At 38.4% G+C, this 72,089-nt stretch overlaps 1 protein-coding gene and 1 pseudogene across 2 annotated transcripts; both read left to right on the top strand.

The window, feature by feature from the left end:
- Window positions 1–54,104: 54,104 nt before the first annotated feature.
- LOC113284493 lies at window positions 54,105–56,774 on the top strand (annotated as a pseudogene).
- A 4,088-nt stretch (window positions 56,775–60,862) lies between these two features.
- On the top strand, window positions 60,863–63,204 carry LOC113284494 (transcription elongation factor SPT5-like). Of its 2 annotated transcripts, none has more exons than XM_026533987.1 (4): window positions 60,863–60,932; window positions 61,043–61,122; window positions 61,677–62,115; window positions 62,279–63,204. In XM_026533987.1, exons 2-4 carry the CDS (start codon window positions 61,109–61,111, stop codon window positions 63,020–63,022), a joined length of 1,197 nt encoding a protein of 398 aa, XP_026389772.1. In that variant the 5' UTR covers window positions 60,863–60,932; window positions 61,043–61,108; the 3' UTR covers window positions 63,023–63,204. The 2 variants fall into 2 exon arrangements, with proteins under 2 accessions (XP_026389772.1, XP_026389771.1); XM_026533986.1 differs by having other exon boundaries at window positions 60,868–60,932; window positions 61,031–61,122.
- The last annotated feature ends 8,885 nt before the right edge of the window (window positions 63,205–72,089 follow it).

Below are 72,089 nucleotides of genomic sequence, written 5' to 3'. Positions count from 1 at the left end.
CCTTTTAGAATTTGCATGTGTCATTTTCATTTCGCACATAGTTGAATGCGGATGAGATTTTGAAAATGTGAGAAACTATCGTAAACTCCTTACTATATGGATCCTTTACTACCAACTTCATATTTTCAGATTTTGTTATTTTTAGGCCCAATTTTTTTAATTTTAGGGCCAGATTTTGAATTTTCTAGGGGAGCTAACGTCATCAATTATTTAATAAACTTTTTGATGCCAAAATTAACCTCCAATGTTTACAGTATTATTGTTATACTTAACCATAAATTGAAAATCAAATCTGATTTTTTCTTATCTCTTCTTCTGCTTCTGCTTCAGAGCTTCGAGATTAGGCTTTTAGGGTTTTTCTATCGATTGAATATGTTTCATCATGATAAGAAAACAATTACAGAGTTGTTTTAAACATTGTTTGATTTACATATTTCGAGTTGAGAAGATTTTTGCATATCTGAGAAGATGAAGACAATAATCTAAGTATGTATTTGTTTTTTTTCTTTTTATTTTGGTTTTTGATTTTCGATCTTACTGATATTTTTTTTATTTTAAATTCGTTGATATTGAGAAGAGGAAGCTTAAACAACATTGTTTCATAAGAAGAAAAACAAATCTGAAAAGCGGGGGTCTAACAACACCACCCAATATTTCGCTTAGCAATCTTTATGGACAAACTCGAATACACTTTTAAGAGAATCAACAAGACTCAATCAATTAAAAGTATATCGACGAGTTTATATCTTTATCCTTATTTGATTTTCTCAAACAGAAACTGCGAGTACTAATCGAATACAAGGAATAACTTGGACGGTGCCAAAGACCAATGTCCAAGGATCAATCAATATCAATCAAAAACCAAAGGTTGTATTTCCAATTGATTAGATCAAACGCACAACCTGTATTATTTCTATTATATAAACAAATATAATGCGGAAAAGAAATAACACAAACACCAGAAGTTTTGTTAACGAGGAAACCGCAAATGCAGAAAAACCTCAGGACCTAGTTCAGATTGAATACACACTGTATTAAGCCGCTACAGACACTAGCCTACTCCAAGCTAACTTCAGACTGGACTGTAGTTGAACCTCAATCAGTCTCCCACTGATCCAAGGTACAGTTGCACCTCTACGCCTCTGATCCCAGCAGGATACTACGCACTTGATTCCCTTAGCTGATCTCATCCACAACTAAGAGTTGCTACGACCCAAAATCGCAGGCTTTAACAATAAACAAATTTGTCTCCCACAGAACAGTCTATCAAAGGATAAATCTGTCTCCCACAGAAAATCCCAAAAGTTTTTGTTTTGTCTTTTGATATATAATCAAGGTGAACAGAAACCAATTGATAATCCGGTCTTATATTCCCGAAGAACAACATAGATTAATCAATCACCTCACAACAATCTTAATCGTATGGTAGCGAAACAAGACGTCATGGAATCACAAACAATGAGATTCTCGATCATTGTTATACAGTGTCATAGTATTACTGTTATACGGTGTCATAGTATTACTACACAGTGTCAAAGGCCAATTGTATCACAACTTCAGCAATAATACTATGGTGCTATATATCACTCCCCCTTAGTCAATGATCATAGAAACTACTCCCCCTTACACAATGATCCGAAAAACCATATGTATTTGTAGTGTGAACTACATATTAATTCTCCCCCTTTTTGTCAATAAAATTGGCAAAGGTACAAGAACGGGATCATAATGAAATTTCCACAAGAGACATTTCGTAACTAAAATAAAAATACATACCATCTAATTTAGATGCAATCATATACTGAAGCTAATAGAATTCATCAAGGAGTTTAAAGATACAAGATAACCCCTCTAAAATTCCACAACCGCACACCCCTCAAGATATGACCATTAAGCACAAGTTCAAAAGAACTCTCCCCCATTTGATGTCATTCCCAAGGGACCAACAAGAGCGACCTTAATTTCGAGAGAAAAGAAGGATTTTTCTAGTGGACACCAAAAACCATGATAAGTGATTTTATATATCCGAAAACTCAATCAAATTAATCACAAGTAAACCCGTGATTAATTTAATCGGAATACGCAATCAAATTAAACACACAAGGTGGTCAACTTAATTGTTTATGCTCAACATAAGTAAACTTACGGAACATATGACTACCAAAACCATTGAAAATGATTGGGATAGCCGTTCATATACTCGACACAGGAAAATCTTATGGAATATATGAATACTCAACTAGACTAATTACGAGAGAACCCATAATTAATCTAATTGGAATACAAACAACCAAACTAATCACGAAAGTAATCAATTTAATTGTCATTTGTTTTGCTCGACATAAGAGAACTTACGGAGCAAATAGCTAAATAACCAAACGAGATGATTAATTTAGTTCACAAATGCTCAACATAACACACCTTATGGAACAACCAACCAAATTAATCAAAAATAATCAACTTAGTCTTATCGTGCTCAACAAAAGACATATTACGGAGCCTCACAGTATTTCATAAGATATGAATCAATGAAGATCAATATTGTGGAATACACAAGGATCTATTCTATTTTCAATCATTATTTGCATAACAATAATAGACTTTATCCTTGTTCACAAAAGATTTTAACCTATCTTCCATCAAAGAGTTGAAAATATAGGCTTAACTTTTGTGTTTGTCAAAAGTATATTCATTCTTAAACCAATACATGAATACCGATCATGAACGACTTTACTTTTGACAAAATATTGGACAACAAAGTTCACGGTCGTAAACACAAAAATCCCATGAACATTGCAATATAACAAACCATAAGATTAAATATTGCAAACCATCATCCTCCAAATATTTTTAGAATTTAAAACCAATAAACCTAAAAAAATAATACAAGAAGATGAAAAATAATAGTTATGTGTAGTCATAATATTTCAATCATTGAAACATTCTTAGAGGACGTTATATAGTTGTTGCATCATTTCTCGTCAAAGCAATTTTCAAGATGATTGAAACATATCATGACTTCCGTCACATGGTAAAGATAAACTTGATCGAAACGAAAAGCTTACCAACACATATTTCGAGATATAGATAGGCGAGGTATACTCGGCTCGAAATACCAAATGTGTATAATCCAAGTCTATATATAGCATACGACTTCTTGTCTCAAAGAGTAGGAGATAGAATAGATAGACTTTTGAGTGATATATAAGTTCAAGTCTTCACATACTTTTTTGTCGAGAAGTTTCACCGATTCCTTGAGTAGTTCTTCTACTTGTATGATGAATCTCCATGAAGTCCTTGAGCTCAACTACACTTTCTATCCTAGTCCGAGACTTAGCTATAATAGACTAGAAATCAATACTTATAGTTTTGATCACTAACATTGACAAACATGCTTGATATAGCAACGCATGCGAGTTCGACCGAGCAAAACCTCGTTAACAAAACTTCTGGTGTCTGTGTTATTTCTTTTCCACATTATATTTGTTTATATAATAGAAATAATACAGGTTGTGCGTTTGATCTAATCAATTGGAAATCCAACCTTTGGTTGTTGATTGATATTGATTTATCCTTGGATATTGGTCTTTGGTACCGTCCAAGTTATTCCTTGTATTCGATTAGTACTCACAGTTTCTGTTTGAGGAAATCAAATAGGGAGTTTTAATAAAGTGCCCATGTGGGGAAGTGCATTTAAGAAAATGCCCACGTTTTTTTCATAATTAATTTAATGCCCATGTCGTTATGATTTCCCTCCGGCCCCACCATTTCGGTGAAATCTCGTTTACTTAGTCAATATCTCACCAGAGGAGAAGATATTTTCGTGTTGGAAATTACAAAACTGTCCATAACTAATGAACGGCTAAAGATGGGTCTCATGAAAAGTGACCATTCGATTCTTGAGAAACCCTACCTTCCCCTTTATCACTGTTCTTCTCCCCCCACCACTCTCCCCATCGGCACTTTCCTTGGGTCTCATGAAGAGGCTCCAGTTCTTTTCCCTTTCTCCCTTTCTCGCTCTAATTCCCCCTAACAAAAAACATCATCGTCATATTAAATTTGTAGGAATTTCTCACTATTGAGGTGGTTTTAAGAATGGGGTGCGGCATGATTTCCTTTTTAACTCCATGTAATATGTTTTTAAGCAATCTAGCTCGGATTAGGGTTTGAGGTGGTGATGGTGATGACTTTTGTGAGCTATGTACATGGGAATTTCGTGATTAAGACTACATGCAAGCTAATACGAAGAAGTTGATAGAAGATTGAAATTTGAGCTACCATTGTGGTGGTTCTGGTAAGCATCTCAACTGAAATGTTATGGAATCAGTGGGCTCGAGTGCATTGGATTAATGGTGTTGGTGGATAGAAACGTGGACATTTTCATAACGGACGTTAACCGTTTTTCCAATAAAACGGGACGGAAAAGGTCAATTCATGGACATTAAATTAATTACGAAAAAAACGTGGACATTTTCATAAATGCATTTTCCCACATGGGCATTTTATTAAAAATCTCAGTCACACAAGGATAGAGATATAAACTCGTCGATATACTTTTAATTGATTGAGTCTTGTTGATTCTCTTAAAAGTGTATTTGAGTTTGTCCATACAGATTGCTAAGCGAAATATTGGGTGGTGTTGTTAGACCCCCGCTTTTTCAATTGGTACCAGAGCAGGCAAACACGTTCAAGACCTTACAAGTCTGTGTTTGTAAGCGATCTGACTCTATGGATAAGAGTAGTATCTCTGATAAACGCTTCACCAGAAATAAAAAAATTTGTCTCGTTTAATTCTATTAAAGAGAAAGATTCTTCAATCTTGAATATAGACGGACCTTGTGTTCTTACGAGACAGACTAACACTGACATGTGTGATTCTGATTACCCTTCTAAAGAGACTTTCTCTATTAATGCAAGGGATGCAGCTGAATAGAGTAAATTGATTCTAAATCTTGATATAATCCAAGCTGATAGATTTAATCGATTAAAACACCATGTCAATGTTCTACTTGGCGTTATAAGAGATTGCAAACTCAAAGGTAATGCTGAAGATCAGTCTTCGTGCACGACTCTTGAGGCTAGCCTCAAAAGAGATGCCTTGGAAATTGAACATCGCTTGAGTAAGCTCTCTATTCAAGGACGTTTAAAGCAATCTGACATGCCAAGTGCTTCTGACACTACTAAAAGTGTTGTGTACTCAGAAGTAAAAACAGATGTGCCTAAAGTCTCCATCAATCAAGGATGTTGCACATCTAATAAATAAAAGAAATCTTCTAACGATGATACTAAGACCGTACCCTCTATTCACTCTGATGATCAGAAAGTATGTCTTGTCTGTGAGAAAAAGAGTTCTGTTAAACGAAAGGGAAGCTCTAGGTTGAAGAAAAACTCCTTAGTTCAACTTCAACACACCATGGATTTAATTCTCAAAGGTGTAACTAACATTCGTATAACTAAACCAATTAGTTTTCATACCTACCCTGTGTATGTTACTAGGAAAGTCAATTCAATGAGTTCGTCAAATTCTCAAGAGCAGAACAGATGTCTTAATAAACAACATCTAAAGGAAGATCATGTCATAAAAGAACTCCCAAAAGAAAGAAGGAAAATGGATGAGTTGAGAGATAGTCTAAAAGAGTTAATTGAAGTATATGAAGAAGTTGCCAACAGAATGTCTTCATGTCAAAATCCTTCTGGTAAGAACTCCAACTACGTCTCCTATTTTGATGACAGTAAATTTTATGACAATTTCTCACATCGAAAGGTATATCACCCTAGCTTTAGGAGGAAAAAAAGACTTGATCATAAACACAAATCTCTTGATGAGCCGGTTGCTCATACTTGTGCTAATTAATCACAAGGTTCAAAGGACTTACTCATGGAAATCCTCTTGAGTAAGATGTGTTAATAATTAGGTATACCTTTGACTTTTGTGTCTGTTAAGTTAAGTTATCTTCTTATCGTCTATAGCTAAACTATTGGTTGCAGACTTACTATGGTCAAAGTATTGGTGTTGTCTGAAAGTTGTCTCTTGTTTTTCTTTCTTTCAGTTTTTTTTTTCTTTTCGAAAGTTTTTTCTTGCTACTATCGTGCTCTAAATTGCTTCCTTGAAGTTATGAAGTTTATTGAGCCCTCTTTGTGTAGCAACATTTTTTACAGCTTTTTGGGTAATGTTGTACTCGAACGGATACATGTTCTGGCCCGAGTCAACGGTTCTAAGAAACCCTAGAATATCTTTCCCAAGAATATATATATATATCCAACCTCTTGGTTACAAGTCACGTACGTGTACTCCTGGTGGTTTTTGGATTTTCAAGAATGTCTTCCTCCTCTTCTTGCTACGGTGGTCTCGCAAAAGGATTTATTGACAAAGGTGTTGAGGCAGATTCCAAGAGGAAGAGAACACTTGTAGATGAAAATAATCCCAATGCTTCATGCTTCTTTGCCTATACTCATGAAGATGCTGAGAAGGATGATATGATCTCTGCTGAAGTTGTTCATGACTTTCTTAAGTACTTTGGGGAAGCAAAACAACAACTTGTTGGTACTCTAAAAGATCTTGATAAGGTGAAAACTCGTGAATATCCTGAACCGTCCATATGATCTTAGTTCGTGTTCGGAAATTGCAATGAAGTCTGTTTTCCTTTATCTTGTTGCCTAGTATGTCTTTTTTGGTTTAGTTGGAAGAATAACTAGTGCTTGAATGGCAATGATTCACTAGTGGAAAATGAAAGTTAAACCACTGTCAAGACAAGAAGTAATATCATTAAAAACGACTGTGTTTATCAATTGGAATATAGAAGTGGTTTTTTCCAAAACGACTGTGTCTGGCAAAGGTTGATTTCTTTAAAAAAAACTACTTCTTTCATTAGTATATCCATTGTATTGACAAGACTCTGATAGACACAGTGGTTTATATTCATAATTTTACAAAAAAAAATTGATTTGATTCGGCAGAATCATTCAGCTGAATTTAAATTTGATTCGGCACTGAGATCAAAATTTAAACTAAAATTAATATATATGGAAACAAAGTTAACATTTATATTAAAAGGTGGATTCAATTTGGAACCTCAACATCTAAATATTGCCCCAGATCAACATATTAAAACTTTGAAAATACACTCATTAATTTCAATTGTACAAGAGCACTTCCAGCAACAATAGTATAGATTGGTTTCTTTGAGTATCATGTCTGCAAGAGCACTTCCAGCAACAACTTCATCCTTTTTAGTGAAGAAGTAAGCTTCCACTTGAAATATGACAAAAGGGCTCGAATACAAAGGATACTTCAAGCAAAGCATATTTGCACATATATGGCCACAATATCACTAATCAACAATGGAAAAAATAAAAAATACATAACGGTAGGCTGCATGCTCAAGTATTCTCTACAACAATAATAACAACAACAATGAGCATCAAGGATGACCATATCTCTCCTAGCAAGATTAAGGTCTATGCTAGTCGAAGAAGTCATGTAATAAGTGTAATGATTATATATGGGAACTGTCTAGCATTATAAATTGTGCAGAATTCTAAATCTAATCAAATTGGTGCAGAAACTGTCACCAGACAAAATAAGAGCAGGGAAACTTCACTTACGTATTGTGCATGAACAAGGAATGGTATACTCGGAATGATACTATCTTGTCATAATCTGATGTTCGGGATCCTAGATCAAGAACTGATCATTCACATACACCTGCTATCATAAATTCAAGTAATGAATCACTTACGGATCCTCATCCTTAACTATATATTCACTGAAAATGTGTCTCTTAAGGGATACAAAACTAAAGGATTCGTAGGTTACGCACCATATCTAGGGAATTCAAGTAAGTGAATCAGTAGGTCACAATGTCTTCCATGAAGACATGTTTTACTTGTTATCATCCTGCCCAGCAAAGAGGATCCAACAAGTGTATCCAGCAACTCCTACAATACGAAACACGAGTACCCAACCAACATAATAAGAAGCTGCATTAGTCTTTGACAGTGCTTACAACTCCTTCAAAGATAAACTCAGTACACCAACAATACTAACTAGAACATAGAAATAGAGAAGGTTGAAGAATACTTACAAATTAGTAACAAACGAGCAAGTGCATATAAGAGTTTCCAACATCTACAACACCTAAATCAATCGTAAACAACAACCCAACCTTAGAAAGAGCTTGACTAATGACCGTGATTCCACAACCAAATGCTTCAGAAACGATACAATTACCTGCAAGAACTGAGGGCAGAAGAAGATCGAGAACACACTACATGTAGACCGGTCATGACATGATTCATTGAGCGAGACTCTGCAAAAAATGATACAAATCGTCACCTTCCCAGTGGCAAGTTTGTCTTGGAGTACGGACAGGCTAAGTCTGCACAACAAGGAAGCACAAACTGATATCATAAATCCTGAAGCCACACATACCAGTTGAAAACCTAATTAAAAAACAAACTCAAGCTATAACAAGAAAGAATGTAAGCCAACCTATGATAATTATGTCGAAGTGGCGCATATCCAGCACATCAACTTGAGCCAGAGCACAGCCAAAAAGATCCATTTGCCGTCACTCATAGAAGTTGTGATGCAGCAAAGTTTTCACTCGGACATGGGGAGGAATATCTTTTTTGTCATCTTGAACCCAGTGCCCTGTAAATCAGGCATCACAACATTCGTATCAGCAGCATACATCGAATTTAAAGAACGAATACTCCTTCAAATGCGCATGCAATAAAGGGAATTGCTTAACACACTCCACACTTGAGATACTGCGTAGCATTTCATAAATGATGTCGTGTCCTGAAAGTAATTCTTAAGAAAAATATTTTACTAATTTTCCATCAAAAAGATATTAAACTTTAACATCACCACTCAACAGCAGCATGGTACTTTCAACATTTTCCACTATCTTGTTGAGGTGCAGAAATAGGATTTTGCTCCACGATGGCACTCATGTGACCCAGCATAGATGAGTTAATTACATTGAGCCTTCCACTGGGATTAATTGTTACACATTTTACGGCTACATTGCATCTGCATCAATTAAATATGTTAACAGACGTCAATCAACCTCTTAAGGTCAACTAACACTAAAGTCAAAAGGAGAATCACTTAATTACATTTCACACCAAATTTCAACGGAGGATCACTTAATTACATTTCACACCAAATCGCAGCAAATGAAAAATGCATACCTATAAGGAATATGGCGGTTAGTAGTAGACTCACGATATTTTAGCCAGTCCAAAATTAATGATATAGGCCTGCAGTACAAACATAAAGAAAACATTATTATTTATGTGAAGCAAACATCTAACATTATGTAAAATGAGGAAATACAGAAAACTTCAGCTCCATAGAACTCAACTATGATACCAAGGAAAGAAGTTCAGTACTTGATTGGATTCCTTTCCAAGACGCATATATCAATTTTGATGTTCCGATACAAAAAACCTTTGGAGTGCATATAAGATTGATTCTCGTAATCTAAAGCAAATAAGATTATTCAATCAGCTGTGATACAGTTTACTATAGTAAGAAACACCAATATGGTACAATTACTTTACGTAACTACAAGTACAACAGACTTGCTTCAGAGGTAGGACGCAGTGATTTAAACAACTTCAGATAGTTACATCAATTGTAACGCACCATTATCCAGACACCAAATATCTAGATAAATCAGCAGAACAATCTTTACAAACATGGCTAGTAGAGTCTACACTCACCCTATAACTTTCATTAGTGCAGAATTGCATGCCAACTTCAGCTCTGAACTTAGTCCAAGATCACACATCACTACCTCCGCATCCAAAATAGTTTCATGTTAGGCGATACCTCAGAAGTAACAAACCAAATGTAAAAGAAAAAAAGAAGGTAATCAGACCTTATATTCACTGATGCAAGAAAACGATCGTCCCCCACAGGTGGTTGTCGTTACCTAGAAGAACAATCCAACAAGTCAGCAGGCTGATAAAAATCCAGCAACATAAAGTAATGTAGTGAGAAATACATTTGGGAAAACAGACTAACTTCCCTTACACTTCTTGTAGGTTTGTAACTCTTTTTCTTTGAGCCCATATCGCAGCTTCCAGTAATTCTCTAGCTTTTTCTTGTTCAGGGTCTAGTGTTGTATCATAGCATCATATAACTCCATCACAATTACCTAAATTACTCATTATTAGTACCACACTAGAATACGTAGTTTTGAATTTAAAAGCAGCATCTCCATCTCCCATTTCTATCAATCATGTTAATTGAAGTAGAAGCACTAACAGAATTAAACAGTCTATTCCAGTCACTCCAATCATTACTAATGAGTTGAGAAAAAGAGAGAGCAAATCATCAAACAGACCTCTGAACATTTACCACCACCGTCCAAAACCATATACCCAAAACCACCTAATAAGAAGCACCACCACGACAACAACAACAACATACAAATAAGATGGTAGGAAATCTCCATTCAATAGCACAACTTTCATCCATTCAAGAAAACCCATTACTAGAAAAAGAAAAAAAAAGAAGAAAAACTGAAAACCAATAGAAAAATTGAATATCTACTAACTACATAAACAATTGAAATCGATAAAAATGCCTAAATCTACGAATTTGAACTCCAAATAAGAAAAACATGTTAAAATTAAAATCCCTAATTTGACAAATTGAAATCGGAGGAAGATATAATGTTTATATACCTTAGAAGTTGTTTCTCATGAAGTAAGCCGTTGATTCAAAACCCTTTTTCTGCACCAACAAAACTGAAAAAATATCAACTTATCAGCGCAGAAACCCTAAAACCCAAATCTGAGAATCAAAAACATAAATTAAATAAAACCCATATGTAAGTCTTTCCCAAAGATCTATTTAAGAACCCTAGATACCTTAGATTTCTTCATACTGATTCGGTTAAGAGAAATCTCAAAACTGTAGGTTTAAGAATTTCATTTGTGATGGATCTCTTTGAAGAAGAAGTGAAAGAAAAACCTAACTCACAAGCGAATAATTGTTATGATTGAGAAAAAAATCGACTAAACATAGAGAGTTATTAAGTTGCGAGATATAGGTGGTGAGCGAGAAGTGAAGGAAGCCGAAGGAGTGCAGATCGAGATAGAGATAGAGAGAGGATTATAGAATTTTCTTTCTCTCACAGACGTTTTTCAACTCTATGTAGAAACTATTAGGTAGCTCTGTATGTTCACAAAAATATCCCCTAAAGAAACTACTGTGTCAGAGACAACTTTTAATAAAACGACTGTGACTCCCAGCACCTATAGTTAGGTCATCCTGGCAATAGTGGTTTTCGTGAATCCTAGGAAGTGGTAAAAAAATCCAATTTCCACTAGTGAAATGAGACTTTAGATTACATAACCAATGGTGGACATAAACATTGTTGTGGAAACACATTTATGTATAAATCATATTCCTTGAACCAAAGTTTGCGAACTTTGTTGATCAAGAGAAACCGGAAGAATGGCATGAGCCAAGCCCGAAAACTGCCGAACTTCTCATCCGAGAGGAGTTGACAAACTAGTTGCATGAGTACCAGTCCGCGAACCGGCGGAAGGTCTCTTGCCGAGATTTTCTGCTGGAGTCTGGAAACTCTGCCTGGTTGCTTAAGTCCGCGAATTCAGTGTGCGAACTTGAGAAAGGTTATATATCTAAAGATGATTTATGAACTTAAACTTATAAATACTAAGGAATGCAGTATGCAAACTGTGGCTATAAAGTTCATGAACCGATTCAAGTGAATCAAATCATCTTTGCTTCAATTGTGTCTTGTGTAGTACATAATATTTCCTTGCAATTGAACAACTCTCTAACTATTTCATTTGAAGTCATTTGAACTAGTTGTGGTGAAAAAGAACGTGGTTGATATGAAATGCTAATATGGCTAACCATTTGGTTAACTATTGTTGAACCAACAAGTGCATACGTTTGGGTACGGTTAACAAACCTAAAAACGTGCATTGTCATGTGTGTATAACAAGCTAAGTTTTCGATCTAATGGTTGAGAAATAGTAGCTTGAATCTAAATCAGGTTTTCGTCTAACGATGAATATTGAATGCTTTGTTACTAAGCTAACATTGATTGCAAACCCTGATTTGAAAGACTATATTAATGAGACATCTAGTATTGTGCAAAACTAATCCCCACACCTTACATGTGATGCTAGTTTGCGTGCTAGAGTCGATTCTCCTTTAACCTCTGGTTTTATTTTCTCAAACCTTGTTAACGACTTAAAGACTTCATTGGGATTGTGAAGCCAGACCGATACTATTTTTATCGTAGTTGTGTGATCTGATCTTGCATCTTCTATCGTACGAGTACAATTAGATTGATTGGCTTGAGATTGATATCTCCGATAGGAAAGATATAAAAAGTAATCACAAACATCTTCGTCTCATTGTTTGTGATTCCGCAACATCTTGTTTCGATACCATACGATTAAGATTGTTGTGAGGTGATTGATAACTCTAGGTTGTTCTTTTGGAATATAAGACCGGATTATCAATTGGTTCCTGTTCCCCTTGATTATTATCAAAATACGGAACAAAACCTTTAGGGTTTATCTGTGAGAGACATATTGATCCTTTGATAGACTTGTCTGTGTGAGATAAATTTGTTTATTGTTAAATCCTGCGATTTTGGGTCGTAGCAACTCTTAGTTATGGGTGAGATCATCCAAGGGAATCAAGTGCGCAGTATCCTGCTGGGATCAGATGCATAGGAGCATAACTGTACCTTGGATCAATGGGAGATTGATTGGGGTTCAACTACAGTCCATTCTGAAGTTAGCTTGGAGTAGGCTAGTGTCTGTAGCGGCTTAATACAGTGTGTGTTCAATCTGGACTAGGTCCCGGTATTTTTCTGCATTTGCGGTTTCCTCGCTAACAAAATTTCTAGTGTTTGTGTTATTTCAATTTCCGCATTATATTGTTTTATCTTTATAATTGAAATAAAACATGTTTTGTGTTATATCATCAATTAGAGTAATCCAACCTTTGGTTGTTGATTGTCATTGGTTGATCCTTGGATATTGGTCTTTGATACCATCCAAGTTATTCCTTGCATTTGATTAGAACTCGCAGTTCTTGCTTGAGTAAATCAAATCAAGAGAGAGATATAAACTCGTTGATATACTTTTAATTGATTGAGTCTTGTTAATTCTCTTAAAAGTATATTCGATTTTGTCCATACAGATTGCTAAGCGAAATATTGGGTGGTGTTGTTAGACCCACGCTTTTTCAATTGGTATCAGAACAGTGTTATCTCTATTAACGTACCACCAGTCTTCGATGGATCTAACTACTTATGGTGGAAAAGTGTTATGCGAGCTTTTCTTCAAGCACGTCATTTTCAACCATGGGTATATGTTGTTAATGGCTATGATGCTCCCGTTGTGGCAGATGAAGATGTAAACCTTCCCAAGAATATTGGTGAATACAGTCCTGCCGAGATACTTGCTGCAAATCGAAATTCCGACAGTTTGAATGCAATCATACATGCCATTACCCCAAATCTTCAGCATCATGTGTCAAATTGTACTAGGTCTAACGATAAGTTGGGATATCTTAGAAAGCGTATTAGAAGGTAACTCCAGTGAAAAGGAAGCTAGACTTCAAAATCTTAATTATGATTGGGAGAACCTTCGTATGGAAGATGTAGATACATTTGATGAGTTTAATCACAGAGTGACTGAAATTGTTAATGCATCTTTTGTATTGGGTAAGACTATTCCTGAAAAGGACATTGTGATGAAAATTCTCAAATCGCTGCCATCTAGATACGAGTCTAAGAAGCATGTCGTCGTTGAGGGAAATAACCTTGATAATCTTTACAGAAATACATAGGTTGAAAATCTAAAGATCTTTGATCATGAGCAAACATCCAAAAACGTAAAGGATGTTGCCTTTAAAGCACAAAAGAACACTAAATTATTTGATAAAGGTAAAAGTGTTTATGTCTCTGAGGATGATCGGTCTGAGGATGATTTTTCGGATGAAGATCTTGACAAATCAGTCTCCTTGATCACAAGACAGTTTAGGGATCTTCTATTGAAGAGAAGTAAACGGTTTTCAAGAGACAAACCTAGGTCATCAGATAAACCTCACAATCACGCTCCTCCTAAAAACAGGGATGTTGACGAGGCTGATGACGAGGATATGCCACAGTGCTCTAAGTGTAAAGGTTTTGGTCATTTTGCAAACGAGTGCCCAAATCGTAGAAAATACACTGGGAACAAAGGTCTTGCTGTAACACTTGATGAGATGTCTGAGATCTATGATTCTGATGAAGACAGGAAATCAAGTGTCGGCATTCTATGTGAAAACATTGATTTTGATAACTGTAACAATACACATATCAATCTTGATGGTTTCAGTGAAGAGGAGAATCCAATCAAGCTGGAAGAATCAATTGACCCATCTTTTGGAAACTCTGGTTGTAATATTTCAGGATCTAATATGTGTCTAGCTGCGTTCACACCACAGATGCCTGAATATTATCCAAGTTTGACGTGCTCTTTCTTTTCTCAGAAAGGTCATGAACTATCAAGATGTTACAAGTACAAACATCAAGTTAGGCATGCCAACAAACTTCAACGAAGAGCAAATCGATTGGCAAGGAAGCTAAAACTTGCTCAGAAGACTGCTGAGGTATGTAGGATTTTATCTTCGTTTAAGAAGTTGGTTTTCAAAGACAAAATAAGACCATTAGAGAAGAAGGTATGGTCAAATCTCTTTGATAGACAGAAGTCTGAGGATTCCTCTCTAGAGGAAAATGGTGGACAAATTGTTGTTCGGTAAATCTTGTCTCATGTGCCTGATCAAAAGAGATAAGATTGTGTACCTCTCAGGCTTTCGGAAAAGTTTTTTTGGATTTGTATTTCATGTCTATCAAATAAAATAAAGGGTTATTATAGAAAATTCTACTTTTTATAGGGTTTAGAGTTGGGCGTCCACGAACCTGTTTAAAGGTTGTGAACCCTACATTCCTTTTTCCTCGCTGATATCCTTTATATCTTAAGAATGCTTGATGAGATTGTGAATTCCACTCACACAAACCAATTGTTTATAATTTTTCTCTAAGCATCATGTTTTTGGATGGAAAAGATGTCAATATGATTGTTAAGCCATCAATCAAGGAAAAAGAGAAATCTCCAGTAACTCCTTCCTTGAAAAGAAAAAGGAGGAATACAATAAAGCCAAGGGTTGTCCCTTCTAATTCTCAGAAGTTTTCCGATGTTCTTGATGAGTTGAAGGATGTAAGTGTAGATGGTGGATTTTCGGCAAAGTCTAAAATCGTAAAACCATAATTGTAGTACTCCTGATCCAGCAATCAGATGAGCATTGAGACCCATGTCTCTCGCCGAAAGCATGAAAGCTTGTGCTGCAAAATCTCTGACTGAGAATACTGTCTCTTAGAGTATATGTAGATGTGTAGTCTCTCTGCTGAGGCAACGACACATCTCATGAATACTGAGAAATTTCAGTAATTATTTCTATATAGAATCGAAAGATTGGACGACTCCTAGACAGTATGCCTGCTAGTGTAGAGCAATAACGTCTTCAGGATATAACACGGTGTTCCCTGACTATATAAAGGAAATATGACGTTTCAACAAGCTCATGTTTCTCAATTCTCAGATAATTAATGCTCCTAGACAGCATGCCTGCTAGTATAGAGCCATCAATTAATTATCTCTAATCCTGAATATTCAATAATATTCTGCGATTCTTCGTAATATTTCGTCACTTCAATTTGTGGTTCTTCCCAGCAGAGTTTCAAGGGTTAGTGATAAATGTTCGACGTACGGGCGTCTGAGTAGCTATCGAGTAAGCTCCGACCAAAATGGTGTTAGTGTACTCAGCAATAATGCACGCACGAGCACCTGAATGCGCAAACGAGCATTCCAAAACACGAAGGAACGATGAACCTATACAAAGTAGGAAGAAAATAATAAATAATAAAATATTAATCAAGGCGCTGGGGACTGGGCCCACTGGCCGGCCGGTCGTGCCGTGGCCAGTCCCACGTCCAATTTTATATTTTATCATATTTTTATTATTTTCCCTGATCTCATGAAAATACCTTCGTTTGAGCAAATCTCCTTCGTCTCAAGGAAACTCTCCAGTATCATGGTGTTTCCTCCTATCAAAGAAATAATAAAATTTAGGAAAGGTGTCGCGGGACCAGGTCCACTAGCCAGCCAGCCATGCCCTAGCCGTGGTCGGTCCCACACCTCATGACTCCTTATTATTTTATTATTTCCCTCATCACATGAAAATTCCCTGATTTCATGATATTTCCCTCAATTCATGAAATATTATAAATTAGGGAGAAAACGCACGGACCCGGGCTCTTGGCCGGCCACGCCCTAGACGTGATCGTCCCACATGCCCGTGTCTTATTACTTTAATATTATTTGTTTCCTCACCCCATGGAAACTTCTTCACTTCAAGGAGATTCCCTAGTTTCGGCAAACTCCTTGAATTCATGAAAGTCATGAAAAATAATATAAAATTAGGAAAACCCGTGGGACCGGGCCATAGCCGGCCGGTCATGCCCTAGCCGGTCCCACACTCCGCTTTATTTATTATTATTCTTTTTATGTTTCCCTCATCTCATGGAAACTCCCCGATTTCAACAAAATCCTTGGTTTCAACAAACCTCTTAATCTTATGATATTTTCCTAAAATCATGAATTTTTTTATAAAATTGGGAAGAGTGCCTTGGGACCGTGCCCATTGGTCGGACGGCCATACCCTGGCCGGGACCGGTCTCACACTTCATCAGTTCCTATTTTATTATTATTATTTCCCTAATCTCATGGAAATTCCTTAATCTCATGAAATTCTTCAGTTTCATGGTATTTCCCTCACATCAGGGAAAATACATAAAACTGGGAAAAGGTTGCAGGACCGAGCTTGCTAGTTGGACGTCCATGCCCTGGCCATGGCCGGTCCCATACCTTGTCCCTATTTTATTAATTATTTTTCATCTCTCATGAAGTTTTCCCGGTTTCAGCAAAATCCCTGATTTCTTCATATTTTCTTAAAATGTTACTCAAACGCACACCGGAAAATATCAAAACTCTCAGGTTGAGACATGGGCATTATGGTGACGCAGGCATGTCTCCTTGACCGACCAAGGCCGGCCCCGAGGCTTGCAAATAACCGGTCCCACGTGTTTTAATAATTTTGACCTAATTTGCTCAATTGCTCATACTGGGTCCAAACTCTTCTCAGACAGCTGGGAGTTTGTTCAAACGACCATCAGCTGGTCACATAACCACCAAGGGACGGTCTCATGATCCCTTGGTAGGTCCCTCATCTCTCCATAATCAGGTTTTACTACCTGACGCTCACACGAGCACTATTTTAATAAATGATTAAACCAGCATTTGATCATCCTTTCACCAACTGATCTTCAAGAGACTTTGGTATTTTGCTCACTTGAGCATCTGGGCGCTACATGGTCGATTCATCATCCCATGTAGACGGTCCCTCCTTCATTTCATGAATGATTTTTCAATAAATCAGCAATTTATCATCAATTCGACAATTGATTAAAATTAGGGTTTCGAATCCAGGGCTTTGGAAAAACACAATTCTGAGCATATTCAAACACTAATAATTTTACACTGATCCCATGATCAACACTTTAATAATTATGCTCAGCTCAGATGTCAGCATCTTAAATTGACATTTGCTCAAACAAGCAATATTTGCTCAGACGAGCAATATTTACTCAATTAAAGAATATTGGTTCAACTATCAATATTCGATGATGTCAACAATTCATCAAACGAGCAACATTTTCTCATACGAGCAATATTTGTTCAAATCATGAATATTGGATCAACTATTAATATCTAATAACTCATGCGAGCAACATTTGCTCATACAAGCAACATTTTCTCATACGAGCAATATTTGTTCAAATCATGAATATTGGTTCAACTGTCAATATTCAGTAATTCCTCAAGTGACAACATTTGCTCAGACTAGCAACTTTTGCTCAGTCCATGAATATTGGTTCAACTATCAATATTTGCTCAGTCCATGAATATTGGTTCGACTATCAATATTCAATAAGTCATCATATGAGCAATACTTACTCAGTCCATGAATACTGACTATTAATATTCAACAGTTTATCAAACGATCAACATTTGCTCGTACGAGCAATATTTGCTCACCTTAACAATCAACATAATTATATCTTCATCTCAACATAATTATATCTTCGTCTCAACATACATGTTCAGTTCATGAGTCTCAACAGACATGTTCAGTTCATGAGTCTCAGAACATTTGCAAATTATGTTCAACTCAGCAATACAAGGACTCATCGCCCCATAAAGTCAGCAACTTACTAACTAAATACACATCTGCCTTGCAGACTCCACAAACACGAGACATCAATCGTGTCACATGGGGGGATATTAACTAGGGTTTTGGTCTGGCGGTCTACGAAACGTGTGTTCATACACACGATGAGAATGTGAGCAAGTCGTGCAATCGGTTGGAGAAGTTAGCAAAGTAGTGGGTGTAAAGTTAACTAAGTCTCTGCACGATGAGCAACTGGTTTCAAAACGATTTTCCACTTCCCCACTCTTTGACTTCAGAAACTGGCACACTTCATGGAATCATGGTGTTTTCAATTCATCAATATAAAAGGCCTCTGAATCATGATTGAAAAGGACAAGAATTCCTCGACAAGTTCACACAGACAATATTTCGTCTACACGAACTCATCGTCTGAGCAATCACTCTCAACTGAGTAAAATTCAATCATTCAGAACTTTCTTACGCAGAGTACACAACACACCTACAATCTCGATCACCATTGATCTCACACATTTCTCATCTTCCCTCCTACAGATCAACCGATCCTCTCTTGTGACTGAATTGACTCTGGAATGGCCATTGTCTTGGTTTAGGCCGGAGTCCTACAGATTGATCTCTCGAACTTAAATCACCCCCTTCTTGCAGTACATCTGTGTGAGGTTGAGCATTTGCTTTGTTCAAGGAGCCTCCTCTGCACGGTCATCTCCTTAATTCCGTAAAAACCAGCAAATTGTTTTTCCCCATCTACAAATTGGCGACCACAGTGGGAGATTAATCTCTCGGTTGTAATCTCAAGCTTTCACAAGATGGTTGATCTTAGGTCACGCATGATCGCAGATCCTAACACAAATGAGGCTAACACTAGCAACGACACTAATGATGATATTCCAGAAACCATTCCTGCTTCGAACAATGGCGGTGGCGTCACTCCCCATCAGACCGATACTGGAGCACATCCCCTGTTTGGTCGTTTCCCTGAGGAAATCAGAGTAAACCCACCTACCATAGCTGATCTCATGAAGGTGCAAGAGACTCTTGCAAAGAATCAGACTGACATGGATGCAACACAGAAGGAGCTGTGCAATTATCTTAAAACTCTCACTGACAAGATGTCAGAGAAGACTCAAGAAAAGGGAAAAGAAAAAGAAACATCCTCAGATGCTGATCTCGAAGTAGTTCCAATACATACAGTGGATGACAGCGAAGTCCGCAAAGCTGCAGATGATCCATCATCAAAGGAATCATCGAATTTCATTACTCGGGAAGATTTGGAACGCCTCTTGGAGAACTATGGAAAAGACAAGACATCACATGTCCATTGTCACCAACCTCTGTACCCTGCTGCTATGCAAAGGATTCCTCTTCCAAAAGGTTATACCTCTCCAACCTTCACTTTGTATGACGGAACAAGCAATGCTCGGGAACATGTTTCTCGGTTTCTGGAAGCATTGGGCGAACATGAGCACAATCATGTCGTCCGTTTGAAGGAAATTTCAAAATCACTGAAAGGCGGGGCATATACCTGGTATAACAACATCACACCAGGAAGTATCACCAGTTGGGGAGAAATGGTTAAAGCTTTCTACAGAAAGTACTTCTTCGTGTCAGAGCAAATTACACTCTCTGATCTGGGAAGAATTTTTCAGAGAAGCAATGAACACCCCAATGACTATGTGAAAAGATTCAGGGTTCAAGCCTTGGACTATCATGATCTAAACGTCACAGAGAAACAACTTGTAGACCTGTGCATAAATGGGATGATCCCGGTCTACAGAGCTTTACTGGAAAATCTCCGGTTGACTTTCTCAGAACTTCACGAAGCGGTTAAGAGATCAGCGACTACTGCACCCGCTTTACTGGAAAGTGCAAAGTTTGCAAGGTTGAGGAACCTCGAAGCAGCCGACGCTTAGTCAACAATCAGTAAAATCTCCAGCCTTCAAAAAACGTTGTTGCTGAAAGAAAAACCGAGACAGAGCATCAGAACGCTTCTCCAACATCCCAGACTCCTCTGAAGGCACAAAGATAACATATCCTGAAATGCACAAACCTCGACCAAGCATCAACGAACGGGAAAATGGTCTGACAGACTCAAAATTCTCTCTTCTCATGAAGGAGTGATCGATTTACTGGAAATCTGGGTTCAAGATGGTGTAATCATGTCGTTCACTAGGAGAGAGCCAACTGAAGAAGAAATGGAGACTCTCAGGTACTGCCGCCTTCATAGGTTCATCTATCATCCAACAAGTAACTACAATATTTTTGAAGCACATCTTCAAAGAGAAGGCTAATCCCTAATAGCTTCAAATGGGGACTAAAGGAGTACGCAAAAATCCTCTCAAGTCAGAACCTTTACACTCTCTGAACAACCTATCAGTGAGGCAGTTCAATCCTTGGTCGAACGTGAATTGCTCTATATGTCGAAGGCGCAAAGGAGAGACATGTTAAGAGCACTGAACCACATCGTGTCAAGAAGTCCATTCTGGAAATACTTCTTGAGCCTCTAGCCACAGACCAAGAGATGTACGACTGGGGACTGCTTACCACAGTCAATCTCAGAAGAAACGAATTTGGAAGAACGTTGATCGATGCTGGCACCGCCATCAACAACATTCAACTGAAAACCATCGGATCCACAGGCATCACTCGACAAGAAGCTACCCATGCTCCCATCTCAATCAAATACCTTGAAGGAACGCTCAGAAATACTTATGGCTACATCACTCTCAAAGTGAACATAAGTTCAACCTGGAAGAAACCAAGTTTCACATAATCAGGAAGATCCAGGATATGACACGTCCTTCAGACGAGCGTGGACGCACGCTAAAAAGATGGGTACTTATAAAGCGCCTTTGGTTACATATCTCTCCAACGAAGAAAGTTCTGATCCAGAAGATTTGGCGGACGTTCCATCATCAGAGCACTTGGAGGAATTTCGAACTTTGACGAGGTTGAAACAAGAACCTGCAAAAGATGCATAGACATTCATCAAAAGGTCCTACACTCAGGCAAGTCTCATTCCTCCCATGTTTATGTCATTTATTTCCTCACATGCTATTCTAGCATCGGGACTCAATTCTGCTAGCATCTCTGCTATTGCAAGACGCTATAAGCGGGTAATCTCACTTCAGCAATATTTTACCAAGAGGTTGCATCTGACATTTCTCCGAATCGAGCATCTCACTGAGACATTCATTACTGAGATGATGTTCAAGCACGACAAAGAAAAATTTGGGCATTTCTCCACAGCCTTGCAGGAGTGTTCATGTGTGCCACCAAATCAGAAAGCTCTGATGTCTGCACAAGTGTTGAATCCCACTACAGCGACTAAAGGAATGCTGAATCAACAAAAGATAGTTGGCACCCAAACGATCAAACCTAAGACATGCTCAAGGGATATGACGCTTCAACGCTCAAGAAGCCTTAAAATTGTACTCCCAATCAAAGAGTACACCTTCGGAGCATCTAGCTTCAACACAAATATCTCGAAGATGACACACTGATTCAATACCAGCAAGATCAAAGTGTAACTGAATTTATCCTATGATAAGACTTATGAAGCATATGCAACATAATTCATCCATGGATGGCACAAACTCCTTCAACATACACTGGGGACTTAATCTTATTGGAATTTGCAATATGATGTGATTCCATGAAACTTCATCAATGGAACCTCTCTACATCACAAGCCTTGCACGACCAAGTAACTTTTTCTCCTCACATCTAGAATGGAGATTGTCGTTGTTATCTGCCACAACAACATCGATTCTCTGACGAAGCCACTTCGCAGTAAAGTCATATTCAGGAGAATTCGGGTTGAAATCCTAGAACATCTTCATCTTAGGAATGCTCAACTCACCAACTAGTTCGTGAATGTAAAAGTCTCACTGGATGGAGGAGCAAAGGCTATATCGATAATCATGGTTCTAGCCTTTTTTGGTCTCTGGAGCAACTCCAACCATAGTATCGGCATCAACAAGGATATGTGGAGGAACTACATTCACGGTCTCAACATAAACAAGAATTTCTGGAGAAATTTCAATCGTGATCTAGCATCAACAAGGGTCTCAAGAGCAACATCCTCATGACAGGGCTTCATCAATTAACCATTCTCTGAAATATTTCTCGACGAAGCGGACTTCTCCAAGCATTAATGATTCATATTAAGGTGTGTAGACGTGAAATATGTTCACATGAAAGTCTTTCCTAAGCTTGCACGATGGGCAGGCACAATCCCAAGTCTTCTACAAGATGTTCTCATCACCTCTACAAATGAGATACAACATACTTCAGCCCATGGGTTTACAAAAATGTACCAATGAGTGAGGAATAGGATAATACTTCCTCAACTAAAGATGTTCGCCTATGTCTCTTCCACAACATACCAAAAGGGCGCATCAATCGGACATACGAGCGGAAGATTTGGCCTTTATTGTCATGTCTACGAAATCTGAAAAATTTGTATGGGATTATAAATTACAAATGTGCGCGCTTCGTTGGCTGACCTCTACAACTCCAAATTTGAGTGATTCTTTTCTCATGTGATAACTCAGTATCTTAGCTTCACAAGTTGGGGTCAAGCATCAAATTCCGACGTCGTATGAGGTTCCCGCAGCTTCCAGAGTATACAACATGCAGGCAGCAATTCTTGGACGGGATTCATAACTTCCACAGTCGATCGGTGTCTACCAAGTCTTTCCATCAATTCCTTCGTCAAGGTACCTCCAACTTCGACCACCTAGGTCTTTGCATCAATTTTTCTACTCGGGTCCTCTATCTAGGTCTTGCCGGAAGAAGGGAAAACGAAAGGGAGAGATTTAACAAAATACTGGGGACTGACGGTCCACTGACCATGACGATCAACTTCACCGTCCAAGACTCGTGGCGTCGGGCTCTCCAGTTCTAATCATTTATCGTAAAAGGAATGCTACCACTGGGGCATGCAACTATGGTCATTACATCATCCTCTCTTGAGAGCAACCTTAGTTATGGTCTCGTGACCAGGGTTTCAAAAGTGATGTTTCTATGACTAACAGAAACAAGATCGCACTGCAAACACCATGCTCATGTATCAATCAAGGTGTCATGATATCAAATGAATCAATGGCATTAAAATCCTTCACCAACTATTCAAGACACAAGCGAATGGTCTAAAGACACAATAGGAGTGTTTTACAACAAACTCGTCTGAGATGATTTTACACTGTCCCGCACAAAGCAGCGAGATGGGAGAAATTGGTGAAGAATCTAGGTATGGGTCACATACCATTCTCTTCGTATGTATGTCCTCTACAACATATCCCAAATTCACAGAAATTGGAGAAACGAGGAAAAGGATGAAGAAACATGGGTAGATCACGAAAATCCGACATCGGACGAAGATTCTATAGCATTTTAAATAAAGACCTGACTGCTGAATTTTAAGATGACGAATTATGACGAAATTCTTCATTCATCTACATCTGAAACAGAAGCTACGCCTTCCGCGCGAGATCAGACTTCATCTTCGGACGCTGGTCTCATTTGTCGAAGCCGGCGGCGTTTTGCTGATAAGCTGCAAGCCTTTCATCTTCAGCTTTCCTTTTCAGTACTAACTCATCTCGTCCCTGCTTCTCTTTTGCATCCTCTAAGGCTAAGAAAGCGTTGATTCCACCACGGACAACTCCCAGGTGATCGATAGAATACAATGCATCAGCTTTCCAGCGTCTCTGAAAGGTTGATTCACCTCGGTATGAACATCTGCGGAAGTCTTCATCCTTAACTTGATATTTCTGGAGCGTTCCCCGAAGGGACAGAAGAGTGGTTGTAACCAGAAGTCACCACTATCTGAGGCGAAAGACATGGAGTCATGGATATACCAATAACAAACGCGTAACAAAATGGTAACAATCCAACTCTTACCTATTTACAATTTCACTAGCTGTAGTGATTATAACGTCAGAATTTCGAAAATTTGCTCGTTCCCTCAAACCTGCAAAGACGAGCAAAATTCATTATCCAAAATCATCACTTGATTTTCATAAAACAGTGAACAACCCATGTGAATTTTAACATCCACTGGTTTTTCAAAAACTAGACAGACGTCAATTCTACAATTGTGAAAACTCACATACAGACATTATTCCACCATGTATAATGGTCTACTTTCAACAGTTGTTCAAAATCAAAACATGATTTTACAAAATATATAAATATTTAACGTGAAACTCACGTAAATTTGAAAAATATATCTATATATTTTTTCTCCTCACACGAGCATCTGTCTTTGAAGCGAGAGTATATTTTCAAAGATTTCTGAAAGCTTGAAGATAAAAAAATTTCATGAAAGCTCATAAACAAAATTTTATTACTAACGGACGCACGTCTATTAAAAAATAAACAACTTTTCTCTCATACGAGCATCTACCTTTGAACGAGAATTTATTCCACTTTGTGAAATCTCACATATTTAAAAAAAAAAAATTGGTTTTCGTGAAAGCTCATAGACAAAATTTTATCAGGCTGAGGTCTATTTTGTTTGTTCCTTAAACTAACAAACGAACGAGCGTCTGCTCCTAAAACAAGGATTTCCTTTCTTGGTCCCGAACCCGTGAATCCTAAACCGACCAAGGTTCCGTCACTAAATCAGCGAGCCTACATCAATTTAGACTCGCTGGACAACGCTCTATCATGCTGATAGGTGTCTAAAACACCTTGATATTTATCTATTATTTATGTTTTTTATGCGAGTTTTCTTGTAAATTATGTATCTTATGTTTGATGTTGAGTTTATAGGTGTTTTGGAGTTATTGACATAAAAGAAGATAAATATAGTCAAAATTCATCATTCGCAGGCTATGTGTGTTCACGAACTTGGAGCTAGCAGGACACAGGTCTCAATTGTCCCTCAAACAAGGATTGCTGGAGCACCAGAATAGTTGGATCAGGGCAGCCACCTTACCCCATCCAATATACTCTAATCGAATCAGGTCGAGATTCAGAAAACACAAAGTTCTGTCTCATTTCTTCTAACACAGACTTAGACGCTGTAATAAGGGTTCTCGCCGGCGATGGATTCGAGTTTAAAAAAGAGGAATTGGTGAAGGAATAATGGGAATTAGACTGAATTTGAATTTGAAGATACAAATCAGAGAAGATAATGAGGCTGATGCAGTGATGGAGAAGAAGATTGAGATCGATGGGTTATGTAGCTGTTGATTGAAGCTTCGATGGAGGAGAACAAGAAATGGAAATTGAGAGTAAACACGGTGGAATTGAGATGGGTTTTGGTCGAATTTGTAGTTGGAGGTATCACAAAGAAGTTAGCGTTTGTGGTGGTCTCTGTTGAAAAATGAGCTCAGTTAGGGTTTCTGGTGGAATCAGAGAAGAAGCTAGATTTATGTTGAACTTGTGTCATGGCAGGTTTGAGTATGAGGCATGAGCTGAGATGCAGCTATTGCAGGTGCAGTTCTGGTGGAGGAATTGAGCTGCACATCAAGAACAAATGGGTTCCAGTGATTTTGAGATGGAAATGGCAGAGTGGTGTATTGGCATTGGTGGTGGATGTAGCTCAAGTTGCAGAAATTATGGAGCTGAATCTGTGGTATTGGTCTGAAGTTGATGGACTGTGGAGTATGCAGGTGATGACAGAGGAACTGAGAGCAGTTTAGGAGGCCTTGAAATTGTGATGGCTGAGCTGTGGTGTATTTGTATTGAAGACGGAAAATGAGCTGAACCTGTGTGCTGCAGTTGTACGTTTGCAGAAGGCTAGAGTAAAAAGTAGTGTGAGCTGAGCTGGGAGAACTGATGATGCTCGAGAACAAGTGCAGGTGAAAATTGACTGCGATAAAGAAATGGAAGTGAAGGCTTGCAGTGGGATATATGAGCTCGAGGTTGCTGAAAGGATTTGCACAGATGGAGTTGTTGAGATGAGCTTGCAATGGTTATGATGGTGATGCTTCTGCAGAATGTGTTCGAAGTCGCAGCTGGAATTAAGGGAATTGGAGCTGCAGCGAAACTATGTGTCTTTTTGAAGTTGCAGCAAGGTGGAGTTGCAATTGTGGTTCTGGAGGATTTGGCTGCAATGGAGATTGAAGTGCAGGTGACATTGCTGGTGCTGAGCAGCGGAGAAGAACTGTAATGCAGTGGAAGTGTAGTTGAAAGAGTTGCAGACGGTATTGACGGTGGAGGTTGGAATGTACTGAAGGGAACTGCGAGTAAAATCATCCCAGGCAGTGTTGGTGGAATTGAATAAATGTTGATGTTGCTGGGTGTTGTTGATTTTCATGGGACTGTGGTTGCCAAGGCTAGTTACAGGTTCAGTTCTTATTCAGTGAGAACTACAAGTGATGCTGTGATGGGAGTGTGCATAATGAATGTTGGTTGCAATGCAGGGAAGAGATAGCTCGAGTCTCGTGCTGTGCATTGCAGTATTGAAACTGGTGCTGCACTGAACAAATGAGAATGAACTGATATGGAGATTGAGGTTGTAAATGACAGAATTGCGGTGGTACTCCATATAAGATGGCAGTTGCTACTTAGCTGGTTGCAGGAAGTGGATGTAGATGAGGTTAAGATGCAGGAAAGGAGTTGAGTTATGCCGTGTCTTATGGTGTAGATTGAATGCTAGAATACACTGAGAATTGACAGTGGAACAAGAAACCAATTAGGCCGCCAGTTCTCCAAAACTGACAAGCCAGAAAATCAGAATTCCCCCTTGTTTATATAGGAAACCGAAACAACTTGACAACCTAGATCCTCTCTGTGGGAACGATCCTTTCTTACCCTTGCTATATTATTTATTTTGAGTTGTGAGAAAGTGTAATTTATTTTTGACGCATACGACAACGATCAATATTTTGGCGCCGCTGCCTGGGAGGCAGCGGTGTTCACTTGTTTTTGGTTTCTTATTTTCTTGTTTTTAGTTTTGTTTTATTTTCTGGTTTTTAATCTTGTTTTGAGAATCGTGTTTCAGGTACTTATTTCTCATGGATGGAGCATATTGGAACTATGGATACGGTTTCCAACAATCTCAACAATATGACAACTTCTAACAATTCCAGGGGTATAATCAAAACCAATTCATTGGCTATGACCAATATTCCATGGATCCTTATGGTTTTCCTCAACAACCTTATGGCGGGTATGTGTGTGAACAACCATAAGGATGGGAGGATTCTTATGCTCGTGAGCAAAAAGTCTCTGACTTTCTAGACAAAGTTTCCAACTTTTTACAAGAAGAGTTTCAAAAAGATAAAGAGGCTACAGAAGAGCAACTCCAAGAACTTCGTGAAGGTATTGCTAACTTATAAAAAGGTATTGATCAAATCAAAGAAGAAAGGTATGAGGAAGAACTTTGCTTTAAAAACAATAACTATTTTAATGTGCCTATGGTTTGTGATGAATATTTGATTGATGCTAATGTTGAAAAGGGCCAACCTTTGGGGTCTTTCGTTGATAATTGTGTAGCTACGTCAACTCTTGATCTTAATAATGATCATTCACCTATTCAAAAGGATGAGATTGAGATTAGCAACACTAAATTCAGCGAGAACCAATCTTATGTTAACTATGAAAGTGATGATGATTATGAAGATACATCGCTTGAACCAACTCATGGTGACATTTCCCAAAGGTGTACAACGGAATCTTTTTGGGATCAAAATGAAGACGAAGAGGAATATGTTGAAAACTTGTGTAGATTACTCAAGCATTGATCTTAATAATGATCAAGAGCCTATTCAAAGGGTGGAGCTTGAGGATGATGCATTTTTGAGTCTTCTAAAAAAGTTCCTTATAGCGAAATTTGGAGCCGCAAAAGAGTATGTGCCTTACAACGAAGAGAAGTGTGTTGAGAATGTGACCGATTTGACCAATATTGTGGAAGACCCAATTGAGCTTGCAAAGAATTGTAATGGTGATGTTTATGTCGAAACTTTAGTTAAGGCAGAAACTGACGAAGAATGGTTGCAAGGTTTGATAGAGGACCATGATATACAAGAGGTAAATAATTCACTTTATTTTTCAAGGATGAAGAGGATTCCGTGATACAAGAGATTGTGATAGGTTTGTCTAACCCTTTGCATATTGTTTCTTCTCCTTTACCTCTTATTGGTATGAATGTATGTGCTTCGAGAATATTGTTGAACGACTTTGTTTCTCGATTTCCGCCATTAGAAACATTTGATTCTCATATTATGGATGTTTGCAAAGAAGAAACCATAGAAGTACCCGACTTCTATATTCTTTATACACTTCCAAGTGTGGACAATAATAAGTGTGGGGGAAACTTTTATCGGTTAATAGCTTCGTTTCTGTTTTATATTACTAATATTTGTGTGAAGTTAATGTTTGCAAAACAGGTTCTCTGGAAGGATCCCCAACTTTTCAGATTGTTGGTATATGGGGAATGAATCTTGCAAGGTTATAGTCGGGTCGACGACTTTAAACCAAGCGCTAAATGGGAGGCAACCCATTCGATGAGTATTTTTTGTCTTATTTTTATATTCTTGTTTTGTTTTTAGCTTTTCTTGTCTTGTATTTACTTTTTCTGATTTCTTGTCGCATATTATTATATGATTTCCCACCTTGACTTTCTTTGGACGATTCAATTTACATTGAGGACAATGTAAAGTTTAAGTGTGGGGGAGTGGTTAAGCTTGCATTGTAAATTTTTCATGATTTTTCAACTTTTTTGTAAATTAGTGAATGAATAACTCAAACTTGTAGTTAGTTTAGAGTCACATAGTATACATGTCGCTAATATTACATCAAAATTCTCATAAGAGTGACTGAACTTAGAGATGACAGAGAACGTGATCGGGTTTCTTACTTGTATGAGAGTTAAAGTTGGATTTAACCATGCCAGTGGCAAATGAGGTGCAGACTGAATTCGATATTAGATTTGTGATCCCCTATAGTGGAGACTACCCATGTTACATCATGAGAGGCACCGACCTTCACTTCTTTGTACCTGTCTAAATATGTGCTTTTAGAGTGTGTGTCACCGTACGTAAACTCCGGGTAGAATGGTGAGCTACCCAACCTCCCACCAATAGAAGCGTTATTTTGATCTCTTGAGTGTTATTTTATCAATCATGAATGGTGACATCGAATTTCTAACTTACATACCACTTGTAATCTTGTTCGCAGTTAGCACCATCCACTTTATCTCTCTCTATACCAACAGGTCCATAGAAACACCATCATCATCAACAAGAGGAGCATCACAAATTCGAAGGAAAGTTGAAGGCGTTCAAGTTTTACAAGCAACGGTACAGAAATGAGCAGAGTTTAGATTCAAGTAAAGCAACAAGACAAGGAGCAGATTTTTACAAGTTGAAGACTATTGTACACGAGCGAAGATTATTTAGATGAGAGTTCAAGGAGTTTATGATATCGAGACATACAAGTTGTGAAGAATCATGCGGTAAAATACTTACACCATGGCCATTTGTACTTATTTTTATTTTCAGTTTGTGTTTATTTCTCTTGTCTCAAAAAAAAAAAGACGAGAGGAAATTTTGTTAGGTTCATTATTAGTATTGTTATTTTATTTTGTTTTGTTTTTATTTTGTATTTGTTTTATTTTTCTTGTCCCAATAAAAAAAGAAAAAAAAAAGAAAAAAAGAGACAAGAAAAATCCTTTGTATCATATTTTGGGTTTGTATAGTTCGTTTTTAGTTTTGTATTATTTCAATAAAGCCAATGAAAAGAAGGAATATCCACAATGAAGTTTCGAGCAATAAGGAATTAGAGGAAAGAATCACATTGTCAAGATTCTACGAAGTTCGAGATTTCATCATAAAGAGTTGAAGACCGAAGACGAAGATGAAGACAAGGATTGAAGACCGAAGACGTTTCTATGGATGATGTGAGAGTGGTGCTAACTGCACGTCGAACAGATAACGAGGTAAGTAAGCATATTCCCACATTCGTTAAGTGGTTGATTTCCTTTCTTAGAGATCGTCAGAAAAAAGGGTTTTCAAAATGAATAAAAGATGTGGGTTTTCAGAACAACTCGGAGGGTTTGGCCTTCCTACTATTCAACGTGTCACATGATTCTCTCTTCATTCCTACCTGGACACATGTGTGACCCATAAAAAGCTATTTATTATTGAGAGCAACTTCATAAAACCCTTTCTTGTGAGGCAGAGTCGAGACTTTTGATCACTCTGAACCCGAATTTCTTTCGATAAGGGATGGTTATTTCTCTCTCAACTTTTAAGGATGAGATTATGTTCATTTATGTGTCTAACTTCCTAGTGTGCGAAATCTCTATGTCTTCTTAGCGCGTTGGATGTTATTATTACGGAGAACTAGTAAGTTGGAAATATAGGTTTCGTGGGTATATCTCTTGTAAACTTTCACGAGACTATAATTCGTCCACTAGGGACACCTAGGGGTTTAAAGGATTGTTATACGTGCTAAGTGTGACCGTAGCCTCGACAACACGGAGTTGTATGTATGTTTTAGAATTGTTTTGTTTGATTTGATCGAGGACTAGAAAGTCTAAGTGTGGGAGAATTTGATAGGTGTCTAAAACACCTTGATATTTATCTATTGTTTATGCTATCTATGCGAGTTTTCTTGTAAATTATGTATCTTATGTTTGATTTTGAGTTTATAGGTGTTTTGGAGTTATTGATATGAAAGAAGATAAATATAGTCAAAATTCATCATTCGGAGGCTATGTGTGTTCACGGACTTGGATCTAGCTGGACACAGGTCTCAATTGTCCCTCAAACAAGGATTGCTGGAGCACCATCACAATTGGATCAGGATAGCCACCTAACCCCATCCAATATACTCTAATCGAATCAGGTCGAGATTCAGAAAACACAAAGTTTTGTCTCATTTCTTCCAACACAGACTTAAACACTGTAATAAGGGTTCTCGCCGGCGATGGATTCGAGTTTAAGAAGGAGGAATTGGTGAAGGAATGATGGGAATTAGACTGAATTTGAGTTTGAAGATACAAATCAGAGAAGATAATGAGGCTGATGCAGTGATGGAGAAGAAGATTGAGATCGATGGGTTATATAGCTGTTGATTGAAGCTTCGATGGAGGAGACCAAGAAATGGAAATTGAGAGTAAACACGGTGGAATTGAGATGGGTTTTGGTCGAATTTGTAGTTGGAGGTATCACAAAGAAGTTAGGGTTTGTGGTGGTCTCTGTTGAAAAAGGAGCTCAGTTAGGGTTTCTGGTGAATCAGAGAAGAAGCTGGATTTATGTTGAACTTGTGTCATGGCAGGTTTGAGTATGAGGCATGAACTGAGATTCAGCTGTTGCAGGTGCAGTTCTGGTGGAGGAATTGAGCTGCAGATCAAGAACAAATGGGTTCCAGTGATTTTGAGATGGAAATGGCAGAGTGGTGTATTGGCATTGGTGGTGGATGTAGCTCAAGTTGCAGAAACTATGGAGCTGAATCTGTGGTGTATTTCCACGGTGCCCGTTTTTCCAATTATGAAGCATGGCTAAGCGATCCTACTCACATTAGACCCAGCGCTCAGGTGGTTTGGCCGATCGTGGGCCAAGAAATATTGAATGGTGATGTGGGTGGTCTGAAGTTGATGGACTGTGGAGTATGCAGGTGATGATAGAGAAACTGAGAGCAGTTTAGGAGGCCTTGCAATTGTGATGGCTGAGCTGTGGTGGATTTGTATTGAAGACGGATAATGAGCTGAACCTGTGTGCTGCAGTTGTACGTTTGCAGAAGGCTAGAGTAAAAAGTAGTGTGAGCTGATCTGGGAGAACTGATGATGCTCGAGAACAAGTGCAGGTGCAAATTGGCTGCGAGAAGAAATGGAAGTGATGGCTTGCAGTGGGATATATGAGCTCGAGGTTGCTGAAAGGATTTGCATAGATGGAGTTGCTGAGATGAGCTTGCAATGGTTATGATGGTGATGCTTCTGCAGAATGTGTTCGAAGTCGCAGCTGGAATTAAGGGAATTGGAGCTGCAGCGAAGCTACGTGTCTTTTTGAAGTTGCAACAAGGTGGAGTTGCAATTGTGGTTCTGGAGGATTTGGCTGCAATGGAGATTGAAGTGTAGGTGACATTGCTGGTGCTGAGCAGCAGAGAAGAACTGGAATGCAGTGGAAGTGTAGCTGTAGCTGTAAAGAGTTGCAGACGGTATTGACGGTGGAGGTTGGAATGGACTGAAGGGAACTGCGAGTAAAATCATCGCAAGTAGTGTTGGTGGAATTGAATAAATGTTGATGTTGCTGGTGTTGTTGATTTTCATGGGAATGTGGTTGCCAAGGCTAGTTACAGGTTCAGTTCTTATTCACTGAGAACTACAAGTGATGTTGTGATGGGAGTGCGCAGAATGAATGTTGGTTGCAATGCAGGGAAGAGATGGCTCGAGTCTAGTGTTGTGCATTGCAGTATTGAAACTGGTGCTGCAGTGAACAAGTGAGAATGAACTGAGATGGATATTGAGGTTGTAAAAGACAAAATTGCGGTGGTACTCCAGATAAGATGGTAGTTGCTACTCAACTGGTTGAAGGAAGTGGATGTAGCTGAGGTTAGAAGCAGGAAAGGAGTTGATTTATGCCGTGTCTTATGGTGTGGATTGAATATTAGAATACACTGAGAATTGACAGTGGAACAAGAAACTAATTAGGCCGTCGGTTCTCCAAAACTGACAAGCCAGATATTCAATCAGTTAATGGGCTGGACTGGAGTTGTGGGCCAAGTTAAGAAAAGCATGTGGTTGAGTTTTTTTTTGCGACCAATTGACGCAATTAAGAGAGAGACAAGGAGTATATAAAAGGGTCTCATATCTTTTTAAATAAGCATATTATCTTCTCTTCTTCTTTTGGGCCTAGGGTTTAGAAACATGATGAGTTTTCTTTTTCTCCTTGTTATGAACTCCTATGCCATGAGTACTTAATTTTACTATTGGTTAAGGAATAAGTTGGATTTCCAAATATGGGTTTTCATTCAATAAATTAGTTTTGTCTCCATATTATCGATTATGATTCACTATTTATCTTGTCTTATGATTTGAATACTTGTTTGATCGAGTCGCGAATCGTTTGATTTTGTGTTCATCTCCATTGCTAGATTAGGATTTATTATACGCAAAAGTGATAGAATCCTGATTATAAGTAGCATGATTGTGATTATTACTTGTAGTGATACATCCTAGTAGTCACATGTGAGTCATAACCTTTGTTAAAACGGATTAGTGATTTTACACGTTCGTTTGCATTGATTAGTCTTATTTCATAGAACTTAGTGCTCTTAGGGAGTTAAACTTAATTGTGCTTTTACACTTTAGGTTGCTTTTTAGGAAGAATTCACATTCACATCTTTTAATGTGTTTGTTGATGAAAAGAGGAAATTAGCAGGATATTCTTGCGATCAAGGTATCCTAGGACTTTTGATAAAAGTTGAGATTAAATATCAATTCTAGTTATTGTTACAAATTCATGTTTGTGAATGAAAACTAATCCTTCACCAATATCTTCATCTTATTGATTTGCTTGTTTATTTCATTATTTGTTTTTAGTTTATGTTCTGTTACTTAAAAATAAGAAATCCCCCTTGTTTATATAGGAAACCGACACAACTTGACAACCTAGATCCTCTCTATGGGAACGATCCTTTCTTACCCTTGCTATATTATTTATTTTGAGTTGTGAGAAAGTGTAATTTATTTTTGACGCATACAACGTCGATCACATGTCACTGGGGTCTTCGTTCAAGCCATGGTTTGCTCACGCAATCGAAAATCCGGTAACATCTTATCTTACGACTAAGTTCAATTACTTAATTCGTCCGTAACTGGAAAATCACCATTCAGTGCTGACTGAGGGACAGTCACAGGGGACTTAATGTAGATGGTGGATTTTCGACAAAGGATAAAATCGTAAAATCATAATTGTAGTACTCCTGATCCAGCAATCAGATGAATATTGGGACCCATGTCTCTCGCCTAAAGCATGAAAGCTTGTGCTGCAAAATCTCTGACTCAGAATACTGTCTCTTAGAGTATATGTAGATGTGTAGTCTCTCAGCTGAGGAAACGACACATCTCATGAATACTTAGCAATTTCAGTAATTATTTCTATATGGAATCGAAAGATTGGACGGCTCCTAGATAGCGTGCCTGCTAGTATAGAGCAATAACGTTTTCAAGATACAACAAGGTGTTCCTTGACTATATAAAGGAAATATGACGTTTCAACAAGCTCATGTTTCTCAATTCTCAGATAATTAATGCTCCTAGACAGCATGTCTGCTAGTATAAAGCCATCAATTAATTATCTCTAATCTTGAATATTCAAAAATATTCTGCGATTCTTCGTAATATTTCGTCACTTCAATTTGTGGTTCTTCCCAGCAGAGTTCCACGGGTTAGTGATAAATGTTCAACGTACGGGCGTCTGAGCAGCTATCGAGTAAGCCCCGACCAAAGTGGTGTTAGTGTACTCAGCAATAATGCACGAACGAGCACCTGAATGCACAAACGAGCATTCCAAAACACGAAGGAACGATGAACCTAAACAAAGTAGGAAGAAAATAATAAATAATAAAATATTAATCAAGGTGCTGGGGACTGGGCCCACTGGACGGCCGGTCGTGTCGTGGCCAGTCCCACGTCCAATTTTATATTTTATCATATTTTTATTATCTTTCCTGATCTCATGAAAATCCCTTCATTTGAGCAAATCTCATTCGTCTGAAGGAAACTCCCCAGTCTCATGGTGTTTCCTCGTATCAAAGAAATAATAAAATTTAGGAAAGGTATCGCGGGACCAGGTTCACTAGCCGGCTGGCCATGCCCTAGCCGTGGCCGGTCCCACACCTCATGACTCCTTATTATTTTATTATATCCCTCATCACATGAAAATTCTCTGGTTTCATGATATTTCCCTCAATTCATGAAATATTATAAATTAGGGAGAAAACGCACGGGACCCGGGCTCTTGGCCGGCCATGCCCTAGACGTGGACGGGCCCACACGCCTGTGTCTTATTATTTTAATATTATTTGTTTCCTCATCCCATGGAAATCACTTCACTTCAAGGAGATTCTCTAGTTTCGGCAAACTCCTTGAATTCACGAAGTCATGAAAAATAATATAAAATTAGGAAAACCCGTGGGACCGGGCCATATATGGCCGGTCGTGTCCTAGCCGGTCCCACACGCCCCTTTATTTTATTATTATTATTTTTTATGTTTCCCTCATCTCATGGAAACTCCCTGATTTCAACAAAATCCTTGGTTTAAACAAACCTCTTGATCTTATGATATTTCCCTAAAATCATGAAAAATATTATAAAATTGGGAAGACTTCCTTGGGACCGTTCCCATTGGTCGGCTGGCCATTGTAAGAGCACTGCTCGGTCAAACTCGCATGCGTTGCTATCTCAAGCATGTTTGTCAATGTTAGTGATCAAAACTATAAGTCTTGATTTCTAGTCTATTATAGCTAAGTCTCAGACTAGGATAGTAAGTGTAGTTGAGATCAAGGACTTCATGGCGATTCATCATACAAGTGTAAGAACTACTCAAGGAACCGGTGGAACTTCTCGACAAAAAAGTCTGTGAAGACTTGAACTTATCTATCACTCAAAAGTCTATCTATTTTATCTCCTACTTCTTGAGACAAAATTCGTATGCTAAATACAAACTTAAATTATAAACATTTGGTATTTCGAGCCGAGTATATCTCGCCTATCTATATCTCGAAATATGTGTTGGTAAGCGTTTCACTTCGACCATGTTTTTCTTTACCTAGCGACGCAAGTCATGTATGTTTCGATCATCTTGAAAATTGCTTTGACGAGAAATAGTGTAACAACTATATAACGTCCTCTAAGAATGTTTCAATGGTTGGAATGAGAGTTTAGATTATATAACCATAGTGGACATAAGTATGTTTTGGAAACACATATGTGCATAAGTACCATGTTGGAAATCGGCTAGTAGCCAAGTCCGTGAACTGCCGAAGTTCTTAAACCCGAGAATTTCTGTTGATTATCAAACTATGTTGCGTGAGCCAAGTCCGCGAACCATCGAAGCTCTTGAACCCGATAATTTCTGCTGGAGTTTGAAAACACTTTCCAGTACTTCAAGTCCGCTAACCTAGTATGCGAACTTGTACAGGTTATATATCTAAAGATGATTTCTGAACTTAACTCATAAAGACTAAGGAATGCTTTTGCAAACCGCGGCTATAAAGTTCATGAACCGATTCATGTGAGTCAAATCATCTTTGCTTCAATTGTGTCTTGTGTAGTACATGAGATTTCCTTACAATTGAACATCTCTCTAACTAGTTCATGTGAGTTATTTGAACTAGTTATGGTGAAGAAGAAAGTGGTCGGTATGAAATGCTTAAATGGCTAACCTTTTGGTTGACTATTATTGAACCAACAATGCACACGTTTGGGTACGGTTAAAAAACCTAGAAGCGTGCAGTTCATTTGTGTATGAGAAGTTAAGATTTCGATCTAACGTTGAGATATATTAACTTGAATCTAAATCAGGTTTTCATCTAATGGTGGATAGCGTTTGCTTTTTGAGAAAGGCGAAACCCTGATTTGAAAGGCTATATAAGGGGACATCTAGCAACTCTGCAAACTAATCCCCACACGTCCGTGTGATACTAGTTTGTAAGCTAGAGTTGATTCTCCTTTAACCCTATGGTTTTCTTTTCTCAAACCGGGTTAACGACTTAAAAACTTCATTGGGATTGTGAAGCCAGACCGATACTACTTTTATCGTAGTTGTGTGATCTGATCTTGCATCTTCTATCGTACGAGTACAATCATATTGATTGGCTTGAGATCGTGAGAGTTCTCCGATAGGCAAGATATAAAAGTAATCACAAACATCTTCGTCTCATTGTTTGTGATTGCACGACGTCTTGTTTCGCTACCATACGATTAAGATTGTTGTGAGGTGATTGATTAATCTAGGATGTTCTTCGGGAATATAATACCGGATTATCAATTGGTTTTTGTTCATCTTGATTATATATCAAAAGACGAAACAAAAACTTTAGGGTTTTCCTGTAGGAGACAGATTTATCCTTTGATAGACTTTTCTGTGGGAGACAGATTTATTTATTGTTAAAGCCTGCGATTTTGGGTCGTAGCAACTCTTAGTTGTGGGTGAGATCAGCTCAGGTAATCTAGTGTGTAGTATCCTGCTGGGATCAGAGGCGTAGGGGTGCAACTGTACCTTGGATCAGTGAGACTGATTGGGGTTCAACTACAGTCCAGTCCGAAGTTAGCTTGGATTAGGCTAGTGTCTGTAGCGGCTTAATACAGTGTGTATTCAATCTGGACTAGGTCCCGGGGTTTTTCTTCATTTGCAGTTTCCTCGTTAACAAAACTTCTGGTGTCTGTGTTATTTCTTTTCCGCATTATATTTGTTTATATAATAGAAATAATACATGTTGTGCGTTTGTTCTAATCAATTGGAAATCCAACCTTTGGTTGTTGATTTATCCTTGGACATTGGTATTTGGTATCGTCTAAGTTATTCCTTGTATTTGATTAGTACTTGTAGTTTTTGTTTGAGGAAATCAAATAAGGATAGAGATATAAACTCGTCGATATACTTTTAATTGATTGAGTCTTGTGATTCTGTTAAAAGTGTATTCAAGTCTGTCCATACAGATTGCTAAGCGAAATATTGGGTGGTGTTGTTAGACCCCCGATTTTTCAATTGGTATCAGAGCAGGCAAACACGTTAAAGACCTTATAAGTCTGTGTTTGTAGCGATCTGATTATGGACGAGTCTGTCTCTAATAACATACCTGTTCAGAAATTACCAGATGATTCTAAAATCTTAGATTCACCTGAGAAAACTGTCACATCTAAGTCAATATCTAAACATTCTCTTGATGTAAAAATTGTTGATTGGGAAACTATCCTAGAAGAACAGTTGGATGAACTTTCTGATGAAGGTGATTCAGATATTGATAGAGATGTTGATGAGGAAGTCTCAGAGTATATTAAGTTTTTGGATTCGTGGAAAATAAAGAAGATTATGACTTCTCATGTCACACCTCTTCTGACGCCTCTCTGTCTAGAAAACAAGAAATTGAGAAGATGTTACGCAGGTGTTTATTTTTCGAATCGTTCTTGCGAATCGATCCTCAAGGATTCTGAGGAAAACCTACGTATGAAGTCACTTGAATGTGATAATCTTTATCAAAAGTACTTTTCGTTGGAAGAGAAACTTGCAGAATCCGAAGCAAGGATTAACTCTCAACAAGTTAGTTTTGATGACAGAGAAAGCGCTTTTCTCGCTCGAGAAAAACGTCTTGAGGCTGATTTAGCTGCTGCTCTTGATAAAATCAAGATGTTGGAAGATGACTTGAAAAAGTTCAATACTAGTTCAAGCAAGTTAACCACTATGCTAGGAGCAAGTAAAAATCATCGTGATACACGAGGATTGGGCTATAAGGGAATAAATGCTCCAAGTACTAGCAAAGAGGTAAAATTTGTCAAGGCTAGTGATTCTTCTCAACAAAAGGTTTCCACTGATGGCAAAAGTGAAATACCTTCATCGGCAGTTAAGGTTCAAGAGAGCAAAGTTTATCAACCTCCAAAGTCAGCACACACAAATTGAGGTAAGAACATTCCTTATGTTTGCCACTATTGCGGAAATAAAGGTCACCTAGAAAGGAGATGTCGTTTCCATATAAGGAATGAGAAACTTCATGATGTTCTTGTTTTGGCATCACAAGAAGTTGTGAAACCAAGATCATATGTTAAGACTAATCCCCTTAACGTTACACGTTGTAACTGTCCAACCTTTAGGCAAAGGAATCAGTGCTGTGATAAACCTAGATTTTCCTATAAACGTCATACGAAGCCTTTTCACAATCGTAATGGTTATCAAAAGGATAACTTCGTAAAGACGAAGACAAGATCCGATGCTCCCAATTGGAGAAAGACTAACTTGCAAAAGAATAGTCAATCCAATTCTCTTTCGAGAAATCTTTAAGAGAGTAATGGGAAGAAGGTTTCAGTTGTTCCTAAACGAACTCAAAAGTGGGTACCAAAGAAAGTCAAGGATGCTTTGAGTGTGAAAGAAAATGATCTCCTATAAAATTCCATGACTATGGAGAAGGCAGTATCCATGATGTTGGAACTTAAAGAGTTCTTTGGAAAGATGGATTTGGATGTAAAAGGTTCTAAAAGCGATATCTTTCATGATAATCCAAAAGTCACTTGTGGTGAGCAAGACATTGTTCACCTCAGCACAACTTGAGTTTGTTGTAAGTGCATCCTCACCAAGGAATGCCCTGTTATGTATACGGTGAGGGAAGCACGAAAATTGGGGCGCATAAATTATGTTTGGTAAGGCTGTGGAATTGAATTGGATTCATCTAAAAATGTACGTCTATAAACTTGAGCAAGATTTGTGCTTTTATTTGCTTAGAGAACTTATAATGATTCACGTACCTTTCTTATTGTTCTTTTCTACCTAAGTTGGTCTGTGTTTAAGGTTCTTAAATGTTTAGGTTTGAAAACATTAGTTCGGGATGTTTGGACTTCATGGTACACATACCAAGTATGAATAACATCATTTAAAACCAAAATACAGGGGTTTAAGTTCGCAAACCCCGTCTTCATACTGCTCCTGGATACGAAAATTCGTTTGCAAACCCGTATGCATACTTGACGTCGATATTCAGTAAACTTGTTTTGGCCGTATCTTCTTCGTCCGAACTCGTAATGACCTCATTCTTTTTGAAGTCTCTTCCTCTTTGAATTATATTCAAAATGGAGGTGATAATTATTGAATTTGGATGAGTTAAGATTGGTATTTGTCCTGTCTCTTGTCTTTGAGTGTTTTGCTCCGTTTCGTTGCACTTGTTCCACTTCTCTTGGACTTGGGAACTTGGATTCATGGAATAATAATCTTCTAAGCTCATTTGTAGATTTTAAAAGAATGTTGTTGGTGAATCACAAAGAAGGAAGTTCAAGAATGGGCAGTAGTACGCATTACTATGGGATTCTTGAATGTTCACAATCATTTTATGTGAACTATGGTGCATGGTCGTTAATGACTTTGTATGTTCTTCTTTGAAAATACTTTTATACGCCTTTGGTATCTATTCTTGGTATAAATCCGGGCGAAAAAGATTGATTCTACTCTCTAAGGACAAATCATCTTATATGTGCATTACGAGTTTATCTTGATACCTAGGAAACTTCTTATGAGAATTTATTCTTGTTTTTGGGAAGAATAACTAGTGCTTGAATAGCAATAATTGTGACTACACATAGCTACTATTTTTCATCTTCTTGTTTTTTTTAGGTTTATTCGTTTTAAATTCTAAATTTTTTTGGAGGATGATGGTTTGGAATATTTAATCTTATGGTTTGTTATATTGCAATGTTTATGGGATTTGTGTGTTTACATCCGTGAACTTTGTTGTCCCATATTTTGTCAAAAGTAAAGTCATTCATGATCGGTATTCATGTATTGGTTTAAGAATGAATAGACTTTTGACAAACACAAAAAATTAAGCCTATATTGTCAACTCTTTGATGGAAGATAGGTTAAAATCTTTTGTGAACAAGGATAAAGTCTATTATTGTTATGCAAATAATGATTAAAAATAGAATAGATCCTTGTGTATTCCACAGTATTGATCTTCATTGATTCATATCTTATGAAATACTGTGAGGCTCCGTAATATGTCTTTTGTTGAGCACGATACGACTAAGTTGATTATTTTTGATTAATTTGGTTGGTTGTTCCATAAGGTGTGTTATGTTGAGCATTTGTAAACTAAATTAATCATCTCGTTTGGTTATTTAGTTACTCCGTAAGTTCTCTTATGTCGAGCAAAACAAATGATAATTAAATTGATTACTTTCGTGATTAGTTTGGTTGTTTGTATTCCAATAAGATTAATTATGTGTTCTCTTGTAATTAGTATAGTTGAGTATTCATATATTCCATAAGATTTTTTTTGTGTCGAGTATATGAACGGCTATCCCAATCATTTTCAATGGTTTTGGTAGTCATATGTTCCGTAAGTTTACTTATGTTGAGCATAAATAACTAAGTTGACCACCTTGTGTGTTTAATTTGATTGCGTATTCCGATTAAATTAATCATGGGTTTACTTGTGATTAATTTGATTGAGTTTTTTGATATAGAAAATCACTTATCATGGTTTTTGGTGTCCAATAGAAAAATCCTTCTTTTCTCTCGAAATTAAGGTCGCTCTTGTTGTTCCCTTGGGAATGACATCAAATGGGGGAGAGTTCTTTTGAACTTGTGCTTAATGGTCATATCTTGAGGGGTGTGCAGATGTAGAATTTTAGAGGGGCTACCTTGTATCTTTAAACTCCTTGATGAATGTTATTAGCTTCGGCTATATGATTGCATCTAAATTAGATGGTATGTATTTTTCTTTTAGTCATGAAATGTCTCTTGTGGAAATTTCATTATGATCCCGTTCTTGTACCTTTCCCAATTTTATTGACAAAAATGAGGAGAATTAATATGTAGTTCACACTACAAGTACATATGGTTTTCGGATCATTGTGTAAGGGGGAGTGGTTTCCATGATCGAGATGAAGTATTGACTAAGGGGGAGTGATACATATCACCATAGCATTAATGTTGAAGTGGTGATACAATTGGACTTTGACACTATAATACTATGACACTGTATAACAATGATCGAGAATCTCTAGTTTTCTCATTGTTATAGCTACGGATCTTCAACGACAGTGATGCTAAACTTACAACCTTTGGGATCATTGGAGTACTTGGAAGGACGAAGATTTCAAGGAATGTTGAAGATTAGACTTATGGAATAGGAGCTACTAAAGTTTCATTATTTTTTTTTCTATTCCATATGTATTTATAGTTTTGTCATTAAAATTAACAAAGGGGGAGATTGTTAGAGCACTGCTCGGTCAAAATCGCATGCTTTGCTATCTTAAGCATGTTTGTCAATGTTAGTGATCAAAACTATAAGTCTTGATTTCTAGTCTATTATAGCTAAGTATCGGACTAGGATAGTAAGTGTAGTTGAGCTCAAGGACTTCATGCCGATTCATCATACAAGTGGAAGAACTACTCAAGGAACCGGTGGAATTTCTCGACAAAAAGGTATGTGAAGACTTGAACTTATATGTCACTCAAAAGTCTATCTATTCTATCTCCTACTTCTTGAGACAAAAGTCGTATGCTATATATATTGACTTAGATTATACACATTTGGTATTTCTCGCCGAGTATATCTCGCCTATCTATATCTCGAAATATGTGTTGGTAAGCGTTTCTCTTCGACCATGTTTTTCTTTACCTAGTGATGCAAGTCATGTATGTTTTGATCATCTTGAAAATTGCTTTGACGAGAAATAGTGTAACAACTGTATAACATCCTCTAAGAATGTTTCAATGATTGGAATGAGAGTTTAGATTACATAACCATATTGGACATAAGTATGTTGTGGAAACACATATGTGCATAGTTCCATGCTGGAAATCGGCTAGTAGCCAAGTCCGCGAACTGCCAAAGTTCTCAAATCCGAGAATTTCTCCCGAGTTATCAAACTATGTTGCGTGAGCCAAGTCCGCGAACCCAATCCGCGAACCAGCGAAGCTCTCGAACCCGAGAATTTCTGCTGGAGTTTGAAAACTCTTTCCAGTACTTCAAGACTGCGAACCTAGTATGCGAACTTGTATAGGTCATATATCTAAAGATGATTTCTGAACTTAACTCTTAAAGACTAAGGAATGCTTTTGCAAATCGTGGCTATAAAGTTCATGAACCGATTCATGTGAATCGAATCATCTTTGCTTCAACTGTGTCTTGTGTAGTACATGAGATTTTCTTGCAATTGAACAACTCTCTAACTAGTTCAGGTGAGTTATTTGAACTAGTTATGGTGAAGAAGAAAGTGGTTGGTATGAAATTCTCAAATGGATAACCTTTTGGTTGACTATTATTGAACCAACAATGCACATGTTTGGGTACGGTTAAAAAACCTAGAAGCGTGTAGTTCATTTGTGTATGCAAAGCTAAGATTTCGATCCAAAGGTTGAGATATATTAGCTTGAATCTAAATCGGGTTTTCATCTAACGGTGGATAGCTTTTGCTTTGTGAGCAAGGCAAAATCCTGATTTGAAAGGCTATATAAGGGGACATCTAGCAACTCTACAAACTAATCCCCACACGTCTGTGTGATACTAGTTTGTAAGCTAGAGTCGATTCTTCTTTAACCCTCTGGTTTTCTTTTCTCAAACCGGGTTAACGACTTAAAGACTTCATTGGGATTGTGAAGCCAGACCGATACTACTTTTATCATAGTTGTGTGATCTGATCTTGCATCTTCTATCGTACGAGTACAATCATATTGATTGGCTTGAGATCGTGAGATTTCTCCGATAGTCAAGATATAAAAGTAATCACAAACATCTTCGTCTCATTGTTTGTGATTCCACGACGTCTTGTTTCGCTACCATACGATTAAGATTGTTGTGAGGTGATTGATTAATCTAGGCTGTTCTTCGGGAATATAAGACCGGATTATCAATTGGTTTCTGTTCACCTTGATTATATATCAAAACACGAAATAAAAACTTTAGGGTTTTCTGTGGGAGACAGATTTATTTTTTGATAGACTTTTCTGTGGGAGACAAATTTTTTTATTGTTAAAGCCTGCGATTTTGGGTAGTAGCAACTCTTAGTTGTGGGTGAGATCAGCTAAGGGAATCAAGTGCGTAGTATCCTGCTGGGATCATAGGCGTAGGGGTGCAACTGTACCTTGGATCAGTGGGACACTGATTGGGGTTCAACTACAGTCCAGTATGAAGTTAGCTTGGAGTAGGCTAGTGTCTGTAGCGGCTTAATACAATGTGTATTCAATATGGACTAGGTCCTGGGGTTTTTCTGCATTTGCGGTGTCCTCGTTAACAAAACTTCTGGTGTCTGTGTTATTTCTTTTCCGCATTATATTTGTTTATATAATAGAAATAATACAGGTTGTGCGTTTGATCTAATCAATTGGAAATCCAACCTTTGGTTGTTGATTGATATTGATTGATCCTTGGGCATTGGTCTTTGGTACCGTCCAAGTTATTCCTTGTATTTGATTAGTACTCATAGTTTCTGTTTGAGGAAATCAAATAAGGATAGAGATATGAACTTGTCAATATACTTTTAATTGATTGAGTCTCGTGATTCTCTTAAAAGTGTAATCGAGTTTGTCCATACAAATTGCTAAGCGAAATATTGGGTGGTGTTGTTAGACCCTCACTTTGTCAGCCATTTTCTGGCCGCGGCCGATCCCACACTTCATCACTCCCTATTTTATTATTATTATTATTTCCCTAATCTCATGGAAATTCCTTAATCTCATGAAATTATTCAGTGTCATGGTATTTCCCTCACATCAGGGAAAATACATAAAATTGGGAAAAGGTTGCAGGACCGAGCTTGCTAGTTGGCCGGACATGCCCTAGCCATGGTCGGTCCCACACCTTGTCCCTATTTTATTAATTATTTTTCATCTCTCATGAAGTTTTCCCGGTTTCAGCAAAATCCCTGATTTCTTCATATTTTCTCAAAATGTTGCTCAAACGCACACCGGAAAATATAAAAACTCTCAGGATGGAGACAAGGGCATTATGGTGACGCGGGCATGTCTCCTTGACCGACCAAGGCCGGCCCTGAGGCTTGCAAATAGCCGGTCCCACGTGTTTTAATAATTTAGACTAATTTTCTCAATTGCTCATACTGGGTCCAAACTCTTCTCAGACAGCTGGGAGTTTGTTCAAACGACCATCAGCTGGTCCCATGACCACCAAGGGACGGTATCATGATCCCTTGGTCGGTCCCTCATCTCTCCATAATCAGGTTCTACTACCTGACGCTCACACGAGGACTATTTTAATAAATGATTAAACCAGCATTTGAACATCCTTTCACCAACTTTTCTTCAAGAGACTTTGGTATTTTGCTCACTTGAGCATATGGGCGCTACATGGTCGATTCATAATCTCATGTAGACGGTCCCTCCTTCATTTCATGAATGATTTTTCAATAAATCAGCAATTTATCATCAATTCAACAATTGATTAACATTAGGGTTTCGAATCCAGGGCTTTGCAAAAACATAATTCTGAGCTGATTCAAACGCTAATAATCTTACACTGATCCTGTGATCAACACTTTAATAATTATGCTCGGCTCAGATGTCAGCATCTTAAATTGATGTTTGCTCAAACAAGCAATATTTGCTCAGACGAGCAATATTTGCTCAATTAAAGAATATTGGTTCAACTATCAATATTCGATGATGTCAACATTTCATCAAACGAGTAACATTTGCTCATACGAGCAATATTTGTTCAAATCATGAATATTGGCTCAACTGTTAATATCCAATAACTCATGCGAGCAACATTTGCTCATACAAGCAATATTTGCTCATACGAGCAATATTTGTTCAAATCATGAATATTGGTTCAACTGTCAATATTCAGTAATTCATCAAGTGAGCAACATTTTCTCGGATGAGCAATATTTGCACACACCAAAGAATATTAGTTCGACCATTAATATTCAACAATTCATCAGAGCAGCATTTGCTCAGACTAGCAACATTTGCTCAGTCCATGAATATTGGTTCAACTATCAATATTTGCTCAGATGAGCAACATTTGATCAGTCCATGAATATTGGTTCGACTATCAATATTCAATAAGTTATCATATGTGAAATACTTGCTCAGTCCATGAATACTGACTATTAATGTTCAACAGTTTATCAAACGAGCAACATTTGCTCACCTTAACAATCAACATAATTATATCTTCATCTCAACATAATTATATCTTCGTCTCAACAGACATGTTCAGTTCATGAGTCTCAGAAAATTTGCAAATTATGTTCAACTCATCAATACAAGGACTCATCGTCCCATAAAGTCAGCAACTGACTAACTAAATATATATCTGCCTTGCAGACTCCACAAACACGAGACATCAATCGTGTCACATGGGGGATATTAACTAGGGTTTTGGTTTGGCGGTCTACGGCACGTGTGTTCATACACAAGATGAGAATGTGATCAAGTCGTACAATCAGTTGGAGAAGTTAGCAAAGTAGTGGGTGGAAAGTTAACCAAGTCTCCGCACGATGAGCAACTGGTTTCAATACGATTTTCCACTTCCCCACTCTTTGACTTCAGCAACTGTCACACTTCATGAAATCATGGTGTTTTCAATTCAAGAATATAAAGGGCCTCTGAATCCTGATTGAAAAGGACAAGAATTTCTCGACAAGTTCACACAGGCAATATTTCGTCTACACGAATTCATCGTCTGAGCAAACACTCTCAATTGAGTAAAATTCAATCATTCGGAACTTTCTTACGCAGAATACACAACACACCTACAATCTCAATCACCATTGATCTCACACATTTCTCAGCTTCCCTCATACAAATCAACCCATCCTCTCTTGTGACCGAATTGACTCTGGAACGGCCATTGTCTTGGTTTAGTCCGGCGTCCTACAGATTGACTTCTCGAACTTAAAGCACTCCCTTCTTGTAGTGCATCTGTGTGAGGTAGAGCATTTTCTCAGTTCAAGGAGTCTCCTCCGCACGGTCATCTCCTCAATTCCGTAAAAACCAGCAAATCGTTTTCCCCCATCTACAATAAAAAAGGAGATTAGTGAAATAAAGGCTCGCGTTTTAAGATCTTTGGAAATTCAGAAGGGCCTGGTTCGACATCATCATCCAAGACGGTTCGTTGGTATTGACTCCTTCCTCCATGAACCTTGTATTCCAATGACTGTTGACGACAAGGAGTTCGGGAATGATAAGGAATTTCTCAAAGACATTGTTGCCTAGTATGTCTTCTTTTTGGCTTAGTTGGAAGAATAACTAGTGCTTGAATAGCAATGATTGTGACTAAACATAGCTATTATTTTTTCATCTTGTTGTCTTTTGTTAGGTTTATTGGTTTAAATTCTAAAAAAATTTGGAGGATGATGTTTTTGCAGTATTAATATTTATGATTTGATATATTGAAATTTGTTATGGTATATTTGTGTTTACGTCCGTGAACTATGTTTGTCCCATACTCTGTCAAAAGTAAAGTCGTTTGTGATCGGTACACGTACTGCAAAAGAATGAATAGACTTTTGACAAATACAAAAGTTAAGCCTATATTGTCAAATATTTGATGGAAGATAGGTTAAAATCTTTTTGTTTTCAAGGATTATGTCTATTAATGTCGTTATGCAAATAGTGATTGAAGATAGAATGAATCCTTGTGTATTTCGCAGTATTGATCATCCCTGATCCATATTTTTATGTATTACTGTGAGTCTCCGTAATGCATCTTATGTTGAGCACTATACAACCAAGTTGATTTATTAGCTTAGTTGGTGTTCCGTGAGATATGTTATGTCGAGCATATTGAACTAAATTAATCATCTTGTTTGGTTATTTAGTTATTGCTCCGTAAGTTTTCTTATGACGAGCAAAACAATTGACAATTAAATTGATTACTTTTATGATTAGTTTGATTGTGTATTCCAATTAGATTAATTATGGGTTCTCTTGTAATTAATCTAGTTGAGTATTTTCGTGTCTCCATAAGTTCTCTTATGTTGAGCACAATCAATTGAATTGATCACCTCTTGTGTTTAATTTGATTGCATATTCCGATTAAATTAATCATGGGTTTACTTGTGATTAATTTGATTGAGTTTTTGGATATTGAAAATCATTCTCATGGTTTTTAGTGTCCAATAAAATCCTTCTTTTCTTTTGAAATTAAGGTCACTCTTGTTGTTCTTTCGGGAATGACATTAAATGGGGGAGAGTTCTTTTGAACTTGTGCTTAATGGTCATATCTTGAGGGGTGTGCGGTTGTGGAATATTAGATGGGTTATCTTGTATCTTTAAACTCCTTGATGAATGCATTTAGCTTCGGCTTTATGATTTCATCTAAATTAGTTGGTATGTATTTTTTTCCTTTTGTCATGAAGTGTCTCTTTCAGATATTTCATTATGATCTCGTTCTTGTACCTTTGCCAATTTTATTGACAAAAAGGGAGAGAATTAATATGTAGTTCATACTACAAATACATATGATTTTAGGATCATTATGTAAGGGGAGTGGTTTCCATGTGAGATGGAGTATTGACTAAGGGGGAGTGATACATATCACCATAGTATTATTGTTGAAGTGGTGATACAATTGAACTTTGACGCTGTGTATAATACTATGACACTGTATCGAGACCGATACTTTCTCATTGTTATAGCTACGGATCTTCAACATCGGTGATGCTAAACTTACAACCTTTGGGATCATTGGAGTACTTGGAAGTGACGAAGATTTCGAGGAATGTTGAAGATTAAACATGTGGAATAGGAGCTACTAAAGTTTATTTATCTTTTTTGTATTCCATATATATTGATAGTTTTGTCACTAAAATTGACAAATGAGGAGATTGTTAGAGCATTCCTCGGTCGAACTCGCATGTGTTGCTATATCAAGCATGTTTGTCAATGTTAGTGATCAAACTATAAGTCTTGATTTCCAGTCTATTATAGCTAAGTCTCGGACTAGGATAGAAAGCATAGTTGAGCTCAAGGACTTCATGGAGATTCATCATACAAGTAAAAGAACTACTCAAGGAACCGGTGGAACTTCTCGACAAAAAGGTATGTGATGACTTGAACTTATCTATCACTCAAAAGTTTATCTACTCTATCTCCTACTCTTTGAGACAAGAAGTCGTATGATATATATATAGACTTGGATTATACACATTTGGTATTTCGATCCGAGTATACCTCGCCTATCTATATCTCGAAATATGTGTTGGTAAGATTTTCGCTTCGATCAAGTTTATCTTTACCATGTGACGAAAGTCATGATATGTTTCAATCATCTTGAAAATTGCTTTGACGAGAAATGGTGTAACAACTGTATAACGTCCTCTAAGAATGTTTCAATGATTGAAATGAGAGTTTAGATTACATAACCAATGGTGGACATAAACATTGTTGTGGAAACACATTTATGTATAAGTCATATTCCTTGAACCAAAGTTTGCGAACTTTGTTGATCAAGAGAAACCGAAAGAATGGCGTGAGCCAAGTCCGCGAACTGCCGAACTTATCATCCCGAGAAATTCTGCCGGAGTTGACAAACTAGTTGCGTGAGTACCAGTCCGCGAACCCAGTCCGTGAACCGGCAGAAGGTCTCTTGCCGAGATTTTATGCTGGAGTTTGGAAACTCTGCCCGGTTGCTTAAGTCCGCGAACCCAGTGTACGAACTTGAGAAAGGTTATATATCTAAAGATGATTTCTGAACTTAATCTTATAAAGACTAAGGAATGCAATATGCAAACCGTGGATATAAAGTTCATGAACTGATTCAAGTGAATCAAATCATCTTTGCTTCAATTGTGTCTTGTGTAGTACATAAGATTTCCTTGCAATTGAACAACTCTCTAACTAGTTCATTTGAAATCATTTGAACTAGTTGTGGTGAAGAAGAACATGGTTGTTATGAAATGCTCATATGGCTAACCATTTGGTTAACTATTGTTGAACTAACAAGTTCATACGTTTGGGTACGGTTAACAAACCTAAAAACGTGCATTGTCAAGTGTGTATAACAAGCTAAGTTTTTGATCTAATGGTTGAGAAATATTAGTTTGAATCTAGATCAGGTTTTCATCTAACGGTGAATATTGAATGCTTTTTACTAAGCTAATATTGATTGAAAACCCTGATTTGAAAGACTATATATAAGAGACATCTAGTATTGTGCAAAACTAATCCCCACACCTTACGTGTGATACTAGTTTGCATACTAGAGTCGATTCTCCTTTAACCCTCTGGTTTTCTTTTTTCAAACCGGGTTAACGACTTAAAGACTTCATTGGGATTGTGAAGCCAGACCGATACTACTTTTATCGTAGTTGTGTGATCTGATCTTGCATCTTCTATCGTACGAGTACACTCATATTGATTGGCTTGAGATTTGATATCTCCGATAGGAAAGATATAAAAAATAATCACAAACACCTTCGTCTCATCGTTTGTGATTCCATAACATCTTGTTTCGCTACCATACGATTAAGATTGTTGTGAGGTGATTGATAACTCTAGGCTGTTCTTCGGGAATATAAGACCGGATTATCAATTGGTTCCTGTTCACCTTGATTATTATCAAAAGACGGAAAAAAGCCTTTAAGATTTATCTGTGGGAGACAGATTGATCCTTTGATAGACTTGTCTATGTGAGACAGATTTGTTTATTGTCAAAGCCTGCGATTTTGGGTCGTAACAACTCTTAGTTGTGGGTGAGATCATCTAAGGGAATCAAGTGCGCAGTATCCTGCTGGGATCAGAGGCGTAGGAGCATAACTGTACCTTGGATCAGTGGGATATCTATTGGGGTTCAACTACAGTCCAGTCCGAAGTTAGCTTGGAGTAGGCTAATATCTGTAGCGGCTTAATACAGTGTGTGTTCAATCTGGACTAGGTACCGGGGTTTTTCTGCATTTGCGGTTTCCTCGTCAACAAAATTTCTGGTGTTTGTGTAATTTCAATTTCAGCATTATATTGTTTTATCTTTATAATTGAAATAATACATGTTGTGCGTTAGATCTTCAATTAGAGTAATCCAACCTTTGGTTGTTGATTGTCATTGATTGATCCTTGGATATTGGTCTTTGGTACCATCCAAGTTATTCCTTGCATTTGATTAGAACTCGCAGTGCTTGCTTGAGTAAATCAAATCAAGAGAGAGATATAAACTTGTTGATATACTTTTAATTGATTGAGTCTTGTTGATTCTCTTAAAAGTATATTTGAGTTTGTCCATACAGATTGCTAAGCGAAATATTGGGTGGTGTTGTTAGACCCCCGCTTTTTCAAGTACTAATTTATCTAGAAATAAAATTATAACTTAATTATGACTTTATATTGAGCAGTATATATACTTATCAATACCCAGAACGAGATACCCAAAAAATCCTTTAAGATTGCGTAATGAGCTTCATAAGCGTTGATGGTGGATTTTTGATGAAGGTCATATTCGTAAAATCACACTAGATCAGTACCAGAATCATAAAAATTGTATCTTAACAAAGTGAATCACAGTTTAATAGATTCATGGCAATAATAATGTGTGATGGTGATATTCGGGTTTCTGAAGCAGAACTTTTATATCCCGTTCGGTTGGGAGAATTAGAATTCTAGGAATTCAATTATGGGATAATCCAATTCTAATCCAAAAAATTGGATTTCTAGGAATTTGATTTCAAGGAATTATGGGAGAATTAGAATTGGATTTCAAGGAATTTGATTTCAATCCAAAAAATTCATGTTCGGTTGAGATAATTCAATTACCTTTGTTATTACCCCGGAATCCAATTCCATTGCATCATTGGACCAATGCAATGGAAATCTATCATTTTGTAAGGAATTGGATTCCTAGGAATTGAAATTCCCAATTACATAGAGTTCATTTGCTCCGTTCGGTTCAAGGAATTGGGCGCATTCCCTAGGAATTGGATTCCTAGGATTCTAATTCTCCCAACCGAACGGGCTATTAATATATTCCATGTATTTCATAATTTAAGCTGAAAAACTAAGCACATTTTTATTTGAATTCAGAATCCATCCCCGGTGTCTGAATTAACCCATAATAATATATGATGTTGATCACATCATATCTAAATGCTCCTAGACATAATGCATGCTAGTATAGAGCGACAAACTGATTAAATCTACCCGCAATATTCATCAGATTGAATTCCTAGAAATTGGACACTAATTAAACCCTAAATATTAATCTACTCGAGATCCATGGATTTTATTGGTCGAATTCCATGGAAAGTAATGGATATTTACCTTTCGTGAATTTGGAGTACTCCGAGTAAGCCCCGAGCAAAAAGAACGGGTGTATCTAGTAATAATGTTCAAAGGAGCATTCATGAAAGAACTAGGATTGGAAGTTTGATCAAAGAAGGGAAGGGGGAGATAAAATAATAATAAAATAATAAATCGTGAGGGTGGGCTCGCAATGCTAGTCGGCCGGCCATCCCACCGGTTTTAGCCGACCCTCCCCTATTTTCTTTATTATTATTATTATTATTATTATTATTATTAGGATTTTGCTCTTTCAAGGATTCCTCTTTCAATCAAAACTCATGAACATGAACTATATGGTTAGCAAAGCAAATGGTCCCGTAACCATCATGACTTGTCTTTCTACCATGAGAAAATATTAAAATTATATTCTTTTTGATATTTTTTTAGTGGTCCTTCCACTACTATTAAGAGTTTCAGTCAAACTCAAATTCTTCATAAAAGGATGAAATAATGCTCGATGGACCATCAGAAAATACTAAAATTCTCAAAATTGGTCCGCGGTGAGCATGGCGACACAGGCATGCTACCATGACCGGTCATGGTCGGTCCTTTGGCTTGTAAAAGTCGGCCCCATCTCTTGTGATGATTTTGACCTAATTGATCATCTATAGTCCATATTTGGTTCAGACTCCTTCCCGCAACTGAGAATAGTCATCCACTCACCATCAGATGGTCCCACGACCACCAAGGGCCGATTTTGCACCTCTTGGAAGGTCCTTCCTCTCTCCATGATTAGGTTCTACTACTTATTGCTTAACCAAGCACAATTTTAATAATCATTAAACCTCAATTAATCATCCTTTCACCAACTACTCTGCAAAGGAGTTTGCTAAATGCTCACTCTGGCATCCAAATACTACATGGCCGTTCCATCCCAAGTAGAGGCAGTCTCTCTTTCATTCATTTGGTTGACTCTCAGTAAATCATCCATTGATCATAATTAGGGCTTTGAACTGAATGCTCCGTCTAGCATAATTCTGAACATGTTGAAACACCAATATTTTAATATTGATTCAACAATGAGTATGTTAATTAATTAAATAAATAATATTCGATTAATATTTTTAATTAATATACCTATTTCAAGATAAAGAGTATAAATGTGATACGAATAATTCAATGGTAAGATCGACATTTGGATTTTCAGCTGAGACATCCCTTAACATTAACTTTTAGTTGGAGTTAGTAAATTTAAGCGCAAACCATGTTTTCATGTAGCGCAAACCCGTCAAAAACAGAAAAGAACTTTCAGCTAGCGGCGAGCATTTCAACCGTAATCCGAGGACTTAACCGGGACCAACCGTATATTTCGGATGGATATCCAGACTGTTCGCTAATGGGTTGGATTGGAATCCAACATATTACAGATTGGATCCGGATGCAACCTTGAAAATCCGTTGACATCCATAATCGTTAAGTTAAGCGCATTTATATAGTTTCTAGAAAATATATAGATAGTTTAGGAATTCTTAAAGTGTTTTCTTGGAGTGTTGTCCATGACACTTTTATATTTATATACATATAAAGAATGTGTTTATTCTATAAGGAAGTCGTCTATATTGACTTTATTTTTTCATTATAAATTTTAACTAAAACAAATCTATTGGATTATCCGTATCCAATCTGATTATCCGCGCATCGAGTGGATGCAAATCCGTTGCGGATTTTGGATTGGATGCGATGCAAATTTGAAATCCCTAACTAATTGGATTGGATGTTGACGAGGTAAAACGGGCCCATACTCAGCACACAGGAGTAACCAAGAGAATTGGGCCCCAATGTGGGCCCATTATGCCCACATATACGCTCTAATTCGGAGTCTTCGGACCTACTTTTTGTTTCTCTTCTTCAATGACTTCGTCTTCAATGGGTGTACCCGGAGCTTCATTTGTATATGTTCAAACTTATTTAAGACAATCTCTTCTTGATGTCATTTCTTCCTTAGCATTTCTTCAAGAAAGGTTTGATCTTTTTCTCATTCTATTTTTGTGCCTTGATTTAGGTATCTATATTTGTATGGATTTATTCCAAAATTGATTGTAATTTAGGGTTTTATAGAGGTTTTCCAAAATAGGTTTATTTTATATAAGACTGTAGTGTATAAAACATGATTTCTTTGCTGATTTTAGAGATTTAAAGTAAACACTTGATTGGTTGAAAACAAATTATTGTACTGTATTTAGGCATTTCAGAATGAGATTTAAGAATGTTTATGGTGGCAGATTACATTCATTCATGGTGGTAATCTATAGAGGCAAATTTTCGAACTTATGATGACTTTTCAGGCCATGATTTGCATTTTATTCATTTTGTTCCTGTTGACTAAATTAAAAAATCTTTTTGAATAATAATTCTCAGGAAGACATCGAATACGTTGATTACATTGAGAGAGTTCTGTGGCTCTGAACCAGATTGAACGAAACAGAATTCTTTATAAAATGGAAGGAAGACCTATTCCTGGGTTACAAAGGAACAGTTGCCTTCTCTGCTGGTTTGCACGGTTGGGGTTTCAGTCTAACCAATTTCGCAAACATGTATGCTTCTAAGTTTGGTGTCAGTTAGATGATGGAGAAGTTTTGGGTTGAGAACTTCTTTGACCCAGCAACTAAAAGGTGGACTACCAAGAGAACCTCATTTGCTACATGCAAGCGTGGGTTTGTCCAGTTCTGTTATGAATCCATCAAGCAGATCATTGCCATTTGCATAATGCTCAAACGGGCAAGTTATGGCCTATGCTGCAAAAGCTTGGTGTTACAGTGAAGAATGACGAGAAGGATTTGATTGGGAAGCCTTTGATGAAGCGTGTGATGCTGACTTGGGTACCTGCAGCTACTTCCCTGCTTGAGATGATGATCTTTCATCTCTGTTCTCCTTCCACAGATCAGAGGTACAGTGTCAAGAACCTGTACGTGGGTCCTCTTGATGATCAGTATGCCAAACCCATCGGAAACTGTGATCCCGAAGGCCTTCTTACGCTCTGCGTGTCTAAGATGATTCCCTGCATTCGACAAGGGTAGATTCTTTGCCTTTGGTCATGTCTTTGCGGGAGAGGTTTGCAACAGGTGCTAAGGTCAGAATCATGGGAGTGTCCAGAGAAAGAATTGTACAGCAAGAGTGTCCAAAGAACTGGTATCTGGATGGGAAGGAAACAGGAGTCTGTTGAGGATGTACCTTGTGGTAACACAGTTGCGCTGGATGGATTGGATTATTACCAAGAATGCAACCCTCACAAACAAAAAGGAAGTAGATGCCCATCCTATCAGAGCCATGAAGTTCTGTCTCCCCCGTTGTTCGTGTTGCCTCTTGACTGCCCTGCCCAAGCTGGTTGAAGAGCTTACGCGTCTGTCCAAATCTGATCCTATGGTGGTTTGTACGATTAAGGAGTTGCGCGAGCACATTATTGCAGGTGCTGGAGAACCCACATCTAGAGATCTGTTTAAAGGACTTGCATGACGATTTCATGGGTGGTGCGATATTGTGAAGTCTTACCCTGTGGTGTCATTCTGTGGAACTTTGATAGAAAAGTCTTTGAGAACTGTGATGAGCCAGTCCCCAAACAAGCACAATCGTTGGTACTTGGAGGCACGCCCTTTTGAGGGTTGACTTGCTGAAGCCATTTATGATGGTCGTATTGGTCCAAGAGATGATCCTAAAGTTCGTTCAAAGATCTTATCTGAAGAGTTTGGATAGGGTAAGAATCTTGCAAAAAAAAATCTGGTGTTTTGGTCCTAATACTACTGGTCCAAACATGGTTGTGGATATGCGTGAGGGAGTTCAGTATCTTAATGAAATCAAGGAGTCAGTTGTTGGAGGTGTGCTGGCGGAAGAGAACATGAGAGGTATATGCTTTGAAGTATGTGACGTGGTTCTTCATTCTGATGCCATTCACAGAGGTGGTGGACAAGTTATTCCTAGTCGATATCCAAGCTCCGAAAAATGCTCTTGGTGGTATTTGCGGTGTTCTCAATCAGAAGCGTGGTCACTTCTTTGAGGAAATGCAGAGGCCAGGAACTCCTCTCTGTAGCATGAAAGCATATCTACTTGTCGTTGAGTCATTTGGTTTCTCTGCCCAGCTTAGGTCTGCCACATCAGGTAAAGCTTGCCCCCAGTCTGTGTTTGATCACTGGGATACGATGATGACTGATCTTCTGCAGCCTGGCACTCAAGCTGCACATCTTACGACTGACATCAGGAAGAGGAAGAGTTTGAAGGCTCAGATGTGACCCCTCCTCTCATTTTGAGGACAAGCTTTAAGTCTAAGGTATTTGTTTTGGAGTGTTGAATTGAGATGCTGAGTCGTCTCAACTGTTAGACATTAGGTTAATAATGTTATGGTTCTTTTTTCTTGTCTTTTCTTTGTACGGGTCTTTTTTTTTCTCCTTTGGTGCTGAATTTATGTGAGTATGTTTGTAGAGTCTGCGTCATCCATATTTTAGTTGGATTGCACGATTTATAAAGTTAATGGACACAGTAAAATGGAACAACATATTAGATTTCCCTTTCCAATACACTTGAGCGTTTTATTTTTATTATTATTATTTTTTTTAAATAGCTGCATTTTTTCCTTTGTACTTCTACAGATATTTGTTTTACTACTTACCTACTGGGGAGCCTGAGACCAAGATTCTTTGTGGTGTCTCATTTAAAGATTTTTTGTATATGCTATTTTCAATATTGTCGCCAAACTTATTGGTAGATACTTCACTGCTGACTATGTTTTACATGTGTATGGGTATACTTTGTTCTAATTTGTTACCTTTGACCAATGATAACAGGCTTATGTGTATCGGTTTTTCAAAAAGAAGCGTATTGTGCTGTATGACACCTTGATTCAACAGGTTTGTGGCCACTTAACACATAACTTATCTACGTTTGAATATTCCTTATAGTTTATCATTTTTACAAGTAAACTTGTCTGACAATGCATGAACTATTTCATTCTTTCATGTGATTAGTGGTCCAATTCAAAACTCCTCGTCCAATTGTTTCTTCTTTATCATATAGAATAAGTTCTTCTAATTTCAAGTAGTTCGAGGAGTTTTGAATTGGACCACTAATCACGTGAAAGAGACCAATTGTTAAAAAAAATTACTTTTTCTTCGTACCAACATATTTGAGTGATCCAAGGAAATTATTCGGTTTCCATCATTGTGAAATTGAACATGGCTTGTGAGTCGGTGTTCTGTTGGGTAGGTTTGTTGGCTTTTCTGTGGATTAGCATCAAATCCTGTTTAGATTAAACTAAGAAGAGTTCCGCTGAGGTTTGTTATTAATATTTTTGTGCATGCTAAGAAGACTTCCGGTGAGGTTCGCTATTCATATTTCTTGCACATCTTGTTGATTGATGTCATTTTTGTATACATGTTGCTTAGGTATGATCATTTTTACCGGTGAGGTGCTCTGGTTATCATTTCTTTTTCTAGTCGACATTTTATGCTCATTCACATTAGAGATAGTAAAACAAGTCTGACTGTAAATGCTTAAGCCCAGGCTCATCCAGCCTTTATTTTGATCAAGCAGGGTTTTTTGAGTCTTGGCCACAACGAGTCCATCATCCCGGTCTCTTAATCTTTTATTTCTTGTTATCTTCTTATCATTCCAAATGACAATGGGTAAACTGTGAGTTCCCGGACTAATTCCTTTACGTCTTAAGCATGAGGCTTGGGCTCATACGCTATCTTGTTTTAGTACTGACTCATCCCAGCTTATTTTCAGCCATAATCTTATAAATATTCATTGCCATTTTCTGAAATTGTGTTTCTGATGAACAACTACGGATAAATAATGATGATAAACCATGTGGCCCCATATTTTTTTTTTGCATTGTCTAAGTTGGTTGTTTGACTTCTGAACTTTCATTTATAAGCATCCACCACATGCTGGCAGCTCGGAGCATTTTCTCAAAAGTCAAATTTTTTGTAGCTGTGTCAGTTATTGTTTGATTCTGTGTACCACTCTTCGTCTTCGGTATCTGTTACCAAAAAGACAGTGACCAGTGCTGCCTTATTTTATGAGCTTCCTAACTGGATTTCATCAGTTATTATTTGCATAATGAATTACCATAGGACACGACCTACGTCCTTTTACTGGAATGATCAATATAAAGAGGTTTTGTTCTTATTTCTCGAACAACTGGAGTTTATTAAAATAAATGCTTCTTGCTTTTGATCACATTGAGCCACCACCATCTGCTTCTTCAGAACTGAATATATGTCTTGCTCCAATATGGCTTACTTCTACCTTAGTATGCTATTTTTGGTGCTTCCTTAGAACGTGCAGGCCCCCCCTGCATTACGGACACTTTTTCTTCGCATTATAGGTTCGAAATCATTTTTCCTTTTTCTGTCTGGTTGTAGGAACTAATAGTCGATTTTGAAGTTTCACAAGGCACATAGTCACGGCCCACATCGAGCAGTCAGACTCCGCATGTCTATGGCTGGGAGCAAATGTTGTGCTGGACTCAAGTGTGGAGATCCGTTTATTGAGAATTTGCATATCACAACCCCAAAAGATGCAAGTTCCGCATCTTACTCACAGACATAACACAACAAGGCCAGTTACAGACTTATAAGTCTCCACTCGATCCTCCCTTAATCAGGTTTTCCGTCGCAGATCTCATCTGGTAGTAGGTCAAGTGCCAGTTTCCCAGCCTCAAGGTCTAGCAGGCTGCCTCTGTTGCTCCTCAGGTGGCTCCGAGCTTGCGACAAGGTGTCTCTGGTATACAGCCGCAACAATTGTATCAGCCTCCACACCAACCGTCTTCAAAGTTATCTCAGGTCCTGTCCCGGCAAATGCAAGCTTTACAAGCTAGCTTTCAGTCATCACAAAAAACATTCTCTCAGCTACAGAAAAGGTTGCATATGATGCGGCAGTCTGGTCAAAATCTATCTCGCCAGCTGGATGCCCAGGCAACTAAACTACAGGTTACTGCAGGTACTGGATTTCTAAGCATCTTTTGATACCTTCTCATTTAGTTTTGCTGTCATGCTGGGCTGTACAGTTTTATGACTAGTAGGGTCCACTGTAAACAAGGACTATGGTGGTTTATCTGTGCGTATAGCTTTTTACCTGTATATCTTCCGTTGCAGTCTCCATGGGAAAATTCCCTAAGGGCAGACAGTTTCCATCAGTCTTGCTTCTGCCACTGCAGCTGCTGTGCCTGGGTTTTCAACAACAGCTGCTACAACTCCTGCTTTATCACCTCTTGGTGGGCAGGTTGCACTTCCTCCTTGTAATTGGACAGAACACTCCTCCCCTGAAGGGTACAAGTACTACTATAACAGTGCAACAAGTAAAAGCGGGGTAACGTTTTCCTTAATATTCTCCTTGCCTTAATATTTTAATTTTCACATTATAGTTTTCCCATATGGTTTTGCAAAAACTACCTCATCCACTAAAACCTCTGCTTTAACAATTTCAATCTCGGTCACAATCACAGTCGCAACCACAGGTTCTAGCTACCCAACAAGGCCCTCAATCACAAGACTCGCAACAAAGTCTGCATCCCAGGTCATTAAATTCGCCGGTTAGTGCCCCAGTTATATGTTATTTGATTGTTTTAGTACGATATATGTTGCCTTATAATCAATCCATAATATGTGGATATCTTTATGTTTCAATACCAGGGAGACGGTTCCGTTTGTCATCTAAATGCTCAGGTAAATTCTGAAACTTGTTGCATCTTGCTATTGGCCTTGGGGATTCACCAAGTCGGGATCGTTCCAAGTTACATGATTTGGGTGTTAGTTGACTGTTCTTTGTATCTTGCAGCATGGGACTGCGGGAACTTGGTTATGCTGAATCACAGTTTTCAGCCAATTCAGGTGTTGCCCTGCTCGTTTTCACCAGGTATACTATGTTAACTTATTGGTGTCAGTATGATGGAAATATTAGCGAATGTCTTCTAGTTTCAAGACTTTTAGTTTCTTTGTTCTTTACCCTCCACCTAAAACCAAAATGGAAAGAGTAGAAGACTGATGGTTTACTTTATCGCAGGGCCTTCAGGCACATGAGTGGGCATGGAAGAGCAAGAGCATAACTTAGAACAGAAGTGATTCGGAAGCAAGATGCTAGCTAAAGCTTGTGTACCTGACGAGAGAAGATTGATGCCACATGCATGAAATGAGTGGTACACAATGGTTAATGTGGCGGAATGTATGGTAGAGAATGCATGCTAACAAGAGCAGAAGTCTTGAGGAGTGGAAGCTGTGATGTGCACTTCAAGTTCAAATTTCTTTGCGGCTCATATCATTAGGATATTCTTATTCTTGTAAATTTCAATGATTAAGCTTCTCGGATGCAGTTGTTTAAGTCGACATCCATTTTAATTGTTCTTTCACTCTGTAACGAGGTAAAAATGGTGTTCTGAGTTTAGTTCATCCATGAAAAACTTGAGCAAACTAACCAAATAATCCACCTTAAGTCATGATGGGCTTCCCCTAAAGTCACTTGTGCCGGCAAATGCGTCTGCAAAAGTTGGCGGTACGTTGTTGATCGATTTACACCCACAATGTCAAAATGTCTCTTGATATGGTAATAGTAAAAAAAGAAAAGAAAAGACCGGGTTTGAATCGGTTTCCTCTACCCGTTTTGTTTGTTTAAGATGAGTATAAATACGAAAGCCAGCCGCTGAAAGAGGACCCTAGGGTTTGAGGATCACTTGGTTCTTCTACTGGTAAGACTCTCTCTCTCCCTCCCTCAATCTCGGTCGGCTGTTTTTATCTTAGAATCAGAGTGATTTTTCCGTGTAACTGTTTTGTTTCCGTGTACAAGTTTTGGGTGCAGGAGGATATCTGTAGAGGTGAAATACCTGCTGCTTCTTTCAGATCTATACTTGAATTTTGTGGAACGATGAAGTTAAGGAGGTATTCATTCTTCTTATGATCTGCTTTTGAATTCATAATAATATCAATTGTTGTATGTATGATCCAGTTTAAAGGGACCAGACCTTAAGTTGTTTTTTAATTATTACTATTATTATTTTATTTTATTTTATTTTGGGTTAACGGAGTATTACACACTTATACTCATCTTAAACCAAGCTCAAAGCTAAATAATATTTTATATTTCTCTGTTCTGTCTCTGTATTAGGCTACAGATTTCTTTTTTAATTTGTGTTTTTTTTTCTTCCTTCTTTTCTTATGCTGCTGTTTGACTTATCTGAGTTAGATCCTTCAGTAGGCTCATGTGGTATTTCTTTTACATAAAAATGAAGGAAAATTTTGTTTGACATTACACATTTAAGCATGTATGTTGGACCATTTTATACGACGCAGACCCTTTCAAGACCCAGATGGCAGATATAGTGTAATATTGTGTTATGTCTTCATGATTTATATAACAAAGTCATTTGAATTGATCATATGTGGTGTCTGTCCAACAATTGCTCATTAGTCTCTTCTTATCTTTTCTTCTTCAGCGACTATGTTTACGAATATCGTCCCACTGTAGAAGAAGAAGAAGAAAAAGAATTGGTTGCAAGGGCAGTAGATGCTGCTAAAAATGTTTTGAGGTCAGTTCAGTCTTCATATGATGTTGCTGCTGTTACTCCTGGTGTGGATGTCGACCAGTTAATGCCAGATGCTTATAAAGAAGAAGAATCTCTTGAACCACAAAGAGATGATGATATCTGCTCTACTTCGAGTACTATAGAATATACTTACCCAGAAGAAGAAGAACCAAGCAAGAATTCTTATGGGGATGATGAAGACGACAAAGTAGATGAGGAAGACAATGAAGAAGATGAGGATGATGATGAAGAAGATGAGGATGATGATGAAGAAGATGAAGATGATGATAATTCCTCGATGTTTTCAGATACCGATTATGGAATGATCCCAGAAGGAAAATCACTGACTGTGAGTAATTATAAATACTTAATTGATTTTTTTTTCCAATATTTTCTGATGCTATTATAAACAAAAATTGAGATGATCATATACGAAACCTTTGCAGCCCCGAACTTTATCCATCTTTTCAGTATATTTCTAGATGATGTAATGACAATAAAGAGGTTTGCAGGATGAGGACTCGGAGAGCGACAGCGACAATGGCAATGTTAGCAAGTCTCCTGTTAAACAGCTAAGCAAGGATGACTGGGTTGCTTCGTGGAATGAGGGAGATCCTCAAGAGCATTTGACTTGGATTAATGTGTATGCTTATTATAGAAAGAAGGAAAAAGGCTTAGGAGGATATGGAGGATATGGAGTTATTCTACGCTATGACGACAATGCGAAGCCAGTCGCTGCTTCAGCCAAGTACTCAGCAGATGGAAAATCTTTTCTATATCAAGTGTTGATGGGAATAAAGGCCGGTGTCCAACTTGCTGAGGATCATAAACTTCCTGGTCGTTCTGTCCGATGCAATTCGGTTAGCGTTGAAAGTCTCATTAGGCGTGCTGCATATTACTGCAGTAATGATGAATGCAGAAACTCATATGAGCACGACAAAATTTGCAGGAAGTGTGAGGCTTATCTTAATTGGGTTGTGGGTTGCGATATGGGGTTGTGGCCTCTTGTCCAGGATCTTAAAAGCCAAAAAGAACTAAGTTTGGAAAAATATCCAAAGGCATGTAATGAAGCTGCGCATTATCTGGCAAAAATGGCAAAAGCAAAGCACGAGAAGAAGGGAAAAAGTATTGTTCAGGAGGATGAGGATCTCGGTGAGATTGTACCAGATAAATTTCCAGGAAAGCTAATAGATATTCTTTGGGCAGATGCTTTTCGTGGTATGTCGTACTACAGGGCGTCATCGGTACCATGGTAAAGAAGATATGAAGAGGACTCTATTGTGTGGTTCTGACGCTCTATTTTGATTAGTAGCCGTGTTTTTATGTTTGAACATCTATTAATATGTTTGAATCTACTGGGGATGTTTTTTGGGATTTAGATGATGTTTTTAAGTTACTATGAATTTGGGCGTGGTGATATATATAATGATCTTTGATATGTCTGAGTTATCAGTTGGACTGTTTTAGACTCTTAACAGAAATAGCCTGGAGGGCTGAAGATTGTTAGAAAATATCGAAATGTTAGCATTTGGCGAGACAGACTCTTTTCACTGCTTTCCACCTTCAAGACTATATTACTCGAAAAGTTTCACAACTGATGGGTCACATAACACTCCTGAATTATTCCCAAATGAGAGATACATCTAAAATTAGAATACCCATGAAGTGGTTATTGTTTTGAAATGGTTATCATTTCGATCTCTTTTAGTTTGGCTACAGCTAAAACATCATGATTGTAAAGGGGCGGGTACAGTTCCTAGCGGGGTGGTACCATTTGATATAGGACAAAAAAGTTAAAACCAATTCTGGCGGGTTTTGGGGTCAAACAAACTTCTGAAAAGATGCATATTCAAAAGATCTATGTGCTTTGGTAGTTTTCAAAACCTGAAACAACAACCTACTGCTGCTGCAATCCATCAGATAAACTATCACCTGAGTTTTCTATGTTGCAGGTGTTGCACTCTACATTTTTACAAGACTTCCAAAGAAAAATCTGAAGTCGCAGCAGCCAAATGCTGGACAACCTCAGCTACCTCAAGCAGAATCGAAGGCACTCTTAATGGCTCTTGAAAAATAAATGGAAGCTCATTGAGACCAAAGATACCACTAAAGACTTACGCTTTCGCATGAATTCGAAGCCAGGGCCAATATCCAAGAGGAATTTTGGACTGTTTAAAGCAGATGGGTGTGTTGCATATTGTAGGTACACATTTCATCTTCCGCCACGTGTCCACAAAGACACACGTGGAGGACATGCGGCTGAGAGCATCAAGATATGATATCACACTTGGACAGCCAAGAGACGCGCCTTGTCAAGATAGCGTCGCCACCCACCAGATCCAACGGTAGAGGATCGAGGAGACAGAAACACTAGAACACTGCGAAGCACTGGAGGATAACCCAAGAGTCACTTTATCCTATCCCTAAAAAAATCTAAGATCTACAGCTGGGGATAGTCAGACTGACGCAGACAAGACACGGGCAGAGGACAGCTGTCTACCGCGGACAGACATCTCAATTACCCGCATTAAATACCCTCAAACAGCATACGTGTCAGTCAGCCTGTGGAGGAAGCGCAGATAGCACTGCATATTCAAACGGAACACGCAGAGAGAACCGAGAACACGAAGACCTCTGCGTAAGCGGCACAAGACACAAGAGGATAAGGTTATAACGGGCTTCAGAAGTGGACCCCACGTAACCACCCTATAAATACCCCTCTCCCAAGTGAAGAGGGGGCGAAAAACATTGAGAAGAGAATAGGAGAGAGACAGAGAGAGAGAGAAAGTGTAAGTGAAGTTCCTCATGCTACGCATGCTTATATTGGTCTCAAAGTCATTCGACTATTTTTGTAACCCTCACACATATAATGAAAAACCAATCCCGGAGACAGAGATCTGAGTGATGAATCATATAAGTTAATCGTTTCATCTATATTCATGCATTTATACTTTATATGTTCAATTCGATACTTATGGTGTATCATGTTCGTACACTTTATATTTCATCCATTATTCATCTTATTGTATGAGCCAAGAACAATGATTGTAGTTGATGAGACGAGGAAGAGTATTAGAACTCTGAGTCAAGGATTCGACATAGCCTATCCATTCTCCTCAGGCGCAGCTTATTTACTGTATTGTCATGAGTCTGCGCGCATTATTTGTGAATGCTCAGATGATAGCAGATCTTTGTGTTCACAATCTGGCGCTAGAAACAGGGATTTTCATCCCGGTAAAAGATTTATCTTCTCCTGCGACTTGTTTCAGGCATCGTTTTCTAAAAATAACGATGTATGGAACAATACAGTTTTTTTCCGTTCATGATTTCAAAAACCAAAATTTTTAACAGATCCGCGTTTATCTAGGTAGATCTGATTCTTCATGCATTTTCTAAGTTTTTACATCCTTGAAAACCAAAATTATGAACAAATCCGCGTTTATCTAAGTAAATCTGATTTTTCATGCATTTTCTAAGTTTTCACATCTTTGAAAACCAAAATTATGAACAGATCCGCGTTTATCTAAGTAAATATGATTTTTCATGTATTTTCTAAGTTTTCACGTCTTTGAAAATCAAAACTTCGAACAGATCTGCGGTCATCTACATAGATGGGCGCCTTTAGTATCTTCAAGATTTTACACCTTCGAGAACTCAAAACGCTAATAGATATCACGTGGGGCCCATTGTCTTCGTGATTTTTTCTCTCTCTTTCAGGAAAATATTAAAAAATGGAGAAAATCAAAGATGTCGGGAAGGCAAAAGTTTCGTCAAAAGAGATGCCAAGGACAACCCCAGTGGTAACTAGGAGTAAGCAGAGAGGTGAAAAGCTGAAGGCAGCGGATAGGGCGCAGGATAATGCAGAAAGTACGGCCCCCATCAATGCCAACATCATCGCAGCAAACGCAGTAAATGCCGCGGCATCCAAAGCAGGAGCTTCAAGAGCTGGCGGATCCAAAGTTAGAGCTCCCAGAGTAACCAATGCTCAACTACAGGAACATCAGGAAGTCGTAGCAGAGTCAGGAATACAACAACCCCTCTATGGGATGCCCTTAACCAACGAACATAACATACCTTTTCCGGCCAAGCAACCACTTCTAATAGCATGTCAACCCTCACAACAACCGTCGGGGTCCCAAGGTGCACGGTTAGATCCACCAGAACCAGTAATACAGATCGTGGATGAGGAACAAACCATAGCCGCTGATGAGCAATTGCGGGTAGGAACACCAAATCAAGGGTCAAATCATTCCGCTCAGATGATGGCCGAGCTGACAGAATTAAGGAAGAACCAGAAGGCATACGCAGATGCTGTGGCGATATTAGCACAAGAGAACCTAACACTCAAGGAAAGAATCATTCATAGCGCAGAAGTAGAAAACCAATGCGACGAAGCTAACTCCAAGGCTGTAGCACCTAATCAAGATAGAAGAATGGTGATCGCAAACAACCCGCTTCCATTGAACCGAAGAGGAGCAAGGAGCATCCAAAGATCGGACCCTGATTACAACCCCGAGAACTCGGACTACTACTACGGTACCACCCTCCTAAGAGAAAAATCTACCATTCATGAAGAGCACCAGATCGCAATGGAAAATCTGCGTGCTGAGATGCTGGCAGAAATCAAGGAGATAAAGACTAGGCAAGGAGGCGGAAGACTAGAGTAAGTGATGAAGGAAGCAAACACTACCCTGCTGACGCCACACTTGGCCAGGGCTTCCATGCCGCAGAAATGTTCGGTTCCTGCTTTCGATTGCTATGACGGATCAACTGATCATGCGGCTCATCTTCGATATTATAATCGAATGATGGCCCGTTGGGATAACGAAGACTCCATACTGTGCAGATACTTCCCATAAAGTTTAAAAGGGTCTGCATTGTCATAGTTTGATAACTTGCCATCAAACTCCATCGACTCCTACGACCAACTCACAGAAAAATTTCTAGCAACATACATGTACAACAAGGTTGTCAATACCGGCATGGACAAACTATTCTCGCTGGAGATAAAATACAAAGAGACCATCAGAGAATATACTAATACATGGCACAAGATTTTCCAAGCTATTGGCAACGTAGATCCCGTGGTTAGTATCAACTGCTACAAATGGGGGATGGACAGGATGAGTCCTTTGTTTGTTGAGATCCACTGGACCATCCCTACCACCGAAGGAGATCTCCGGATAATCATAGAAAAGCATGCAAGGTTAGAAGAAATTCAGCGTGAAAATCCTAGAGCTCATACTCAACGTCCCACACGCACAAATTCCGTGGATCAAGCCAGCGGGTCCAAAAGAGAAATCACAGAAGAGCGTCCCAACGCAGAAAGGAAAGAACGAAGGGATGATAGACGAAGAGATGATCGAAAATTTGAAGATCAAGTCTATACCAAGCTGAATACCAGTTATTCGCGCATCCTGAGGGAGATCAAAGGGAGGGAGAACTTAGATTGGCCATGGTCCAAGGGAAAGCAGCCTCCTAGATCAGAAAAATCCAAGGAATACTGTGAATACCACTGTTTCAACGGTCATCAAACAGAAAAGTGCAAAAATCTCAAGATAATGATTCAAAAACTAATCGACGCAGGAGACCTGAAGCAATATATACAGAAGACTGATAACGAAGATAGAACCAAGAGAGGAAAGCAGGTTCAATTACCAGAAGGCAACCGCACCCTCAACACGATTTCATGTTCAGAGATTCAAGGACCATCCCTAACCGCCCAGATTGGGAAGAGATTGAGAAAACAATTCGAAGATTATTGTGAGCTTTATAAGATCGATGGGAAAGAGGTAAACGAGCACAAACAATGGATGGACGCGCCCATGACTTTCGATGCAGACGATGTGGAAGAAGACATGGAAGACCATAATGATCCTCTAGTCCTCACACTCCCAATAGCAGGGTGCAATGTCAAGAAAATTCTCATCGATGGTGGAAGCTCAGTCAACGTCCTGTTCTATGACACGTTCAAACGTATGGAACTCAACAACGAGCAACTGTTGTCATCTTACTACACCATCTACGGATTCAACAGCGCAGCTACAAAGCCCCTAGGGGACATTGTATTACAAGTAGACGCAGGGCCCATGAAAGTGGACACTCGATTCAGCGTCGTAGATACACCTTCACCTTACAACGCCATCATCGGAAGAAGATGGGTTCACGAGATCAAGGGAGTAGAGGAAACCTACCATCAATATCTCAGATTCCCAACACCCCAGGGAGTCATGGAAATTAAAGGAGACCAAGTAACTGCGCGGGAATGTCAGAACTTACAGAATCAGATCAATAATGAGCGGGAAGAAAAACACCAGTCCCGAAGAGCCAAAAATAAGGAAATAACCATAGATACATATCTGGAAGAAATCTCCGGAAAAATCCTTCTAAACGTAAGCACCACTGGCAGCGCAGAAGCCAGCACCTCCGCGACAAAAGAAGACGGAGAGCCCACCAAATAGCAATCAAAGAATGTTCATCTCTTGGGGAAACCAAAACCCACGTTTACACCTGTCGAAGAAGCTAAAAAAGTCAACATAGGTACTGAGGGAAACCCGAAGATTATCAGAATAAGCACCTTGATGGATGAAGAAAGATAAGCCGCGCTAATCAAACTTCTAAAAGAATACGCGGACATCTTTGCTTGGAAATTGGGGGACATGCCCGGAATTGACCCAAAGTTAGTTCATCACGAACTTCGAATAAAACCAGGTACCCCCCCTTTTAGGCAAAAGGTGCGCAAAGTAGCTCAAGAATACCACCGAGCAGTTGAAGTGGAACTCCGCAAACTACTGGACGCAAGATTCATCAAATAAGTTAAGTACCCAACATGGATCTCTAACATGGTCATCGTACCGAAGAAAAATGACGGAGTAAGGATATGCATAGACTTCACCAACCTCAATAAGGCTTGACCTAAAGATAGCTATCCACTACCAAGCATTGGCCAACTTGTCGAGGCAGTTGAAGGATACGAAGAAATGTCATTCATGGATGGATACTCTGGATACAATCAATTATTCCTAGCAGAAGAAGATCAGCAACATACAAAATTTGTATACACCACACGGCCTCTATTGCTATGTAAGAATTCCCTTTGGACTGCAAAACGCAGGGGCAACCTACCAAAGAATGGTGGATGCAATTTTCAAACCATGGATTGGAAGTACGCTGGAAGTATATGTGGATGATATGCTCGTTAAAAGCAAGCTGCGCAAAGATCATCACTAAGACCTAAAAGATATTTTCCAAGCAATGAGAGAGCACAACATGAAGGTAAACCCAGAGAAGTGCACTTTTGGTGTCACTTCCGGAAAGTTCCTCGGATATTTGGTGACGAAGAGGAGCATTGAAGTCGATCCCGCTAAAATTGAAGCCATCGTAAGAATGCCATCCCCAAAGAATTTAAAAGAAGTTCAGAAATTCAATGATTCGCTGGCTGCGCTGGGGAGGTTCATATCCAGGTCCTCGGATAGATGTACGCACTTTTTTAACATTCTCAAAAAAGGAAGCAAATTCGAATGGACGGCAGAATACGAGGAAGCTTTTCGAAATATCAAAGAATACCTGACTGAGATCCCTATATTACAAAAACCATACCCTGATGAAGTGTTGGCACTATACGTAGCAGCAACAGAAGATGCAATCAGCGCAGTATTGGTTAAATCCAACACGAAGATAGAGAAGACCATCTATTACATCAGCAAGACTCTGAACGCAGCAGAAAGGAACTACACGAAGATCGAGCAGCTCATCTTGGCATTAGTATGGGCAACCATGAAACTTTGAACTTACTTTTTGACTCACTACGTCCGCGTCCCATGCAAAGCTCCGCTAGAAGCAGTCCTTAAAAACACAGGAAAAGTAGGCGGAATTGCAAAATGGAATACTCACCTAGATAAATTCAATATCACCCATGAGCTACAACACTCTCAGAAGTCACAAGTATTAGCAGATTTCCTAGCAGACTTACCATTGGATAACTACGAAGAAGTCATCATCGAAGGACGAAAGGCAGCGGGACTACCAGAAATGGACGAAGGTAAATACCCTATAGACATCTTGGAACCAAAAAATCCTAGGAAATGGGAAGTCTTCGTATATGGGTCGAAAAATAAATAAGGGGAGGGGATAGGCATCGTAATCACCACCCCAACAGGAGACAGGATCATACATGCTTTTAGGTTAGAATTCAAGGGGCATACCAACAACATAGTTGAATATGAAGCAGTGGTGCATGCCCTTTAGTTGATAATAGAAATTGGCATAACTGACGTGCGTCTGACAAGCGATTCACAGCTGGTCATTCGACAAATAGGGTTGCAATATAATGTTTATGACAGAACATTGTCAGCATACATGGAATTGGTGCAAACACTGGCATCACAAATCCCAAACATCAAATTCCGACACCTGGAAAGGAAGGAACTCAGGCACGCGGATGCCCTGGCCTACATATCATCGATGCTCAGAAACGAGGACGTCAAAGCAATCAAAGTAACCAGGATTTACGAGCCTTCAATTGATATTCAAGAACTCTGCGCTGCACAACAGAGGAACCACGCAGAAGAAGATATTGCAGATGATGACGTGGGAGAATTCATCGCGGATGATTTCCAAGAAGACAACATCATGGCTAAGGCAGATCAAGATGAAGACTTCAGCAAAGAAGAAGATTGGAGATCTGAGATTCATCTTTTCCTAAAAGAAAGAATACTACCCTCAGATCTAAAGCAAGCCAGAAAAATACAGTCAAAGGAAGGAAGATATGACCTGAGAAAAGAAATTTTGTACAAAAAATCTTTTCTCGGACCATTATTACGTTGCCTATCCAGATCCGAAGGACATTTTATTTTGAAAGACATACACCGCGGCGACGCAGGCAATCACAGCGGAATGAGATCCCTAGCAGATAAGGCGAAAACTCAAGGATATTACTGGCCAACAATGATACGAGACGCTGCAAGAATGTCACGAAGATGCGAAGAATGCCATCGTTTCGCCAAACAAATCCACGCACCCGCAACAATGTTGAACCCAGTAGACAGCCCTTGGCCATTCTCAAAATGGGGCATAGACATCGTGGGTCCCCTAATCGAAGGATCAGGGAAGAGAAGATTCTTGATAGTGGTCACAGACTATTTCAGCAAATGGGTAGAGGCTAAAGCCCTGGCCAGGATTCGAGACGCAGATGTCTTCACATTCATTTTTCAAAACATCATTTGCAGGTTTGGCATACCAGCTGAGATTGTATCTGACAATGGCAAGCAATTCCAGGGAAAAAACATCGACTTACTCTTCGATACTTTCAAAATTCGAAAGAACAAGTCAACACCAATTTACCCTCAAAGCAATGGTCAGGCAGAAGCCACAAACAAAACCCTCGCACTCATCCTCAAAAAGTAGTTGGAAGAATACAAGAAGCGTTGGTGTGAGCAACTACACAACGTTTTGTGGGCTTATAGGACAAATCGAAGATCAGCCACGGGAGAATCCCCATTCTTACTCACCTATGGAGCCGAAGCTATTATCCCAACAGAAATAATCATGCCACCTACAAAGACTGAAGCATGGGAGAAGAACCTCACAGCGGACATGATGTTGGAAAGGTTGGATGATCTAGAAGAGATGAGGGAGGCAGCGCTACAAAAAATGGAAAACTATCGAAGGAAACTATCAAGGGAGTATAATAAGAGGGTTAAGCTTAGAAATTTCGTAGAAGGGCAGTATGTGCTGAGGACCATTCCCCAATACCAACGAGAAAAGAAGTGGGGAAAATTGGTACCAACATGAAGGGAACCCTTCGTCATACATGATGTTGCAGGAAATGGGTCTTATTATCTGCGCAACCTAAAAGGGGAGATCCTCAAACACCCATGGAATGCAAAATATCTCAAGCCATACCACCCGTAGAGGGCATACGCAGACCTGCATCCGCGTGAAGAGCGCCAGAAGAAGAAAACGACGCTTGCGATCGACATGTTTCTATCTTTGAGAGAGGAATAACAAACCTCAACCTATCAATCAAGCAAACTTTTGGCAAAAAATAGTCAGAATACATGGAGCAACATAGTAACAAGACGACTGCGTGTAAATATAACACCTCACGAGAACCCTACACCTGTAAATACAACCTCCGCGTCAATACTTCATCCTCCTGTTTTTTACTATTTGCTACCTCAGAGGTTACATCAATGGAATTCTTTTAAATGTAACTCAACAAACTGAATAAACACTTTAACCTCTTTCACCCGTGGACGTAGACACTCTGCTGTCGAACCACGTAAATGCTGGTGTTAATTGTTCTATTTTACTTGGGGAAAG

The sequence above is a fragment of the Papaver somniferum genome, chromosome 5, assembly GCF_003573695.1.
Source record: "Papaver somniferum cultivar HN1 chromosome 5, ASM357369v1, whole genome shotgun sequence".
Classification (NCBI taxonomy): Eukaryota; Viridiplantae; Streptophyta; class Magnoliopsida; order Ranunculales; family Papaveraceae; genus Papaver; species Papaver somniferum.
This window is presented reverse-complemented; position numbering and strand designations above follow the sequence as displayed.

Coding starts and splice junctions, on each gene's coding strand:
- LOC113284494 (XM_026533987.1), top strand. Junction 62,116..62,278: donor CAGAAGGAAAATCACTGACT/GTGAGTAATTAT, acceptor AGAGGTTTGCAG/GATGAGGACTCGGAGAGCGA.